We start from the raw sequence: 72,089 nt of genomic DNA, 5'->3' as shown, positions 1-72,089 counted from the left end.
AATATGAATTTCATTTCTAATCTATTTTGTTTAGAAATTTTGTCGGAAAAGATTATTGAAAACGGAATTGAAATGAATTTTCTTAAATTTAGTCATTTAAACGATTTTAATCAAAGGTTTTGCGATCACCGAATCGGTTTTCACTAATAAAAGTCTATTATGTAATATATAGATCTATATATTACATATTAGTGCTCTTCAATCCTCACCCTGTCCATCATCACCGCTGCGTTGGTAGTGGTGATCGACACCGGGCAATGACTGGTGGCTGCAAGGACCGCAAGGTAATATATATAGGCCATATAATCGATCTCTAGTTCTGGAAGTTGATGGTAGATTTAGATTACTTTATTTATTTATTTATTTATTTATTTATTTTTGTCTATCAAATGCACAAACCTTTAGTTAAAACCTTTTGATAAATTTTAATTTCGGTCTCTTTTAATTTAAGTTCTTTTATTCCAATAACATTTTCTTTAACCAATTCAATGTGTTTCATGTGTACTGGTGACATGCATGTTGCTAATGACATATATTTAATTGTTCTGGAGGTTTCTGTATGGTGCAAATAACTTTTTGCTTAATTGTATTTATAAATTTTAAAGCGCAAGTTTAGTGGTTGATTCCATCATTCTTAAAAGCAATCATTTCATCTGAGTGGTGGATCCCAGATTAAATACCAAATTTGATTCTGAAGTTACGTATATTAATGCACCAGAATTATCATACCGGATTGTTGGAAATTTACTCTAACCCGACAAATGAACAATTATAAAAACATATATATAGGCATATAACGCCTTATTACACAAACCAAACCAAAACGCCCTAAAAACTTCATACTTCGTTCGATGCGACTTGGTATGTGAGCAAGTCGTTTCTTTAGATTTTGGATATCAAAAGCCTTACGGAAAAATTCAACATTTGAAGATAACATAGCAGAAATGTGAACACTTGACTATGGATTTTATAACTAAGTTATCCCATGCCAGGTATGGGATTGGGATTGTATATGTACATCTACTCGAAAGTACCCGTACCTAAAATCAGTAAATCTTGGTACCCATACTCATACCCGAATTATATGGTACGGGTACGAGTACATGCACTTTGGGTACGGTACGATTTGGTACCCACTTGTTGTTTTTTTTATGAAAAAAATCTCCACTAAACTAGGTATCGGTAACGGTACGGTACGACAATCAATTATTAATAATACCAAAACCGTAATACCACAACCAAAACCGTAATACCGCAACCATAACATAACACCAAAACTAAAAATGAAACAAATCAATCAAAATATAAAATCCATTCAAAATTAAGTAATGAATACCAAAACATGCAAAGTATAAAAAAATATATATATCAAAATGTTTAAAACAAAATTACCTTATACAAAGAAAGTCAATATTCGTTTAATCTTCGCTAGTCATCTTTTCATTTTCCCTTTTCATTTTCTTTGTTTATTGCTTTATCAATTTTTATAGAAAAACAAGAGAGAAATTTAATACATTTTATTTAATGATATACACAATTACACATATATGAAATAAAAATATACAAATATACAATATATGAATATACACATATAGATTGAGAATGAACTTATTCAACTAATATATATATTATGTTTTGAAAATTCCGTTTGAAAGTTAAGTAATAAGTGTTGGAAACTTAATAAAAGCCCCTACATATTCTAAATGGTAACTAGTACCCGTACCTATCATCAGTAAATTTGGGTACCCATGACCGTACCCAATAAACATGTATGGGTATTCGGTAAAGAAAATCTCATCCCTACCCTGTACAACTAAAGGTTATGATACTATTTAGGTTATTTTTGATCGTTTAATGAAAATGGCCACTTTCTATTTAGAAGAAAATAAAAGGTAGTCTAAACTTGATTGTTTTTTAATTTTGTGATAAATAATGTTCACAAATAACCCTTATTTGTAAACCTACCATCCCCTAGATCAATAACAACTAGATCAATAACAACTAGGAAAAAAACCTAACTCAAAAAATCCTTAGTTAGTAAGTACGACAAATAACTCTCTCGTACTTATGCAAGATTAGTCCAACACTATTTACGTTGAAATTCCAAAGATTTCAAATCACATGTTATTTAACATCGGGCAAGAGTCAAACCCGCAACTCTAATTCTAGCCCCGGCATGGTTAAATAAACAAATCAGCTAGTCACTTAACAGTAATTTTATGAATTTAGAGATGTGGGTGTTGAGGAAGGCAATGTCTTGAACTCTTGATATAACAATAATGAAAAACATTGGCTCTATAGTGCATGTAGGGGCAAGTGTTGAGGGTGATGTTACTAAAGAATATTCTTGACTAGACAAATAAAAGGTAGGGGAGAAAACAACAAATCCTACTAGCCCATAATTCGGAGTCATGATGGTGGTTCGAGCCAGGTCAGGATTTGATAGTGAACAATGGCCCGGTTGTATGCAATGCTAGCCAAGAACAAGCAAAATGGTTGCAAAGTCAAAACTTACCGACAGAGTGTGATGGTGTGGGGACGTTTTTGATTAGTTTAGAGATGGAAATATGACCATTAGTTTAAAGAGGATGATGACTGATGACATGCATCGGAGTGGAAAGAAAGTGCTAAAAGAAATACTTAATCATAAGGGGGGTCAATCATTATGAAAGGGGTTTGTTTATGTGTGTATTTGTGTTAACAATTATTTTATATCTCGTATTTTGTATGGCTTTGAAAAACACGAATAGGTTATTATACTGAATGTTATGATCGCCCAAGCGGGGCCACACTCACGGCCATGCAAGCTCCCCCCCCCCCCCCCCCCAACACACCAGGAGGTTAAGCATTGATACGAGGGGGCGCCAAGGGCAAAGGCGTGAGTGCGAGAGTGATGGGCCTTGTATCGGCGGAAAGGGCTAGTGAAAACCCTCCAAATAAAGGGTGGGCACCATTAAAACTAGCCATAACACTCAGTCTTATTTATACGTATTTGAAATTGATGTGAAATAGGATTTGATATTTGGCCAAAATCAAAATGTTTATTTATAAATGGTATGTCTCGTGAACAATTGAATCCAACGGTTTAAAACTCATATATATATACTTTTGTTTTTTGTTTTTTGTTTTTTTCGTTTTCTCATAGGATGTTTCTTTCAGAAATGATGGATTATTCTCTTAGCTTTTTTAGTGACGGGTGTCTTTCAAAATTATGTGACATTTTTACTAAATGTGTGAATATGTTTTAACTTGAATAAAATACAATGTAAAATATGAATTGTAATTGAAGCTCTTGATTTCAAGTGAGTACCAAAGATTAAAATATAGAGCTTGTTTAGAACGAGGTGTCGGTAGATATATCCACCTTTGTATGCTCTTTCTAGTAACATCAATTACTTCATATTTTTGATTGATCAGTCGCATTGTATGCGTATTTTATACGTCTTTATAAATATCCTATATACCCGAATATATACTCGCATGCATATAAAAATAGTTATGTAAGAACATATAGCCCATTTAACTGATTCATACCCAGATCAATTGAAGTATGTAAGATAAAAAAAATAGGTCGATAATTCTGAACTTGATCAATTTCAATATTTTATTTATCAACTCTTATTTAATAAGCAATTCATGAGTTGTATTGAATTTGTGGTTTATAAGTTGTACTCAATTTCTTAATTGTGTGATTTACCAATTTCTTAGTTGTCAATCTAATCACATATATTTTTAATCAACTAGAAAAGCAACATATTTTAATCTTGAACTCTTAACAAAAATTTCATTTTCCATCAAAATCAAGGGTAGACACTTTCATGTGTTTTTATCTCAAATCATATATTTTTAAACGTCTGTTAAAACGTATCTAGTTTTACTCTTTCCGTCTTCGTATGCTACAACGTAATGGTCTATAACCTGGTCCCGCACCAAGATGAAAATGTATTTACTGTTAAAAATTTAAAAGTATATAAAATATGGCCAATAATAGCAAGGCACCACCTGTGATGTGAGCATGGTTGAAATTGATAGGCTGTGTGGATTATTAGGCTGAGGGTGTGGAGCGCGAGAGGGGGCGCCTGAGCCCATCCGCTCGCGCCCCGGGGCGTGAGCACCACACCACCGAGGCGCGAGAGGGGCGCGAGCACGAAAAACAAAGCAGGCGCAAGGGGTCTCGCGGCTGGAATGCGCGTGAGGAGTCCTTGGAATGCGTAAATAGAGCCGTTGGGCTCTTTGTTTATTAAAAAAAAACTTTTTTTCTCTATAAAACCAATATCACATACCATCAACCCATTTTAACAATATCAAACACAACTTCAATCTCCAAACTCATATATAATATCCCAAACTCCTTTATAAAACCCAAAATTTTTTTCCTATATATAACCCATTTCATATAAAAATCCAAAACCAACCCATCGTCCCAATTTTTTTTTTAAAAATAATGTCGTCGTACTCGTCTGATTCCGACTCCTCCGATGAGGATGTTTTGCTTCTTCATGTAGGGGGAGTTTTGACCGCAACCGTGGTCAATCTCTTGCAAAATCAAGCCCATCAACTCCGACTCCCGAGGATTAGAGCACCACCTCGTGATCGTGATCGATCGGGTGCTAACGATACTTTGATGAGGCATTATTTTAGCCCTCAACCGGTATACGCGGAGTCGGATTTTCGAACTCGTTTTCGAATGAGCAGGCAATTGTTCACGCGTATAGCAAGTGATTTAGAGGCACGGTATCCCTTTTTTCAACAAATGGAGGATGCTAGGGGTCTTCCCGGTTTTACCCCTCTTCAAAAATGCACGGCTGCTATCCGTCAATTAGCGTACGGCATCTCGTCGGACGCTTTGGATGAGTATTTACAGATGTCGAAAAGGGTTGCACGTGAATCCCTTCATTTTTTCTGCCAAGGTAAAAAACATTAATTTTACTTTTTATTAAATATTTATTACATTTTGTAATATATATTGTACGTAGGAGTCATATCGACTTACGCTCGGAGATATCTGCGTAAACCTACAACGTATGACATCCAACGCATATATGAGGTGCACGCAGAAAAACATGGTTTTCCTGGGATGCTAGGTAGCATCGATTGTACGCATGTTGGATGGGCTATGTGTCCAACGGCCTGGCGAGGTCAGTTCCACCGTGGTGATCATGAAGGGCCGACCCTCATACTTGAGGCGGCGGTGTCACAGGATCTTTGGTTTTGGCATGCTTTTTTTGGTGTTGCTGGGTCAAATAACGACCTTAATGTTATCGATCAGTCACATTTGATCAACGACCTTATCGACGGGGTTGAACCACCTCAATCTTTTCTTGCAAATGGAGAACTCTTCAAGTACGGGTACTATCTGGTCGATGGTATTTACAACGAATGGGCTGTGTTAGTTCAAGCTTTTACAGATCCAATCGCCGACAAACGGAAGTATTTTACGAAGAAGCAAGAGTCTACTAGAAAAGATATTGAAAGAGCTTTTGGAGCTATAAAAAAACAATATTATGTTCTGGCGAACCCGATACGTTATTGGACTCGGGAGAGGATAATGGACGTCGTCTACACGTGTCTTATCCTACACAACATGACGTTAGAAGACGAGGGCAAAGCTATATGCCAAAACTACCAAGGTGACATTCCGCCACAACCGTCCACAATCAGTGATCAACATAAACTTCATAACATAGCAAATATCAAGAGCCGTGAGATACACGGGGATCTTCGACATGAGTTGGTTGAACATTTGTGGGCGAGGCGACCAGATGATCTTGTATTAGATTAGTTTTATTATTAAATATTATTGTTTGTTTAATTTTTAGTATGTTTTTTTTTATTATGAATTTTCAAAAAAATGTGTGTTTTTTTAAATAATTTCTTGTTTTTTTAATAATACGTTTTTTAATACATTTATAAAAAAATAAAAAAAAAACCGCTCGCGCCCCCTCTCGCGCCCCTCCACACCAGGGCCCGGGGCGCGAGCACCACAACCAACACCCATCTTATCAAGTTTCTCTCTCTGCCACACGTCACAATATTATTGGCTGGAGCCCCCACTCGCGCCCCCTCTCGCGCCCCCCACACCCCTCAGCCTTAGCCAAGAGTTGACCTTTTTATTCTCCTCACTTGCCCCTGTGCATACACAGTATAATCCCATGACCCACAGTCCACCCCCACTCATTTCATTTCATTTCATTTCATCAACATTGGCACCAGCTTTATGCTTTTTTTTTGCTTATATAAACTCTATATCCAAACCACTTCTCAGTATATAAACACACATTGTCTTCAGTCTCAATCACATTCTTTCTCTTCCTTGATCATACAAACAAATATTCATTTCTTTTCAGTTTTCCTCATTTTTCCCAAGATTAATATTTAGTACTACATTTATGATTATAGTTTTGAAACTGTTTCTTGCATTCATCTAGTTCACTTGTTCAGTCTGGCTATCTTTAAATATTTTCTTCCTTAATTCAACATTTATAAAAATCTCCCCAGTATGTAACTTCAGACAATCCATACACTCATTCAGTTAAAAACCAAAAAAACAAAAAAAAATAGATATCTAGCCACTCTCATTTTTATACAAAAAACACAATCTCTATATTTAGTTTCTAGCATATATAAATTTTGTTGAAAATGGACAGTAAAGATTGGCCCACACCGCCAGTATCAGCTCCGGCAACTCCTGGAACGCCTGGAGGTCCATTGTTCACATCTCTACGAATTGATTCGTTGGACTATGACCGCAAGTCAATGCCCCATAATTGCAAGTGTTTTCCTGTTGCCGCGCCATCTTTTGGTGCACCGCACACTTGCTTCACTGATTTCCTAGCTCCTGATGTGTCCCTAACCCGAAAGGTACTTATTTTTTTATCAGTTAATATTATATTCTGGGTTGTGCTAAACGTGCTCCACATCCTTTTTATTTTATTTGTTGCATAAGTGTCAACTTATCTGATGGGGTACGTTTAGCCAAACCCCTTAAGTTTTTGGGAAGATCAAGAAAATGGCCAAATAGTATTTAATTTCAATTAATCATTGTTTAATAAGTGTCTCTTAGGCGCAGTAGATTTCAGTTTTGCACAACAAATATTTATCTTACGCGACATCATTCTTCTGCGCCATATACAGTGGCGGACCAGGAATTATTCTCTTGGGGGGCGACATCGGAACTTAACACTAATTTTAATGGGGCGATCGGATTTTCACATACAAATAACACTAAAAAAATTTAAGGTGAACGCCCCCCCCCCTACCATACACATTGGTCCGCCTCTGGCCCATATAGACATATGTTGTGCCATGTCAAGGTCTATTGCGTCGTAGTAGCACCGTTAATGGTTGAAACAATTTTTAACTGAAAACAAGAAAAGTCAAATGATTTTTTTGTAAAAAGATAAAAGGCGTTAAGGCTATTTTGTCAAACTCATCGGCCAAATGACCATTTTGGTGATTTTCCCTATATTTTATATAAAAGCCAGTAATAGAATAGAATTGAACTTTGAAGGTGGTTTGAATATGCAGTTGGGAGCAGAATTTGTGGGAACATTTATACTGATGTTTGCCGCAACCGCGGGACCAATAGTGAACCAAAAATACTCAAACTCCGAGACACTAATCGGTAACGCAGCATGCGCAGGCCTAGCCGTGATGATAATAATATTATCAACAGGCCATATATCAGGAGCCCATTTGAACCCATCTCTTACCATTGCGTTCGCAGCCCTCCGTCATTTTCCATGGGCCCAAGTCCCTGCCTACATCTTAGCCCAAGTATCCGCATCCATATGTGCTTCCTTTGCACTCAAAGGCATCTTTCACCCCTTCATGTCTGGTGGTGTCACTGTTCCTACTGTTAGCACTGGTCAAGCTTTTGCAATTGAGTTCCTCATTACATTTAATCTCCTATTTGTCGTCACTGCGGTTGCTACTGATACTCGTGCGGTACGTATAATATACTTTTCTTTTCCTTTATTTTTTTATGCAAACCAATTGTATATATAGGGTGGGGTTAAAATAAAAAAGTGAAGTATGTCTAAGAAGTGTAAGAAGTAATATGGTGCGTTAGATATGTTGATTTGACGGTGGAGATGGAAAGTGTGTTTATTGTGCGGTGTGTTTTGTTTCAGATGAGGTGTGTTTATTGTGCGGTGTGTTTTATTAGATCTAATGGTGAAAACCCACTTCCTACACTTCTTAGGAAAAATCTACTTCTTATTTTAACCTTGATCGTATATAGAAATATAGAATAATATAAATATGTACAATATTTAGGTGGGAGAATTGGCAGGTATTGCAGTTGGAGCTACTGTTATGCTCAACATTCTTGTTGCGGGGTAAGTAGTTCTGTTTATGACTGAGATATTATTGGGTACGTTTGTTTGTTTTTTTGTTGATTGGTTAATATGCATGGCATGCAGGCCATCAAGTGGTGGTTCAATGAATCCAGTTCGTACACTAGGTCCAGCGGTTGCAACTGGGAACTACACGGTGTTATGGGTATACCTATTGGCACCTACACTTGGAGCCTTGGCTGGAGCTGGTGTCTACACACTTGTGAAACTTCAAGGGGGTGAAGGAGGACGACCACGAAGCTTCCGTCGATAATTAATCGATGACTGGGATGCAAAGTATATATAATATAATGGTTGTCTTTTTTTACTCTACTTGTGTGTGTGGAATACTAATAAAAGGGGATGTTATGACTACATGACCCTTGGAATTGGTGTGTAAAGGGTACCTAGCTTGGTGTAGGCTAATGCAAGTGTGTGATGTGAGAATCGAATGTATGTTATATGGTTTGCTAGCTTAAATCTTGATCACTTCGTTGTTCAAGATTGTGATATTTCATATCTTTGTTTTGAAACTCCATTGTCCCATTATTTTATCAGTAGATCCGACTTTGGTTAATTGAACTTCACAATCTGCCACAACCAAACGACTGTTCCAGTTTTGTCTTTTATAGTTTATTTATTATTGAAGCCACTAGCAAAAAAGTAACAATAAGAAAAAAAATAATTTGGCCACACATAGAGTTGAACTCTTAAGTGTGTCTAATTGAAGGTGTAAATGTAACTTGTATTGATGATTGTAATCTAGGTTCACAAAGGAAAGAGGGGTTATATATTTAGGAATGGGATCCAATACAAATAAAATTAGTATACTAAACAAACAAATAATTAGAGTAATTCCAGACTATAGTAATTATGTTACGAAAAATAAAATAGTGTAATAATAATTATTCCGGTTCAAAAGTTACATTGTAATAATAATTACTCTAATGTTAACATACTTACTCTATCTATTTGTACACTTCTCATAATAATAGTCATTTATATTTGATTCAAACCATATATACTTAACCCTATATTTACATAATGCTATCTCTAACATTGACGTAATTACATTGTGTCTAATTTTTCTCTGCAAGTTAAGGCTACCGCCCTCTTCATTGTCCTCTTTGGGCTTTTTCTCTCTGTCTCTCAATCTCTCACCCAATCTCTCTCTCTCTCTCTCTCTTAAACCCTAAACCCATCAGTCACCTAATCTATTTCCGACGATGCAACCACCAACGACTTATTCATCACCACCATCATGAACCCTAATTGATCTGTGCAATAACTACCCACATCATTTCACACGAAAACCCCAAAATTTGATATCATTGGAAACCTAATCGATAAAATTTTAGATGATGGCGATGTTGGCCAAAATTAGTCTTTGTATTAGTTACATAAATAGTCCCTTAAGGCTAAAATGACCAAACGGACCTCCTGTGAAAAATACATTACTAGGTTTAACAGAGAATTTTACGTCTGTTAGTAGAATGGACAAAAAGTGTGACAAAATAAAGGACGTTTCATGAAAGGTAACGGACAACCACTGAAAAGTGAACACACGTAAATGACGAAAAAGATACTTTACTCTTTTTAATTAAAAATCTTAATGATGGATTTCCTGTATAGGGGTGAGTTAACGTACAATAAGCGCTTAACGTACATTATGTATGTAAATCATGCTCAAGGTTAAAAAACAATTATACTCAAATCAAATCCAAACCTTAAAACATTCAAGGGGTAAACCTAATACTTTTAAGGTTAAACCCCACCACTCAAAGTCAAAATTAATCGATTTAAGCTTTAAATTGATGATTAATTGGATTAATTTTAAAGTTTAACTGATCAACTGGCTTCAATTCCAATTTCGTTTCATTTCTTATCAAATAGCTAAACAAACCTATGAAAAAAAAGCGACGATGATTATCTCACGACGGTGGATGGCGGTTTCGACGGTGGAGGGAATCACTAGTGCAGAGATGGACGACGACCAGCTCTCGTACTTGTGATTTTAGGGTTATCATGTTTTCTAAAATCAACGCTCTAGATTGTCACGTACGGAATGTAGGAGAAGAGATTATTGTATTGGAACATTTACCTACTTATATATGCAGGTTCTTTTGCTCTCATATCGGACTTCCGTCATATGAGAGCAACGCTAAAAGAATGTTAAATATGTTTTTGGTGTTCAATTGGTTAATTAGGCCACTGATCAACAATCCAATGGTAAATTCCATCGGTATTCTACGGCAAATGAGATTACCCACTAGCTAGCTAAATTATGTTTATTATTTATATCATCACTGACAGGTCTGAATGGCAATTACCAATGTATAGCGAAGAATATTGGGGTTGTTAGGTTCGTAGGCATTGTTTATCCTGATTTATTATATGAAGTCAAAAGAGGAGACGGGTGTGGGCAGCGGGCCCGAGCCGAGACCAGTTTAGATTTCTTGTATAATAATATGCACACCCTAGTTGTTTCTCTGTATGCATTTTTAGGGCATGAATTTTACGCTGAGGATCCATTATTCTTGACTATCTTATGGATAGATTATCCTTGAGATATGTTTCAGTTTATGAAGGATCAGGGATCCTCGGTAATATATTTTTACTAATAATTGTGTTTGAATGCTGATGTGTTAGCTAGGTATAACGACTCTATGACTAAGTCTACCTCATAATTCGCTACTGAAAGCTCCAATCACTTGGTAAAAGAACGTTGAAGGAGTTGGTGGAAGAGTGGCGGATTATTAGGGAATATTGTTAGTTGTTATTTTTCTTTTATAATAGAGATAACTGATCAGTTAGGGGACATTTGTATTCACACGCACTTTAGCAGAGCTTACAATTATCTCTAGCAATAGACATTAGCATTCGTTTGTACTACTGATCGTAATCTCTAAAACACTTGTAACCCGATTTTGATATTAATAAAGTGGTGATAGACGATTTGTCATCACCCGGGGTTTTTTTTCCTTTGAACTCACTACAAAAAGAGTGACCATCAGAGACTAACTTATCGAGGACTGATATATCAGTCTCGAATACATAGTATTTAGGACTGATTTATCAGTTACTAATAATATTAAGGACTGATTTTTATGTGACTAATGATAGCGACTGATAATTAGTCGCTAATACTTTGACACCTTATTTGAGACCAAATTTCAGTCCCAAATGTGATTTAGGAAATGTAAGGTTTTGAAGGAAACTTATTGACGACTGAATTTCAGTCCCAAATATGTAAAGAAAAAATAGTCAAATGTATGGTGACTGATCATGAGTCTCTAACATCGAAGGAACACATTAGCTACTGGGAGCAAAGTATTAAGGACTGATGTTTCAGTCTCAAATACTTAGTATTTGGGACTAAAATTTCAGTTTCTTGTAAAACCGGGGCTAATTTTTACACGGCGTATTTTAGTGATTAATAATCAGTCGCTAAATATTTAGACACCTTATATGAGACTAAATTTTAGTCTCAGATATATTCCTCTATAATGAAAAAATGGGGCAAATATCTTCGAGACTAATCTTTAGTCTCTATTTTTTTAGGGAATGTATTATGGACTGAATGTCAGTCTTTAATACATTTAAAACATAATGAATTATGGATTGGTATATAGTCTTGAATGCCTTTTACTATAAGAAACGATTAGTGGCTAGTTTTCAGTCGACAATTATATTTCACAAATTCTACCATTTAACGGGAAGTATTAGGGGTAGGGGTAGGGGTGCAACTAATCTGACACTACTTGAAAAAATGCTTTTAATGACACACATCTTATGATATGCGGTGATTTGTGACGCGTAAATGTGTGTGTTATTCATATTTTTAAAATTTTAGAATATTTATGACACTTATTCGTGTCATAAAACCGGTGTCATAAATCGAAGAAAAAACCACATAAAAATATTGTGTGTGATGTATGCTTGTCATCATGAAATAAAATTGAAAAATAGTTCTACCAGCAAAATATATCATGAAATAAAAAAAACACTCGCCATATATATTGTTCTACTAGCAAAATAGTGCCAATTAAACTTAAACCTGAAGCCATGAACATCGATTTTCCAATACATACCAGAAGCATTAATTCTAGGGTTCTTTCCAACTCCATTGTTCATGTTCGGGTTCACGTGTAAACACGATTTCGGGTTCTGGTTCGTGCCAATTTTTTTGGTTCATGTCAGGTTGAACCCACCTGGACGGCTGGACCTGTTTAACACTCATGTAGCTAATATGTTTGTAACCCATTTAACTAAACCTGATTAATAAAAAAAACCCATATACAAACATGAATAACATAAAAGTTTGTTTATACAAACAATACTAATTACTATTTCTAGCTAATGGAATTTTATTTTTATGCAACTATATAGTGACTAAAATAATTAAGGAAATGTTACATAAACTGCATATACATGTTGTTTGATCTGCATATGATGTTTGACCAGGTTGTTTGACATGTTGAACCATTACTGTTTTGGTCTGCTACTGCTATTGACAAGCTTTAAATTTTGATGTATTTTGAAATTCAATTACTATATTGGCTGCTAGTAACTGCCAACTAGCATCTCTCAAGTTTAATAGTTTGTTAAAAAGGTATATGCATTATAAGTTCAACATATACATAAAATCCCAAATCAAGTCCCTAACAAAATAGCACAAACTACGTTTAATATATATATATATATATATATATATATATATATATATATATATATATATATATGTATATATATATATATAAACGCTTCTAAACATTCAAATCAACTTGCAACAACAACACATCAACAACCTTTGTATGCCAAGTAACGCAAGCCTCTAAAATTAGTTACTTCAAAATTCAGCATTAGTACAGACCTGAAAGTGCATTATAGCATCGCTAGTTAAATCGTTGAAACATAAATGTTTAAAAAATAACAATGATGTGTAAATTTCAAGTTTTGAAGTATAAATATTCAACATAAAGTAGGGGTACAAACGAGCCGAGCCCGAGTTGGCTCGAGCTCGGCTCGTGTATCTTACACGGAGCTCGAGCTCAAGCTTGACTCGTTTCAATATTTATTTCTAAAGCTCGGCTTGTGAGCAGTTTCTCAAGCCTTAACTCGGCTCATGCAAAAGATCAATCAAGCCGATCTTAAACGAGCCCGAGCCCAAGCATAGAAGTAAGCTCATTTAATAAACGAGCCCGAGCTTCACTTATCAACCTCAAGCCGGCTCGCAAGCCTAACTGAGCTTGTCACTAATAAAATTTTTGTAATATATATTTAGTAATTATCAAGTAACCAATATAATGTTATAAAAAAATTACTAAATATTAGATAACTAGTTTATAAGACCCGCGCGTTGCGCTGGGTCTTTGTATCTGCAGATTAACGTTCAAGTTAGTCAGATGTGTTATGATGCCTTAAAACATAGTGGGGTGGGGTGGGGGTGGGGGGGGGGAGGGGGGTATATTCTTTATTACCTAAATGACATGTATAAATTTAAAAAAAAATTCAAGACTTGCCCATGTATTCAAACTTTTTAATGGTATTTTGGGTCATATTTAACCACAAATACATGCAAACTATGAAAAAGAAAAAAATGTAATCTGAGAGAATTTTCAAAAACAATCTATTGATTTCATGAAGTAAATAAACAACTTAATAAGTATATAAAAAGCCCAAACACATAATAAAAACCCTCAAATTAACCAAAAACATGCCACGTCATCGGTAAAACGCAAAACCAAATAAAAGCGAAAACAAAAAACTTTTTTTTTGATTCGGTAGACACTTTGAGAAACCGAAGGCATGTTATAAAACTAAATACAACATAGAAAGCAAACTGGAAAAAAAATATACATACCATAGTATTATTAATTGCTAAATAAACAAAAACAGAAAGGCGTTTACCTTAAATATGAAAAACTTTTTATCAATGAGAAATCAAACAACCTGTCCAGAAAACAAAATATTCTAATATTATAAAACAATAAAGGTTACAATGGTCAAAATTAAGCAACTAAACAAAATACAAAATAGAAACATGAAGTTGTCAACCAAAGTACTTACCTTACACTTCGCAATGTTTATCACAATCCCTTTAGTCAGCCATTATGCACTTAATAAGAGAATACACACGCTGTCAAACAAAGAACATCATTAGAGCTAATCAATATGACACAAAACATATAAAACAAATTCACTCTGATTACCATCATGAAGTGTTGTTTAGTTTCTAAAGTGTCTCTTGTTTAACATTATTGTTCAAACCAACCCACATCAATCTCTCTAAAAACCTAAAATCATGTTAAAGAGTATTTCATTACAACACAATCAACTTGAAAATAAACAAACAAATCATGATTTTTGCAAGTGAAAAGTTTTGGCATTTATCATGGAGTAATGCAATAAATGCATTAATATCAACATAACACGAAATAAAAAAATTAACATACCGTCACAAATCATCATCGTCTGACTCAACACTATTAATCTCATCAGTGGAATTTTCGGTGTCTGAATCACCTAGATGTGACTCTGAATTAAAATCTTCCATACTATTATCAAAGTCAGTTATCTCATCATCAAAAAATCATCTGTAATGCCATTAGAACCCTAATCATCAACATTTTCAATAATTTCTTCTATAACATCTTCATGGAGAAGGTTGACTTCTTCTAAGAAATCTTCTGCATTCTTGTGTTCTGGAATATCCCACAAGTGTCTGTGGGAAATTCTTTCAATGATTTTCCATTGTGAATTTGGTTTAAGTGCATCATTTATATAAAATACTTGTTTCGCCTGGTTTGCCAAAATAAAAGGATCTTCCTTATAAGCATTATGGGACGTGTCAATGCTTATGAAATGAGGTTCAAATATCACGTGTTTTCTTCGACGTTCAGTATCAAACCATGTGCATTTGAATAAAACAACACGATAGCATCTTATAAATGAAATTTCAATGACTTCATCAAGATATCCATAATAATCGTCTTCGACGTTGAAGAGGTATGTACCCGCCTCAACACCGAGCGAGGCGGGTCAACCCACAAGATATAGACAAGAGGCTTGAAATGTCACAAAGCCAAAACCTATGCGCATGGCGCATATCACATATGCTCAGGCATCATATGCCCAGGCACCACACATGCTCAGGCATCATATGCCCAGGCACACATATGCTCGCGCATCACATATGCGCGCGGCGCATCAGCGCGCGGCGCATATCACATGCTCGTGCATATCACATCTGCGCATGAAACATCTGCGCATGAAACATCTGCGCGTGAGAATAAAGAGAAGACCTCGCGCATCCTCAGGATTGGCGCATATCACATATGCACATAATCAACGTCGTCCTTATCCAAATCAGGATTAGGGCAACCTTGATTGTGCACGTCAGACAACCTTCCAGAAGGTATCTTTTTAAGGAATAAGAATATGCTGATGTTGACAGCTGCCAGATGAAAGGTGGACAACTCAGCATAACACATGTGCTACCACGTGATTACAACCAATGAGAAAGCACCAGGTGTCCCAGAGGACACGTGGCGCAGAGCAATTGGAGGAGGCCAACAAGGCTGAGCCCAATCAGTGGAAACCCTAGCACTATAAATACAGCATCAACTCCACAAGGAAAAGATCATCCAACAACACACAGTTACAGCCAGTAACACACATTCATTCACATTCAAGCATATTCAATTACATTCACTCACAGACAGTTACATTCAGTAACACTCTCAATCACACAGAGTATTCAGCTATTAAGCAATACTCTCCAGATTTCCTTACGGATATTATTATCTTCTCCACAAATACTTATTCTCACACCGGAGGGTTACCCCAAAGAGGACCCCTCTGTCCCTTTCTGAGGGGTAAGTTAACGGTGCTGTTCATTTTGTAGGTGGAAGAACCCAGATCCAAGAAAACCATCGGTGAAATTGCATAATCACACCCGAAGAAAGTAGATCGTCTACCAGTGAGTCGATCCACGCTTCTTCATTGGCGCCATCCACTGTTACAACGGCAATCAGATCTCATCAGATCTATACATAAAAAATCACCATGGTTTCTGGCGTTCATAACGTTGATCAAGTTCTGGAGGATATTGAACGTGAGGATGTTAATGAGGGACAACAGTTTCTGAGGGCGCAGCGTGATTCTACGCGCGCCACCAGTAACCGTCCTTTCATCACAACTCCTCATGGTCAGACTGAAACTCCTCCAGACGATCTTACGTTACAAAATCTTGCCGGCGCGAAACAAAAAGGACCAATGGGTCCAGAAGATGAAACAAATGATCCTAAAGAATGGCTCATAAACGAGCAACGGCGTTTAATGGACAAGTACAATGAGATGGTCAAGCAGAAAAAGCTAGCCGACTTAACACAACGGCAAGCGCTTGATAAGCAAACTGTTCATGGAACAAAAAGGCCGCGCGCGCCGGAAGAAGGACATTCTGTTCACACTGCACACACTGAGTTCAGTGATGAAGAAGTGCATAGCATGAGGAAGACGCGAGATACTCATGCAGGAGGCTCACAGCTCCGCGAGCCTGTGAACATGGCGCCTGGAGCCAGAGCCGATCTGGATCTGCACATGCCGTACAGCCCACCAGTTAGAGGGCAAGTGGACGTAACCACACCGTATAGACCAGCCATCTTGGTGAAACATTCAAAGTTCACGGAGCGCATCGCGAAGGCTCCCATCCAGCACAAAACCAAGATGCCAAGCGGTCTGGGCAAATATGACGGCACAACAGATCCAGACGATTTCTTGCAAGGTTTTTACAACACGGGAAACCTAGAGAGCTGGACGATGCCAACATGGTGTCACATGTTTGCTTGCTGCCTCACGGGCGCGGCGCGTGTCTGGTTTGAGAGCTTGCCGACTGGGCAAATTGATGGGTTCGAGGAACTATTGGAAAAGTTCCAAGCCCACTTCGTACAGCAGCGCAGACACACGCGCGACCCTGATGACATCATGCACTGCGTGCGCAGGAATGATGAAACGATTGAAGACTACATCACTCGTTTCAATCAGGAGTCTCTGGCGATCGGAGGGATCACTGAGCAACTACTGCGCGTGGCCTTTATACAAGGCGCGCGCAGTGATCAACTCCGCCGAGCTCTCGTAAGCAGAGATGGCATGCCCACCACGTGGGCCAAGTTAATGGAAGCATCGCGAGTTTTCGCGAGGAATGAAAAACAAATTGCCCAAGATAGGGCAAGAGAAAGAGCGCATCAAGCTGAGTCACCGCGCAGCAAAGAAAAGAGGGGCAAGCAGAACTCTGTATGGTCCAGGTTGCAACCAACCAGTTTTTCTTCCGCAGAAAAGCAGGTGCAACCAAGCTCACCCCAGCCCCAAAAAGATGTTCGTAATCGCGGGGAGGGTGACAAGAGGGAGGGCGGCAGAGATCCTAGCAGACCTCTGCCAAGAATATGGACTCCCCTCACTAAAACACCTTCACAGGTGTTAAACACTGAGAATGTCCAATTCAAAAGCCCCAAGCCACTACACTACAAGGGACCATCAGATAGTGGCAAGTACTGTGAGTTTCACAAATCCACAGGACACAACACTGATGCATGCCACCACTTGAAGGATGCAATTGAGAAGGATGTGAAATCAGGCAAGCTGGCTCACCTGGTAAAAAACTCAAGACAAGAAAATGAACAACCAGAAGGAGCCTCTGCCAGCAAAAAGTATAAAAGAATCTGTGTAGCCGAGGGAGGAAGGCAAGGGCAGACATCAAGAAAGAGAAGCGCGCAAATCCAAGGAGATTGGCGCGAGCAGCAAGTCATCTTCCCAAGAATCAGGGGAGGCCCTTCCATCAGCAGTCCTCTTGTTATCACTACACACATTGCTCATTACGAAGTGTCAAAAGTCCTGGTGGACACTGGCAGCGAATCAGACATCATGTATGAGCAATGTTTCAGAAAACTGGATCCGGCAGACCAAGCGAGGCTTGAAATTGTGAATGACCAATCTCTGGTGTTTCAAATGAAATCATTCATCCCCTAGGTCAAATACAATTTGAGCTAACTATGGGGGATGAGAAACACAAGCGAGCCGAAGTTGTTAACTTCTTGGTCTTGCCCACCACTTCTTGCCACAATATGATCTTGGGTAGGGGAACGATTGCCCAATTCAACGCCATACCGTCGCCAGCGCACGGCGCGTTGGGGTTCCCAACACCAACAGGTGTAACTTTTGTATACAGAGATCATTTGTGTGCAGTGACAAGCACTCCGCGGGAGGGGAGAATGAAACTTCCAATGGCAGACAGCGCGCCAGAGGAATGGATTCTCAACCCAAAATTCCCGGAGCAGAAGATCACAATTGGCGAAACGATATCAGACGACACGAGGGTGAGAATGAAAAGATTGCTCACAGCATATATGTCGGTCTTCGCGTGGCAACACTCTGATATGACTGGGGTTCCGCGAGACCTGGCACAACATTCTCTCAACACCTTCAAGTCTGTTGAGCCAATTGCGCAAAAGAAGAGAGTCATGGGGGATGAAAAGGCGAGGGCCATGAATGAGCAGGTTGAGGATCTACTGCGCGCAAACATCATCCGCCCGATACGATACCAGACGTGGGTAGCCAATCATGTGATGGTAAAGAAAAGTAACGGGTCGTGGAGGATGTGCATTGACTTCAAAGACCTCAACAAAGCGTGCCCAAAGGATTGTTACCCCCTCCCAAACATCGACGCAAAGGTGGACTCCGTGGCGCCATTCAAGCTAAAATGTTTCCTGGATGCCTACAAAGGCTATCACCAGATTCAAATGGCAGCACAAGACGAGGACAAGACCGCATTTAGAACCGACAAAGGTGTTTTTTGCTACACAAAAATGCCCTTTGGTTTGAAGAATGCGGGCGCCACCTACCAAAGGCTTATGGATGCCGTTTTCAGCGAGCAAATCGGAAGAAACCTAGAAGTCTATGTGGATGATTTGGTGATCAAGAGCAGGGAGGAAAAGCAAATGCTCAAAGACATCGAAGAAACCCTTGGGCGCCTAAAGGAAGTTAACATGAAGCTCAATCCGAGCAAATGTACTTTCGGCGTACTAGAGGGAAAATTTCTAGGTGTAATGGTCACCAAGGATGGTTTCAAGGTGAACCCTGAGAAGGTGGAGGCCATCCTTGACATGCCCTCGCCATCCACCATGAAAGAAGTTCAGAAGCTGAATGGTAGATTGGTTTCAATCAACAGATTCCTAGCGTACCATGCAACCAAATCTACCCCGTTTGTCAACACATTGAGGAATTGCTTAAAGAAAAGCCAATTCAAATGGACTCCTGAGGCCGAGCAAGCTTTCAAGGAGATAAAAGAATGTTTGATAAATCTGCCCGCGCTCACAGCTCCTCTTCCTGGTGAAACTTTGACATTATACCTATCAGCAGGAGAGCGCGCCATCGGCGCAGTATTATTGGTGGATCGCAAGGGAATCCAAACGCCAATATACTATGTGAGTCGGGTGCTGACAGATCCTGAGACGCGCTACTCCATCATGGAAAAGTTAGTTTTATCACTAACACACGCGTCGCGCAAGCTTCATAGATATTTCAATGGTCATCCCATTGAAGTTCTGACTGGTTACAACATCCAGCAAGTCTTGCGGCGCCCCGCGCTCTCATGAAGGCTGACAAAGTGGGCGCTGGAATTAGGTGAGCACACGATCTCCTATAAGCCCCGTCCAGCAATAAAGGGACAAGTCCTGGCTGATTTCATCGCAGAAGTCCCCGAAGGAAGAGTTGAAGAGGCTCAGTGCGAGGTAGACCCTCCGCGAGCCAATGATGAAGAAAATATTTGGAGATTGTTCACTGACGGAGCTTCAAACAATGAAGGGTCCGGCACGTGGCTCAAACTGGTGGATCCAGAGAATCATGAATATACTTACGCCATCAGGTTGGACTTCAAGAGCACCAACAATGAGGCTGAATATGAAGCCCTGCTGGCTGGCCTGCGCATCGCGCATAAATTTGGAGTCAAAAAGCTAGAGGCCCATGTTGATTCATACTTGGTAGCAGCACAGGTCAATGGCCTTTATGATGCCAAGGAGAACACCATGCCTCTATATCTAGAGCAGGCGAAAAAGCTCATCGAGCAATTTGACTGCTTCAGAATCATTCATATTCCGCGCAGTGAAAACAAATCTGCAGACGCGCTGAGTAAGATGGCATCAACCAGTTTTGATCACTTTGGCAAAGATGTCAGGGTAGAAGTAATGAGCAACCCGTCGGTGGTAGCGAAGTCTGTCCTGGTAACTCACACAACCCCTTCATCATGGATAACTCCAATAATGGAATTCTTGAAGGAGGGAAAGGTACCAGATGATCGCGCGCAAGCGAGGAAGATAAGACACAAGGCGCAGAACTATGAACTGCTTGACGGTACATTATATCGACGCTCTTATCTTGGGCCGCTCATGAAATGCCTAGATGCTGAGGAAGCAAGCTATGTGATCAGAGAGATACACGAAGGAATCTGTGGAATTCATGCTGGTCCGCGCATGGTGGTTGCCAAGGCAATGAGCGCAGGCTACTATTGGCCGGGCATGTACTTGGACGCTTTAAAAGAGATCCAAAAATGCAAAGCATGTCAGAGCTATGCGCCAAACACCATGCGGCCAAAGAACAATTTGATTCCAGTGACCTCTGCATGGCCTTTCCACAAATGGGCAATCGACATTGTGGGTCCCCTACCGCAAGCGCCTGGGCGAGTAAAATTTTTGGTAGTGGCAGTAGACTATTTCACAAAATGGGTTGAAGCCAAGCCACTAGCAAAAATCACAGCCGAAGTGATGAAACAGTTTATCTGGAGCCACATCATATGCCGTTTTGGCTTGCCCATGGAAATTATAAGCGATAATGGGAAGCAATTCATTGACAAGAAGATATCCAGCTGGCTCAAGGAATTGCGCATCAACCAAATTTTCACTTCAGTTTATCACCCTCAGGGGAATGGACAAGTGGAACGCGCGAACCAAAGCTTGTTAAATGGGCTGAAGAAAAGGTTGGAGGGAGAATCCCATTCTTGGGTCGAAGAGCTACCTAATGTCCTGTGGGCACACAGGACATTAAGCAAAACCAGCAATGGCGAATCCCCGTTCAGCCTAACCTATGGAACAGAGGCGATGATTCCAGCAGAAGTTGGATGCCCATCCCATAGAGTGCTCATGATGAGCAAGATTGATAACGAGCGCGAAAGAAGGTTGGATCTCAACTTACTTGAAGGGCGCAGAGAGGCGGCTATCATCAGTGAAGCCAAGTACAAGAAAAAGCTGGAAAAATATTACAACCAGCGCGTGAAAGAATGCCACTTCAAGAAAAATGATTTTGTCCTTCGAAACAATGAAGCTAGCCGCGCGATACCCCCGGGAAAAATGTCCCCCAACTGGGAGGGACCTTATCAAATCTCAGAAGAATTGGGGAAAGGCGCATATGCTTTAAAAGATTTGAATGGAAAGAAGATTCCGCGCGCATGGAACGCGACACAGCTTAGAAAATGTTTCATGTAAAAAATATCAAGTTTGTAATCAAGGCCTTTTAAGCCAGTATGAATATTGATACGCGCTATCTTCTCTTAATGTGGATTCTATTACCTTTTGCATACATGTTTCACACTTCCCTTTATTAATTTTGAGCAATATGACAACATCGTATTGACATCAAAACAAAATAAAACGAAGTAAAACATACATGCGCGAGCAACAAGCTCAAACGCGTTAACGAGTCTTAACTCTAAAACGTCAGGGCCTTAGCCCAATTCTATTATCTTTTGCATACATGTTTCACACTTCCCTTTATTAATTTTGAGCAATACGACAACATTGTATTGACATCAAAACAAAATAAAACGAAGTAAAACATACATGCGCAAACGCGTTAAAGAGTCATAACTCTAAAACGTCAGGGCCTTAGCCCAATAATGTGAGCCTTAGCTCAAACAATTCACAACATCCATCATGCATGCTACGCAGCCTGACCATAAAACACTTAAACACAACTAAGGCAAAGCAAATGCCAAAACATGGTTGTTAAGGTCTCAGGTTGGGGTCGCGCACGAAATTGTAGTGGATAGCTGAGTAACATGTTGACGCGTAAAGGGAAAACTCATAATTCCATCAGCGCGCGATAATGTCGCGCAAAAGAGGAATAATGAAAGCGCCATGACACGTGTCAACATAATCAAGATATGGAAAAATCTCTTACAATCTTGTTCTTATTTCAACGTCCAAGCATATCTTATATAAAGAGATGAATGGGAATGCGCAAGATGCGAAGAAGGGAAAAACATAATTTCATTCAAAAGCATTGAAATTTACAAGTTTACAAGATGATGAGATACAAAATACAAATAAAAAAAAAAATGAAGGGCTTCTCAAGTCTCCACGTTGACATCAGCCTCTTCTTCATCCTCATCATCGCCCTCAGCATCTGGCGCAGCCTGCTCCTCTTCATCTCCAAACTGACCATAGTCAAGTTCTTCATCTTGAATGGAGTCTTCTAGCAAAACAGTGTCAGGAGCGGTTCCTTTGGCCACGCCAGAGCCGCTAGCAACGCCAGCATTCTCCGCGCCATCACCGCCGCCAGCACCTTCGCACTCGTCAAGTAATTTCTTCAGCGCGACGAGATCGGGCTGGTCAGCAAGCGCGGATATCTGCAAATCATAAGCAAAAATATGAGTACAAAAAGACTTAGAAAATAAGTCAAATCTCATTAAGGTTAAAATACCTGTGCAAGGATGGGAATGGGAGTATTCATATACTTCTCCCCCATCGCGGCCATTTCAGCGCAGGCCGCGTCGCTCTGTTAAGGGTACTCGGATGGGTTCTTCTTCAACATGCCATATTCGTAACCATCCGTGAACCCTTCAGCTCGGCCCACCAAGCGCGCGGCAGCGTTGCAATCCATCACCAGGGCCTGAAACTCGCCTGAGTATTTCATCGCGTAAGCGCAACGAGTCATGCCCTGTGAGATCAGCCAGTGGCGATCCTGCGTGAGGCCAGCAACAGACGTCTCGAGGGCAGGAACCTGAGAGTTTAATAACTCAACAGTTTCCTTAGTCTTTTTTAGCTCCTCTTTGTCGGACGCTGCTGCCGCCAGGACTTCTTCCTTCTCCGCCTGCGCATCATCAAGTGCTTCCTGGCTAGACGCTGCCGTCGCCAGGGCTTCATCTTTATCGGCCTGCGCGGCCGCCAGCTCCTTCTTCAGGCGCGTAACCTCACTCTCCAGTGATGATTTTTCGGTGATAGACTGGACAAGAGCTTGGTCACGCGCCTCCGCCTCAAGCTCCAACTCGCGCGCTCGGCGCGAGTACTTGTCAGCGTCCGCCTCCGCCGCCAGCAGCTTCTCCCGCGCCGCCTGAAGCTCATGCCCGCGCTTCACGAAGGCGCTGTTGGCACTGGCTCGGTTCTCACTGAGCTCTGCTTGGAGCTTCTCAGCTCTTTCGCGAGCATCAGAAAGATGCCAAGCAGACACCTTAGCCTCATGCTTGGCTTCCGCAAGAGCATCACGTACTTTAACGTAATCAGAGCGAAGCTCTTGGGAGGCAGCAATGAAGGCCGACCCAGCAAACATATGGTCGTTGAGCAGGTCGTCGCGAGCGCGGTCCTCCTGGAACCTCCTTTCAGATGGAGGCACAGCATGAGCCCAGAATTCCGCACACACACCCATAGACTGAAAGGTGCTGTCTTCAGTTATATTCCATCTTGGGCGGTAAGTGTGATCGGCTTCCTACAAAAAACAAAGAAATTGTCTAAGTCATCAAAGCATTAAAATGGAAATCCGCGCAGCTGAGCAAAAAAGAACCAATACCTGCGGGGACGAAGCAGAAAAGTCAGCGCCAGCCCCACGAGAAGGCTCCGCCGCGAAACCTCGTGGCGCTGCAGGGCTGGCGCGGGCGCCATCGGAGTCTTCACCTTGAACCTCCTCATCCTCCTCTGAAATAGGCCTCTTCTCCTGCGACCTAGAATCAAAATCGGTCTCGCGGGGAGGGCTGTGCGCAGGAGGAGGTGAGGGAGGTCTCGACGACGCCAGGTCGGCGCGCAAAACAGCCTCCTGCTCCTTACTGATCCCGATGAGGGGAGAATCATCGCTTGCAGGAGCAGGAGCAGAGCCAGCGGCACTGGCGCCGGCGCCAGGAGTGCCGCCAGAAGCTTGTACGCCAGCTACGGCTTCTATGAAAAAATCAACAACAAAAAATGGTTAATGACTTGATCTAAAAGAAAGTCAGAAAATAAGAGCGCAATACGTACCTTGGCGCAACTCCGTTCGCGCAGCAAACATCGCCATGAAGTCCATTCTACCCTTCTTTGAGGGTAAAACGGGGGACTTCGAAGCGACCTCCGGCGCAGCCTCGGCATCTTGTTGCGCTGTCGCCGGCTCTACAAACATTTGAGTGAGCAAAGATTCATTAGTAATCCTATCAGAATCGCGCTCACAGAATCATAAAAGATAAGCAAAGGATAACCAAAATATACCTGTTGAAGGCGCAACACCACTTCCCTTTTCCGCCGCGAGAAGGGAGGAGGTAGCGCCACCATATCTCAAGTGGACAGGAGGTCTGCCCACTTTGTGAGGCAGGGAAGCCAAGGAAACCTTAGTGGTAAACCCCTGGGTTTTTCCAAACCCCCCCGCCTGGGTAGGAGGATCCTGAACAACAGGGGCATCATCCTTCTTCTGTTTCTTACTGGCCCCTGCGCCAGTTTTCCCCTTAGCTTTACGCTTTAGTTGGGGAGCCTCCTCCTCCTCCTCCTCTTCCGCGAGCTCCAGCTCGTAGTTTTCGAGCGCATCTACAGTACACACAACAGAAGTGTTAGCAAAATGTGGTATTATAAAGGAAAATGCATAAGTACAAAGGCTTACCAGGCGCATCGCTGTCGAAGACAAATCCCAGATCAACAGGGATGAACATGTCATCAAAGCGATCAGGGAAACCAACCTCCCCAGCGCCAAGCGCGACGGAGCCACCCTCCATGTGCTCATCATAGGCAGCATGGATATACTCCTTGGTGACTGCACAAAACAAGTCAAATGAGTTCAGCAAAAAGAATTATATTCGCGCAGAAGTAAAGCAACGAGATAAAACTTACATAACCCGTCGACTTGGATAACGGGCTCAAGCGCGCTGTCCGCCCACCTCTTGCTCATACCAACCCCCACCAGCGCCTCCTCACAAATGTTCTTGGCGGGGGATGGTTCAGCGGTCAGCTTATTAACCCAGGCGCCAGTTGGGTTCTTGAGGACACCCACATCCGCAGGCGCAGAAGAAATCGAGCGCATGGTCATACGGATGGGGATCACACCAGCCCTTATGTAAAAGAACCTCTCAGACCAGTCATGAAGGCTCTTCAATGAAACAGTGGAGCACTTCACCTTCTGACTGCGAGGAACGAAGGAGAACCAACTGTCTTGGATCTTGGGCTTGTAAAAAAATTGAAAGCGCCGAGGGGTGGGCTCCTCGCGCTGGGATTTGCACATGAACTCAAAGTGAGTCATGCGCACAAGTCCAAACGGATGGACTTGGGATATATGAATCCCATAAAATTGGAGCACTGCACCCACAAACCTTGTCATCGGGAGACGAAGGTTGCAGTGGGTGAAAAAATGGCTATATAGGGATATATAGCCGGCAGGCGGGTCCGCCGCCGTTTGCCCGGCTGCAGGCAACATGCAGCCAAACAGGGTGGGAAAACCCTGAGAGGCGATAAGGCTGTCAAGATCAGCCTGCCTCAATTTGCAGGGGATTTCATTCCACCTCTTCACCGCCTTGGTCCTCCCTACCTCCTCCGATGAGCCCTCAGCAGCCTTCTTCCCCTTGCCGGTCTTCTTCAATGTAGACATTACTAACGATTTTCTACGGCAATGGATGGGGGAGATTATATTGTCTGAACTATCAGACATACAACTGTAAAATCGAACAAGGGAAACTTCTGAAGAACAGATATTTGGGAAGCAGAACAAAGATAATCAGAGGACAAAGAAAGAAAAGCTCAGAAGAATAAACAAGAAGATGAAGGATAAAAAACTCTAAGGGCTGGCTTTTATAGGCCCAGGAGAGAGAAATTTGGGTGCTGAACGGACTTCACGCGCCCCCACTCGCAGGTCTAAGCCAATGCGAGCGCGACACGTGTCCCTGACACTGTGTGAGGGGACATGAAAGGAAACTATACGGCTGCTGCCAGAGTTCACGCGCCACCACTCGCAGGAACGGACCAAAGCGAGCGCGACACGTGTCCCTGACAGCATGTGAGGGGACACGAAAGGCAACTGTAGCACCTCGAGCACACGAAAGGCCTGACACGTCTCCATCACTGGCCCACGTCAGCAACAACCAACCACGTACAGGGCCGATTCGTTTGCAACCAAAAGGATAGAATTTCGCGCAACGGTGAATAATAAGAAGTAAAAGACAAACCCCTATTAAAGGAACAAACTGTTAAGTCTAATATCTATCTTGCCTCGCTCGCGCGAGACAAGACACACATTAGACTGGGGGGGCTTGAAGAGGTATGTACCCGCCTCAACACCGAGCGAGGCGGGTCAACCCACAAGATATAGACAAGAGGCTTGAAATGTCACAAAGCCAAAACCTATGCGCATGGCGCATATCACATATGCTCAGGCATCATATGCCCAGGCACCACACATGCTCAGGCATCATATGCCCAAGCACACATATGCTCGCGCATCACATATGCGCGCGGCGCATATCACATGCTCGTGCATATCACATCTGCGCATGAAACATCTGCGCGTGAGAATAAAGAGAAGACCTCGCGCATCCTCAGGATTGGCGCATATCACATATGCACATAATCAACCTCGTCCTTATCCAAATCAGGATTAGGGCAACCTTGATTGTGCACGTCAGACAACCTTCCAGAAGGTATCTTTTTAAGGAATAAGAATATGCTGATGTTGACAGCTGCCAGATGAAAGGTGGACAACTCAGCATAACACATGTGCTACCACGTGATTACAACCAATGAGAAAGCACCAGGTGTCCCAGAGGACACGTGGCGCAGAGCAATTGGAGGAGGCCAACAAGGCTGAGCCCAATCAGTGGAAACCCTAACACTATAAATACAGCATCAACTCCACAAGGAAAAGATCATCCAACAACACACAGTTACAGCCAGTAACACACATTCATTCACATTCAAGCATATTCAATTACATTCACTCACAGACAGTTACATTCAGTAACACTCTCAATCACACAGAGTATTCAGCTATTAAGCAATACTCTCCAGATTTCCTTACGGATATTATTATCTTCTCCACAAATACTTATTCTCACACCGGAGGGTTACCCCAAAGAGGACCCCTCTGTCCCTTTCTGAGGGGTAAGTTAACGGTGCTGTTCATTTTTTAGGTGGAAGAACCCAGATCCAAGAAAACCATCGGTGAAATTGCATAATCACACCCGAGGAAAGTAGATCGTCTACCAGTGAGTCGATCCACGCTTCTTCAGACGTCATTATGAATGCCAGGGACCATAACTCCACAATTTTGTGTTTGCCTGCGATCATCTCTCGACTTAACTAAGAATTTAACTCCATTCACTATGTATCCCTTTTGTGATACAACTCGATTATCAGGAGGGCAAGACAATGCATATAATTCTTCATTCATTTGGGATGGATTTAGCGAATACACATCTTGAATCTGTTCCCAATTTTTTACATAATAATGATGCTGTTATGTAGACCGTTGCATCTCAGAAAAATTTGATGATTCAGGATGCTGCCTTTGTAAAAACTGTAAGTGTTCTCTGTCATTTGTAAATAAATATCAGTTTATTAGCAATGTCAAATACTAATTCACAACCAAAAATATATTAATAAAAACGAAAAAAAAACTTCTCTAAGTACGGTTGAACCTCATGGCAATTGTTAAAGATAAACCATATTGCTTTCTTCATAAGAATACTAGGAAGGTTATAAACTTCTTTCTATTTAATAAATTTAATAAAATTCAATTTGCCTACTTTTAATTAATCATAATCTATTTACAAATGGAACTGAATTAACTAATTTAGAGGTTGACCATTTTGACTTGTAAAGCTAGCTCGCATGGACAGTCTTTTTTGCCACATGTAGTAATCCATTTTTAGGCATCTGAATACACAACTAAAGCCGCATTGTTGTTTGATCCTTAACCCGGAATTTCATCTGTTTGCCACACATAAGCTTTTGTATTCGCTTTGTTGTAAACAGTTTAGTCAACCTTTTGGAATTAGAACTCACAATTACCAACATTGTGTATGTCAAATAAGCTCATCAGACATTACTTCAAAGATTAAAGGGTTCTAAAGATCATAGTTTTATAAGTATTTAAATGGTGAAATCTATATGGATATAAAAACCAAAATATACATGTGTGATTGTAAATAATTACGATGACAATTCACTCTTTCTTTAAAATGTGTTTATGCTTCATTATTATAATTTTTTATGATGATAGACAAATCCTGAGACTCACATGCCGCCTAATCCGTTACAACGTTATCACAAGATGCATTACAATGCCGCAAAACAAGGATGGCTAAATGATGATTCGCGCCTTGCATATGTATCTCTTTGTTAAATGCTTTTAGCAATGTTTTCTGGCCCGACCCGGAAGTTGACCTGGACACCTTACCGGGTTAAAGTTCGGACCGACCCGGGAGGGCGGACCGGTGTTTGACCCGGATGACGTCATAAATAATATATTTATATATATTACTTTTTGTTATAAATACATATATATTTATTTGTATGCATACATGTAGTAATAAATATTATTTCATAGAACAGTTAATATTATTTTTATTATAAATGTATATGAGTTATTTAGTTCAGTAAATAACACAAATATCCTTTAATACAATTGATATCCAATCATAGCCCTCACGTAACTTACATCTTCTTTCGGTTCAAACGGTTCCCGGAATCTGGTTCACTTTGGTCCGATTATAACCCGGTCGTTTCTTTAGAAAACGGGTTATATGGTGCGAACCGGGCCGCTTGGCACACCGGGTCCTGGTTCAACCGGTCCGATCGGCTGGTCCGGTCCAGGTTTTAAAACATTGGCATTTAGTTTTGAATTTTTTTTTGGTTAAATATCTTTGGGTTGATGTTAGTTCTAAATTTTGTTCATGTACCATTTATTATGTTAGAAAAATATTATTCAACATAAACAAGTGGCCATGGAGAAATTAATATCTGAAGGAACCACTGTTACTACTTCTATGGAACATGGGATTGAGAAAGAAGCCATAAAAAGTGTATGCGGTAGGAAGAAAACAATACAATCAAGATGGGAAGTTGGTGTCGGGCCTGTGTTGAGGAAGAAAGATAGATGGATGAAATCAATAGCCGAATCAACTCAACGAGATTCAAGCGAGAACGAAGTTTTGAGAAATAAGGTTATTACACTCGAGGCGGAACAGAAACGGGACAAGGATAAATATGAAAAAATGTTCAAGTTCATAAGCACAAAGTTTCCAAACTTCGAGAACACAATAGCCACACAAGCGGTTGATGAAGGTGATAGCGACAACACTATCTAGGGCGTTAGTTAAGACATTTAGTACTTTTTTGTTTTCTTTAATCTAATACTTCTTTAAGTTTTCGAATTGATTGTATGACATTATTTTGATTGGTTATGTTATGACATTAATGCTTAAACATATATTGAGATTTTTGGGAAACCAAGAATCAAATTTATGAGGATTATATTACTCTTGTTATGACATTAAATTGTATCAGCAGCTATTTTTCAGTCCTTATATGAACATTTTAAAAATATACACATAGTATTAGAGACTAAAATATAGTAGCTAAAAAAATACATTAGAGACTAGTTTAGGAGACTGATTATCAGTTTCTAAAAGTACATACTAGGGACTAAAATAACATACTATTTGGGATTAATTTGTAGTCCCTAAAAGAGGCGTATTAAAGACTAAAATCGAGTAGTAACAGGTACTAAATCTCAGTCCTAAAAGCATTGCATTGGAGACTGATTTAATATGGAATCATGAACCTTACGAAACGTATTAGGGACTATATTTTTTTGTTTAGAGGACTGATTTTCAGTCCTTAAAGTCATACATTAGGGACTAAAATAATATAGTATCCGAGACTGATTTACAGTCTCTGAAGAAATGTTTTAGGGACTGAAATGACGTGGTATGAGGGAATATATTGAGGACTACTAGAATGAAAGAGGGTGGGTCAGTTACAACACATATCAATAATCTTAATTCGATCATGTCCCGCTTAGTTTCGATCGACATTAAGTTTGATGATGAAGTTCAAGGCCTATTGTTATTATCCTCTTTGTTCGACATTTGCTTTGAAACAGTGACTGCAGTTTGTAGTTTGTCTACAAAAATTACTTTTTTCATAGGATTCGAGACCTGATTATTGGAGAAAATACAAGACGCAGAAGTTCAGGTGAATCATCAGCCAATATGTTAGCCAAAGAAGGCAAATGTAGGGGAAAAGAACAAGGCAGTGAGAGCAAGAAGACGATTCAGTCTAAGAATCGAAAAGATATTGTATTCTTGTAAAGAGATGGGACACTTCAGGTATCAGTGTCTGAATGGTTAGAAATAGGTGAATGTTACAGAAGACGACACATATGTCGTGGTCACTTGTGATGAGGCTTTAGTTTGCATTGTTGAGAGTAACGTTGATGCTTGTGTGATGGATTTTGGTGCATCGTTTCATGCCACTCACTGTAGTGAAACGATGAAGAATCTAAATTATGAGGATTTTGGAAAGGTTTGACTTGCGAAAAATGGTATTCTTGAGGTTACGGGTATAGGACATGTTGAGCTGATAACTTCAGCCGGTACTTCTTGGGCTTTGAAAGACGTGAGGGTTATTTCAAGATTGAAGAAACGTTTAATTTTAGTCGGACAATTGGATGACCAAGGGTACGATGTTAAGTTCGGAATGGGCAGTGAAAAGTAGTTAAAGGAAATATCGTGTTTGCTCATGACAAGAAAATAGGTTCGTTGTATATAGCCAACATATCACCAGAAGGAGTTGATCCAGTTATAATGAAAGACAAAGTCTGGTTCACAAAATCTCGCGTGTAGAAGAGGTTCGTTTGCAAGTAATAAACCTAGAGCCAAAGCGAAGATTCGGGATGAACGAGCTAGAAAGGCTAAATCAATCGAAGGACATCGTGATAGTGGGAGCACAAGTTGTGTTTCAGTTACAATTCCAGGCCGACAGTGGATTAAGAAAACCAGTATTGCACTTGAAGAATCTTTCTAGTGGATTACTTGTTGAATATATATGGAGAGTGTTTGTTCTCATAATATCTTAGGATTCGGTAGTTTGTTACAGTGAGAGCTGGTTGGGACAGAGAAAGAGTCATAGGCAGGTTTAGCAGTGATTGACGTGTTGGAGCTTCGGGGAGCTTCAACGGGCCTTTAGGTTAGTTGATGAAAAGGTGGTGACAACTAAAGGAAAGTTAATGTTAAGATTATAAAAGCACGATCAGGAGCACAAATGAAAGTGTTCAAGGCCTTTGAGTGGGAGATTTTTGGTTTCTTAGGCCTTGTTTGGCCCAGTTTAATATGAAGTCAAAAGAGGATACGGGTGCGGGCAGCGGGCCCGAGCCCAACCCAATTTAGATTTCTTGCTTACTAAGATGCAAACCCTAGTTGTTTCTCTACATATATGATCTTATGTATTTGTAATCGTCGTCCCTCAATAAAGAATACCTAGTTGTCACCCGTGGATATAGATCAGTTTAGACTTAATCACGTTAAATCCCCGTTTTCGTTTATTAATTTTGCTTGTGTGTTCAGAATTCGTGAATGTATGCGTTAATCCTAATAGGGGTTGGTGTTATACCCTTTGTTTCGTTTAGTGTTTATTATACCGTATTATGCTAACGAATCTTGAAAGAAGGTGATATGCGATTATAAGGTAGCAATTAATTGATACTTTATGATACAAGCTAGCTATCACCACACGTTTATGATACTTTTTGTTGTGCTGATGGTTCGTTTACTTTTTTGCTCTTTTTCCTTAAAGATAAGCAAAAGATCAATTCCATCAACTAAATAAACACCACATATGATGATCAATTTTAACTTATATTATTATAATGGGATTACTCCATAGAATACACTACTTAATTAATTCATATATTGGAGTTCGGCATAAGGATGATTGGCTTTAAGATGTGGGTGGCGACTGAGGGAGGCTAGCTATCAATATTCTAATGAAAAGTAACCTGGGCCGAGCAGGTTAATTTAGTTGTGGCTAGTGTTTACAAGAATCTTGACAAGACTAATGAAAGGAGGAAGAAAACAGCAAACCCTCGTAGGTTCATTATTAATTAAAGATCATGACGTCCACTCGGGTCGGGTTGTGCCACATGACTGTGTTATCGTATGAATATATCATTATCAACAATAACCAAAGGAGTACGCAAAGCGATAGAGGTTAAGCGAACGAAGAGTAGGAGTTCACCATGGTGATGCCTTCCATTATTTTAAGGATGAAACTAATACGACAATATTGATTATAGAGACGTGCTTGGAATTTCTTAATAAAAAGAGAATGATGATTGATGGAGAACTGAAGGGAGGTGAGAACAAAATGCAAAAGAAATAGTTTATTAATAGTGTTTGATGCATGATTAAAGGGGCTTAATTAGTGCATTATAACCTAGGACTAATTCTTTAGATGATTACTCTATAAAACTTATCATACGTAATGTGCTGTATTTACGTATTTTTTTAAACAAAAGTTAGGGAGTAGATTGATAACTGGCCACACAATTGATCGTGAAGAAATTTGAATGATTCAAGAGACCATATACTTATATTATAATGAACTCAAAGTAGGTAAAACTACAAGACTCAATCCTTGCTAATAAGATGAAGAGGAACATATGACAACTCTAATGTACAACATTGAAGAAGACGCTATGTTACTTGACTGACGTGTAACAAGGCGTAAAGGATCTGATGTGTAACAAGGCGTAAAGGATCAGTCCTTTAGAATCGCTCCGAGCCTCCGACGGCCATTTTTTTTTTCTTTTAGATAAGGAAACATCGAGACATAATATTGCGTGTATTAATCCCATAGTATGACATCTAAAATACGAGACTTTTGATAGGCATACAAAATCTCATCCTGTATTCTTTGATGTCATCTTAACTCATGGATATGTAATCTTCATTATTCGTCCAAAGAAATTTCGAGTAAATTATGAACTCATAGGTGTATTTGATGGGATACACGGCGACGGTTTGTTACAACCGATCACGAGGTTCTTTACTGCTTCACGCCAGCTAGACATGGTTTTGGGCTTTGGCTATATAATCAACCCATAAACATAAGTTTGCCCCAATACTTAAATAACAAAATAAAACGATTGATATGGTTTCAATCTTTTATACTACACTTCTACTTCTACCTATGTGAGATGACTTTTATAACCAGGACCATTTCTGAGAATTTATGTATATCGACCAAGCCGAAATAAAAAAAACCTGTAAGCCATAGCGAGTAACGGAATATATAAGCTAATTTTTTTTAAACGACATTAACGAGTAACGAATATTTATATGACTTGCTCAACTCGTGTATGTTTATTATTTTTATTTTAAAGTTAGTTTGGACTCAATACCTTAATTGTGTCATGCATAACGAAAAATATCGAGCCCAATATATAATAAGAAGATAATTAAGATTTGTATCTATGGGTTAGTTTCCTTTGAGAACCCTAATTTTCATAAGAACTTTAAGAACTAATCTAGACCACTCATTAATTATTTATTTTAAAAATAAAAAATTAAATAAAAAGGGTATAGTTGGAATTCTTTAAATTTCTCTCTCTAAATAATTAACAAACTACTCATTGTCTTTCATCTTTGTATTTTTTTTCTTTCTACGTATTTACACACATGTTAAGAACAAATTGATATATGGTTACATCTATTTTTTCAAACTAACGTTTAAACTAATTCAAGATGATATGCAAATATGCATGCATGTAAATTTACGTGAGCATACTATTTACATGTATGTAAACTTACATATTGTTCATCATTTTTACATATCCATTTATTTGTACATATGTAAATCTTCATACTAACCATTCAAATTTCAAGTTGATCATCTAATTCCATGTATGTAAATGTTCATCTTAAATATCATTTTCCAATTTGGTTTCTATAGAAACTGGTTATCTGTTTACATACTGTATATGGATTGATATTAAATCATATAAAAGTCATTATATAAAAGATAAAACAAAAACTTTGGTTTTATGATTTCCCAGTACGTATATGACTTTTAGCAATATCAATTGCTTTTCAAAAAATTAATTAACTGCACTAACCTAGTTTCGTTGAAGATAAAATATAAAAAGGAGAATCGCTACTAACCCTTGACGAACGTAGTGCTAATTTTCAATAAAACTAATAAATATCAATTGACCAAAACACAAAAAAAACATGAACCAAAATTCTATTGTTTAATTGTTTAATTTAAACTGGGAAGAGAAATCAGAAACCGTAAATGAATTAAACGTGATTAAGGAGAGAGATTGAAGAGATTACAGGAACACTTAAGAAAGAGAATAGTTTTGATCTCTAAAATGCCCTTTTACTTATTTAGTTATTACCCATAGCCATTACTATTTTTAACCATTGACCAAAATGTAAATGGTTAAGATGAGTTCTCAAAGTTCTTATAAAAATGATAGTTCTTAAATGATACTCATCCTATAAAAAGTTATATGTACGTATAATTTTGTGTCATCGAAAAGTAAGTGCCCTGACTGGTTGCATAGGTTGCCTCATGCCCAAGCCGGCCATGTTTAGAACCTCCGCCAATCCTATATTCATTCAAACAAGTTGTAACATAATTCTGGACCTAGTTGTTCATTATATTGGTTTTCCGGTTCGATTATTGGATCATTGATAATGTAGTTAGCAAGCATTTGACTTTTGGGTTATAATATTCTTTTTGACTCGATTATTAAACTCCCAGTCCTACTATTGGTTGGGCGGTCCAACAGTTGAATCACATAATTTATATCTTCCTAAACGATCTTATAGTAATAAAACTATGACCACGTACGTTGTTCGAAATTTAAAAGACCATCGTACTTGACATATAGGTTAACGAAAATGTTAAACAACTAATCAAAATGTCAATAAATAATAATATTGCTCAAGAGAAAATAAGAGAACTTATAAACAAAATGGTGTAGTTTGTTTATAAAACTTACATAGGACGAAATGTAGCGGTTTTATTAATATTATCGTGAATGATCAAAGTACATGGCGACAAACATGTACACATTATCTTTAATAAATTATTTTATCAAACCATGCATATATATCTATATCTATATAATAATAACGACGACATAAAAATCTTACGTGTCGTGATGTGGTCACTCCCCATTTTTTTGGAGTCACCAGATTTGCTTGATTTTTAAATTGAGGCTTCTCATGCATTTGACCCGAATTCATGGGTATGGGTCTTACCAAACCCAGATATTCCTTAAACGGGTTATAATATCTCATTAAATTAAAAATTATTCTCACCAAATTATTGATGTAAAAATCCTATAAAATATGATATAATAAAAATTAATATCTTATTTATTTTTAAAAATATATATATATATATATTATTTAAATTAAAAAACAATCTGATAGTAAAAAAAATAAACAGGTATTGGGTCTCATTAAACCATAAGTATGTTATTAACTTTTATAAATATTATTTATAATTAAAAACCCATTTTATAGTAAAAAAAATAAACAGTTTTTGGGTCTCATCAAAACCATATAGCTTTTAAATCGGGTTATAACATCTTATTTTTTTTGTGAAACAATTTATCATCAAACCATAAGTATATTATTAACTTTTATATAATAAAAAAATATAAATTCAAAAGATAAATAAATATTTAAACAAACAATATAAAACAACCCCCGTAATACGGGGGATAAAAACTAGTTATAATATAAAATTATATGAGAAAGTATTTAAGCATGTTTTGTTGCGACTTGTGAATAATTATTGGAGTTGTTAATAGTTCAAGTTGTCAAACAAACGTTTTTATAATTTTTTTCATTTCTTTTAATTATAAGTTTCTTTTCTAAAAAGTAACATTTTTTAGAAAAGAAAAAGAAAAATATATGTAGCTCACAAAATTTCATATACTATTCCTTGGTTGCATCCTTGTTGCAAATTACTTGAGTTCGATCATCAACAAAAACCACTCTTCTCAAATTAGCTATTGATTATTATTTAAGAATAGTTCATTCTCATCTTAGTCATTCATTTTTGGGTTATTTTAGTATATGTAACCATGATTTATATTTTAGAACTAACAATAAATTAAGAATTACGAAAAAAAACGCTTTAACTCGTATATTGTTTATTAGATAAATTTATCAGTTGGTATGTAAATTTAGTTATGTTTAAGATTATTTTAAAAATATGGTCTAACTGAATTGTTCACATACACTATTTATATGACTATGTAATTTATACTTGTTTTATTATTATTTTTCCTTTTAAGTCAATAAAATATTTAGAGAATTAAGTTGTTTATAATTTCACAAGCATCATCTACACGAGCTTAGATGGTTCTAAATATAATATAGTTCTCAAAACGAGGAGTTTGGTAAGTTACCCTTTCCAAGTTTCTTTCTATACTTTTGTTTACCAATCGGAGCAAATATGGGTCTTTTGAGAAATTGGCAATCGATTCTAGATAAGTTTGATGCAAAACTGACAACACGAAAAGCAAAAACATTCTTTTTTGGGGGCACTTAACTTTAAGTCATTGGAACTTGAAAGCTTGGGATGTATTATTTTTAGATTTTTAGAATCGCATCATGAAAATGCTAAGACAGTTGAAATCCAAACGAATTGGTTCTTATGGGGTGGAGACTAGAAAAAAAAATACAACTAGTTGGGAGGTGTGGCAGAGAACATAACCGGACTAGGAGCGGGATGATTTGGGGTTGGGAGTTTAAATGCAACAAACATAGCCCTACTTGTAAAATGGTGGTCACGTTTTATAAAAATTGTAAATCTTTGTCTGGGTTCGGATTATAGCTACTATACACACGAGTGTTTAGTCATTGGGCACTATCCCCGTCAAGAGATCTATTGGAGGCATTTAGAAATGTATTAATAAATTAGAAATCGATAGGAGTATTAGTCGCCTAAAATTGCTTGACACGTTACAGATTAAATTGAGTATGGGTGATAAAACTCAGTTTTGGCTTGACATTAATTTGGGTGAGTGATAAGCCTCTAAAATTTTTATTCCTCTTATTGTTTGCATTGGAAAAGCAAAAAGACAATCATATACGGAGTGCTATAATTTGATTGATAATGAAGTTAGATGGTTACGGAGAGGGTTGAGACCATTAAGGTTGGGGCAGTTAAAAAGTGATTTTCAAAGTTGTATGAACCTTATCTCTTCGCCTATGGTTACAAGCAACCCAAATTCTTGGTTATGGATGGGTTGGGATGGTTTGGAAGAGGGTAATATGGTCAAAAAATTTGAGATGGGAACTTGACAATATGGAACATCAGATTGTTGCTAGTAACTGCTGGTTGAAATGCATTCCCATCAAAGTTAATTGTTTTGTGAGGATCGGTTACTTCTAGACCGAATCTCTATCAAACTTGCACTTTTGACTAGAGGTATAGACATTGGGAATGATATTTTTGTGTTGTGTAATATGCCGGAGAATTTTTAGTACGTTTAATGTTTCATTGCTGGTTAGCTAAATGATTGTGGTTGCTTATTCATAATTGGGTGAAGTTATTGTCGTCTAGTGATTTCGCTTCATTGAAAGACATTTTGATTGTGGTTGCTTATTCATAATTGGGTGAAGTTATTGTCGTCTAGTGATTTCGCTTCATTGAAAGACATTTTGGAATGTCCAACTAAACACAAGAAAAACAACGAGAAGTGCATAGCGATTCAAGCAATCTCGTTAGTTACACGTTGGATAATTTAGAGAACGCGAAATGTCAAGATTTTTGATAACAAACTTTTCTCTGTAGGCAATTAGTATATTAAATCTACTTTCTGTGTATCAAACAGAGGAATACGAAATTATGCAAGTTTAGTTTTGTCATTTCTTGCAAGGTATCCTTTTTTTTTCTTGGTTTACAATATTTGACCTTATAAAAAAGAATTTCATATAACGAGAACTTAATTATATAATGATACATAATATTATATACATAGCGAGGGAGTGCTGTGAAACAGTGGAATATGACTTTTTGTGATCTATGCACCCCATACATTTAATAGGCAACTTCCAAAGAGTTGACTTCATAACTATATACATTCACTCAGCCTTCACAGTTATCATTCATCCCAATTTCAGCCTTTTGCTTATTAAGTTATTTCAACTCTCTTTTTCATTATCTATATATTCACCCTTCAATCTTCAACCTGGATCACTTGCTTCTTTTTCTTCCTTGATCATACTTTTATAAAAACCCTATTAGCATGTAACATATTCCTTCTTCCCAATTTTCAACAAACAAAAAACATTCAAACTTTCCTTATATGATCATAGTTTTCACAATCTTTCTTAATTTCGACTAGTTCTCGGTTTACTCTGGCTACCTTCAAAATCTCTCTTCCTTAATCCAACATTCATAAAAATCCACCAAGTATGTAACTTCACACAATCCATACTATTTTTCTCTAGAAAACCAAAAAAAAAAAGAATCTTGATTCGATTCGATCTGGATCAAATTCATACGAGTGTGTAACACTAATTTTATAAAAATCTACGTATTATGTAACGTTTTTGTCACATATCTTAATATCTTACATAAGAAAAAAAAATTAAAAAAAAATTGTATTAAGTTCTAGCTAGTATATATATTTACAAGGGAAGTAACAATCCAAATTGTTGAAATGGAAGTTGGTGATGCACCAACGCCGCCGGTATCAGCTCCGGCGACACCGGGAACACCGGGAGGTCCGTTGTTCACATCTTTAAGAGTAGACTCTTTGTCATATGACCGGAAGCCAATGCCTCATCGGAAGTGTTTGCCACTTGATGCATCATCGTGGGGTGGACCAAACACATGCTTCACTGATTTCCCTACGCCGGATATCTCTCTCACCCGAAAGGTATTTTTTTTTTAATTTAATAAAGTAGTTTATGTATATTCATTATTTGGCAATCATAGCACTTTTAGATCGTTGACTTCTTGTTCATTTATAGTTAAGAAACGTGGCTAGGGTAGCTTTGTACTAGACTAGTTATTTATGGATTTGACATATTTTTTTCAACGACAACTTTCATTAAACCCATAAATCCGCTAGCAAGTCATTAGCAAAACCAAACACAAACAACCATAAGAAAACAATAAATTATGCATTAAAATACCACTTTCTCCACTCAAGCCCTACCCTCCTTGAACGGGTTTTTAACCAAAGAAAACTTAGAGACTTGATTTGACCCACAATCTTTTGGACATCCGCCCTTTTCATGTTCAATAACACTCTTATTCATCGCTTGCCAAATACACCAACAAGCGACCATCATAATGAATCGTTGACTTTTTGTTCATTTTTTAATTGAGAAACGTGGGTGGTAGACTACTAGACTTATTTATGGATTTGACATATTTTTTTTGAACTTGTCAACCTTGTCATGAATCTTATTATCTTAAATTTTGACATGAATTTAGAACGCACGTAGGTTTTATAGAGTCCGTTTAATCCTCCAACTCAAAGTTTTGTTCCCAAATGTCATTACTCTTTAATGTTGGACCCGCCTTTAAATAATGTCAGATGCCAGTTTTTAAACCGTTCATTTCTTGCCATGTGTAAAAGATACATTGATCCAACGGTATTGTAAAAGATATCGTCGATCCAACGATATAAAACTGTTATACCGTTAAATCAACCGTATTATACTAATGGATCGGTGATATCTTTTAAAATATCATTGGATCATAGATATCTTGTACACGTGGGTGTCAACTATCAGTTCTAAAAACAGGCATCCGACACTTTTTTAAAGGGGCGTCCGACGGTAAAGAGAAGGTAGTTTAGAAGTTTTTGGTCAAGGGTACAAAAATTTGACTTGGAGAGTCAAAATAAACATTTGGGGAATTTTCTCTTCCTTTAATCCAAAATTTTATTTTATTTTTAAGTATTACAACTACAAAATCTAAATCTTATAACTATAAATACAAATGTATATAGAAAATAGTTACGTTTAAACTATAAAAGATGATCCCGAATTATGCTTTATAATTTTTGGCATGAAGTACCTAATCTGAATTATATATCACACAATACACATCCTTTTAAAAATTACAAAATTAACATATTACATGCATGGTTAACCCGTGATTCCGTGAGTCCGTTGAATAGTTGGATTGACTTGAACAAAACTTGTTTAGCTAAACGTGTTTGCAAGTCAACCAAAAAATTGACCTAGACATTTTTATGATGAAATCCAAAAACGCAAATTTTGGGTTAGATTTGTGGTATCTTAGAATTTACACTCCTAAGTGCAATGTTCCTTCCATTTAACCAAACTATTCATGTTGAAAATCAAATATATATTGAGTTGATCATCCTTCTTTCCCCGCCTAATCGGTCTGACGTATAAGAAACTAGACTAAAAGACATACTAACAACTATACAAAAATCCTAAGCCTCACAAACTAGCTAGACAGGTTTGGATGACATATATAAACGGGTCTAGGTTGAAATGAGTCATTTAGGAGAAAAAAATTGTAGCAAATAGGTTCACCCGTTATATTTTTAATGATGGCTAGTGACAAGGTGGAGATAGCCATGGTGGTGCCCACAAAGGTGATGGCGACGGAGATGAAGGGGACAAATCGACAATGATGGTGGTGTTGGTGGAAGTGCTGGTGGTAGAGTGGTGGCACCGACGATGCTTACTACGAGTATGTGTGTTCACAAACAATATTGATAATGGGTGGTGCTGACCTAATTTATAATAAGTTTTATAATTCGTTCGTTTTGTCACGTCGTCTATGTTGAGTAGACCCAAATAAATCCATTGTATGATTCGATATTAACCGAAATAAACTCATATACAATATTTTGTTCAAATCAATTGGTTCAATATGGAAAATAGGTGTTATATTGTCTTGATCTTTTAAATAATTCATATATACAGGTAGGAGCAGAATTTGTGGGAACTTTTATCTTAATATTCGCAGCAACAGCCGGACCAATAGTGAACGAAAAGTACTCAAACTCCGAGACACTAATCGGTAACGCAGCATGTGCAGGCCTAGCCGTGATGATAATAATATTATCAACTGGTCATATCTCAGGAGCCCATTTGAACCCATCTCTCACCATTGCATTCGCAGCCCTCCGTCACTTTCCATGGGCCCAGGTCCCAGCCTACATCTTAGCCCAAGTATCAGCCTCCATATGTGCTTCCTTTGCACTCAAAGGTGTCTTTGACCCCTTCATGTCCGGTGGTGTCACTGTTCCTACAGTTAGCACTGGTCAAGCTTTTGCACTTGAGTTCATCATTACATTTAATCTGCTCTTTGTTGTCACCGCGGTTGCAACTGATACTGGTGCTGTACGTATAACATACTTTTGTTTTCCTTTTATTTTTTCTAGAAACCGGCCAATGGAGTATAGAATAATATAACTATGTTCATTTAGGTGGGAGAACTGGCAGGTATTGCAGTTGGAGCTACTGTTATGCTCAACATTCTTGTTGCAGGGTAAGTGGTCATATTTATATATGACTAAGATATTACTGGGTGCGTTTGTTTGTTTGTTTATTGGTTAATATGCATGGCATGCAGGCCATCAAGTGGTGGTTCAATGAATCCGGTGCGTACACTAGGTCCAGCGGTGGCAGCAGGGAACTACAAGGTGATATGGGTCTATTTGTTGGCACCCACACTTGGAGCCCTGGCTGGAGCCGGTGTCTATACATTGGTCAAACTTCAAAAAGTTGAGGGCGAGGAGCCACGTTCAGCTCGAAGCTTTTGTCGTTAAATGATATTTTGTTACGCCATGTGTTTTGATGATAATAAAACAAGGTGTGATGTTGTGTTTGTTGGAACTGTTGTGCAACTACCTGAAAGGTTACCAATGTTTATTTTACGATTTGAGTTTTGTAATAAATTAAAGAAAAAACACGTGTTGTGTACCCTCCTCATACCCTACCAATAGCTATACTATGAGCGGGATTATTATGGGTACGTTGTTTGTTTATTTGTGTATCGTGTATGTTTGTTTGAAGTTATGAAATATGTAATCTTTTATGTTTGTTTAATTAATGGACCACTTGATTTGTTGCACTTATGGATTACTTCAACATCTGAATATGATCCCATATTCTGCATAAAATACAGTGACACAAAATGGCTCAAGTTCAATCAATATTATTAGATCAAATGATCAATGAATTGATAAGAACTTGACCTTCTATTATGTTTGTATATTAGTGTGTGACATTCATTGCGTAATTTAGTATTAGGGACACATGACGGTTTAATGGTTGTGTTAATTAGTTAAACATTCATGCTGGCGGTCTATTATTGTAACTGTTTCAGTTACACACACCAGCAGCACATCTGTATATATGTATTTCTTTGGTGATCGTTTTCGACACCAAGTTCCGTCACAGTCTATCTGATTACTTAGAACCATATCCAGTTGTTTTTCACATTCAATTTTGTATACTACTTTCATGTGATATCCCAACGTAAACTAGCCAAGCTGCTAGCAAGTTACTTGAGATTAGATCGATAAAAAGCTCAAACAAGCTGTCTATTTCACAACCCAAGTTAATCAGCCCATAAGTCCATTACTAACTTTTGTTTTTCACTCAATAAACGTATTTTCTATTTTATCATTTATTTTGATAACTTCATAAAATATTTGTAAAAAGGATTCAATTACAATAAAGAGACAGGTAAGCGGACAACAAGCTGCGTCGCCACCCTCTTTTCATTGGCGAAACTGATCCTAAACTTCTAAACTACAGACTTACTACAGTAAATCCCTTGTCCTACGACGATTCATATTCAACGACCTTGCGATTTACTATCTTCCTTCATCACTGTACATCACTCAAGCAAATATATGGCCCACAACTAAATTAGGTGTAGCCTTGATCATTGATAGTAAATATATGTTTGAACCTCACGAAATTGTTTCTGAAACGGTCATGTATTCAGGTTGTCTTATCCAAAAAAATAAAAAATAAAAAACATACTTGACTACAAATTGTTGAAAATTGATAGTTTTGGGCTAGGGAATAAACTAAAAGAGCAAGACACAAACAAAAACAATCACATTTCATAGCAGGGCAGTCAGCAGCTATTTAAATTTACTTGTCAAGTGTTTGCATTAGGTGTTCCAGTAAAAGTTTCACACTTGGGATTTTGTGAATATTGGCTATATATGCAAATTTGAGAATGACGAATTTTTTTTAATTAGCATAGGACATGCAGTTTGTGTCTAAAATATTAACTTGGTCCCCTGTTGTCAATAGCGAATAAGCGAGCTTATAGCACACTATGTTGCGAAGCGGGAGTTCCCCGCAATCTGATGTATAGGCGTATAGCGACTTGATCCATAGTGTGAAAATAGACAGTTTTTGTTTTTAATAACAAAAAATTCAAAAACTGAATTTTTAGGCAATTTTATCTACCAATCTTCACCAAATCCACTGTAAAAACTTAATTTCGTGAATGATCGGCAACTCTATTTATTTTTTCAAAAATTGCTACTAAACACTAGTTTATCGCTAAGCATGAAATAGGGAGCACTATCACATAGCATATATGTAGCTTATTGCTATTAACCGCTATTCGATATTGACAACTATGACTTGGTCTCATTACTTCTTATGGTTATTTTGGTTGTTTTATAAAATTCATATGGTTTAAGTATACCTTTCTATATTTTTTTGGTGGATATTTATGTTAATGACTTAATTTCTTCTTCGTCTGAAAACCGAATAACTTTTTCTTGGTGGAGTTTGTTATGTTAATTTATATTTTAATTAAAGTTTCACACTGCAGAGTCAAGCTCGAGCCAAGTTTTGGCTTGCTTAAGGTTTCCACAAACGAGCTCGATCCAAGCTTTTGCTCGTTTAAGGGATTTTTCAAATTAGCTCAAGCCATCGAGCCAAGCTTGATCCTTAAATTATGGGCTCGGCTAGAACTGAGCTCGATCTCAAGCTTTAGAAAAGTCTAACGAGCCTAGCTCGAGTTTTATAATGCTCGAGGTACGTAAGCTGGGCTCGTTTGCACCCCAAGATACAAATCATGGTTAGTTATAACATTCTATATATCTTTTAACTTTTAGCATGCAGCATTGATAAACTTTCCAAGGACCTCGATAGTATTAAATTCAGGCAATATGTCACAACTTTACACTTAAGATATACAATATGCTTTTTTTTTCTTTTTGAAACTGACTAAAGTAGAAAGGTGTGGTTACCTATCTTTCAAGCATTTTATCCGTTGATGGATGTATGATCACTTCCTAGACTTGTAACAGATTCATGATGCATTCTTGAATTAAGTATAAGGACAAGTTTAACAGTTTCGTGGACCGGTTTCAAATGGACTTTTTGAAAATCACATATGAGAAACCAGTCCCACCTAAACTAGATATATAATAGTGAAGAAGTAGAGTTATTTGATTTGTACAGTTTAGTTGAATTGAATGGAGGATACAGGAGGGTGTCAAATAGGAGTGTATGGCCGATCATAGCACGAGACGTCCTTGGATTGGCTTGGGACAAGGCATTGATTCAGTTTGATGGTGATTTATGTACAGTACTTAGAAGTCCTAGAGTGGTACTACAAGGTGCTCAAGGAAAGGAAAAATACGTTTGTCGGCGCTGAAGATCAATATCTGCTGGGAGAATCAAGTGGTAGCAGGTCGAAGAAGGTCAAGATGAGTACATTATTAGGAAATTAAGTCTACAATAAAAACATAACCAAAATTTAATTAGGTTGAGTTCCTAAAGATAGTCAAATATGTTTTTAACAGTATTCCTTGATTATCTCCATCAATTTCTCCTCAAATTGTATATATGTATCAAGCTGTAATCTCTATGAATCATTGAAGAACAATACTTACATTCAAACTCTTGCCCTTTTGATTAAGCTTTACACACAGAGCCATGAAGGAAGTATTGAATTGTTGCACTAAACTTGCTATCATAGTTACATGTTACATTCATATTATGTATAAACATTAAGTCGTAGGTTGTATACTTGTATGGGTCGAATATATTATGTGGATGGTGTTGAACTGCGTTGACCATTAGTGACAATTACACTAAGCATAGGGGTGTAATTGTTGATCACAGTATCACACTGTATCAAAATGTATATACGTATACATTTATAGCATGTGAAGAAAAATAAGATCACATACTATTTGATATATATCAAGTAGTTTCTCTGTGTCTCTGTTTTGTATACTCATAATTTGCATTATCGTATACCTGTGTTCGTACCAGTTTCTTTAATACCCAACAACTGAAACCTGTCCTACCAGTGCTTCAGAAAATTGTCTTTTAACTTCAATGGCCATCATTTGAATTGGTTAGCGAGATGTGTTGGTGCAACCTGACTCATATTTCTAAATACCGTTGTACTGTAACAAATTTAATATGATTAAAGTAGACGATCTATGTATGATGGAACCACGATCCTGCTAGATATTTGATTTCTAGTTACAAAAACTATCATGAAAAATATCTACCAGGATCATGATTAAGATCTTAAAAGCACCCACATACATATGTTTTTAAAAGGTTTTTCAACGTCGCTACTCGAAGTTTCATTAAGCTATTGCTAAATTTCAATACAAGAAAAATGTAATCATATCGCGAACTTGTGCGTTTGTAATGTTGATTCAATGCATGATTTGGTGAACTTATGCTTTATCCTTTAGTTGTCATCATGAACTTTTAGAAACTTAGTGTTTGATTCTGCCCTCTATGAAATAGTCACTAAGTAATACTCCTATCAACTTGATCATATTACTTAAGCAAATTAGGACTTGATTCCTTACTTTTTTCTAAAAGTGTTCAATTTCCAAAAGAAAAACATCAATTGACATCATAATGATGGCATGTTTAATAAGCAATATGATCATGCATCATAGTTTACAAGCATTAACTAGTAGCATAATCTGCAGTATCGTGCACAATCCCTCTTGGTTCACTTGTCTAATTCTTAGTTGTCTAAGTGTCAATCCTGCACCAGTGTGTGAATTAATGCAGAATTGATTCAAGATGTTTATAAGTAATAGATATTGTATAGTTGGCATGTATATCGGTTAAATATAGATAATATTGTTAGTTGATTTCATCCCTAATTAAATGGGATTTCCTGTGTATATATGTAACCGGTTTGGTGATAATGAGGATCAAGGAAATTATACCAATTATCTCTTTCTACATGGTATCCTTAGCCTAATCACCGCCGCCGCCCACCCCCTCCTCCTTCATCATCTCTCTTTCACTCGCTAGCGGTACCCCCTCGATCCTACTCACCAACAATGGAATCGAAACTTCACCCAGCACACCGTTTCCAACATCAGGCATGCTGTCCCGATTCTTCTCGATAATGAGACCGGCCAATACACATCGTGGTCGGAATTGTTCAAGATCCATTGCCGTGCATATCAAGTTTACAATCACCTATTGCCAAAACCCGCCCCTGATGCCTCCTCCGTGTCCAAGGAAAAACAAACCGCCAAAGACATTGCGGCTGCCCTTGCTGCCGCCGACCTTTGGGATCGGTTAGATGCCATAGTATGGATCTATGGCACCATCTCTCTTGACCTTATCAACACCATCCTCAAACCCAACACGACTGCACATGAAGCTTGGACCACCCTTGAAACATTATTCCAAGATAATAAATCATCCAGAGCCATCTACCTTACCAAGAAACTTAATAATACCCGCCTCAATAACTTTGAAAACATGGCAGCCTACTGTCAAGAGGTCAAGGTCATATGCGACCAACTTGCTAATATCGAGGCGCCATTAACGGATGCGAAGATGGTTCAACAACTTGTTACCGGGTTAAACGAGCAATACGAAGGGATTGCTATGTTGATTTCCAACCTTCAACCACTTCCCTCGTTTCACGAGACACGTTCCAAGCTTATGCGGGAATATGATCGAAAAACAAACATGACCTTACATGCATCACAGAACGCGGGAGCCGCTCTGCATGCTACAACCTCTCAAAAACCCGACACTCAAGCCCCTCGGTCGGACCAGCGGTCCACTCCTGATGCATCGGCTGACCGCGGTAGGGTAGGGGTAGGTCCCGTGGCAGGGGCCGTGGTCGTTTTGGTGGTCGAGGACCACCCAACTGCACCTATTCACAGCCTCCAAATCCATTTAACTCGGTTCAAGGTCAATGGGTTTTCCAGCCCTCATGGGGTCACGGTTCACATGCAAATCAATGGTCCAATCAACCACCGTGCCCATATCCAACCACCCCTCGATCCACTGGTAGTCATTCTCCGAGGATATCCTAGGCCCACGACCGAATCAGGCGTTTACAGCAGGTTACACCCCGACCGACATTGACCAGGCCTTATACACAATATCACTTAATCCACCGGATACTCCATGGGCTATGGACAGCGGAGCAACCACCCACATGACAAACCAGCCAGGTAACTTCACGTCTTACTTTAATAATGGCATTCATCGTAATATTATCGTTGGAAACGGGACAACTGTTCCGGTTCTTGGACAAGGCAATCAAACCTTACCCCCACCGTTTCCGCCACTTAAATTAACCAACGTCCTTTATGCACCTAATTTAATCCATAATCTTTTATCTGTTAGACGTTTAATCACAGATAATTGGGTTTCTGTTAAATTTGACCCTTTCGGTTTTACTGTGAAAGACCTCAAGACGCGGACCCGTATCTTCCAATGCAACAGTACCGGTGATTTGTATCTCCTGACGCCACAAATGCTCTCAAAAATCAAGTCTACATCAGCAAATGTGGCGATCTCACAGACACTGTGGCATCAACGTATTGGCCACCCTGGCTCATGTCCTTTGCAATCTCTCAAGAAGTCTTCTTTTATTTCTTTTTCTAAGTCTAATAAACGTGTCTGCGAACCGTGTGTTTTTGGGAAAAGTGTCAAACTCCCTTTTATTAGTTCATGTAATCGTACTTATTAGCCTTTTGAAGTTGTTCACAGTGACCTTTGGACCTCACCGATCTTGAGTTCCGGGGGTCACCGCTACTACATCTTATTTATTGATGAATTTTCTGATTTTATATGGACATTCCCGATCAGTAGGAAATCACAGGTTTTCTCCATTTTTCAAAAATTTTATAACCTGATTGGAACACAATTTGATAAACGCATTAAACAATTACAATGTGATAACGGCAAAGAATACATCAATAATCAATTTACTCAATTCTTTAATCAACACGGTATGACGTTCCGTCTATCGTGCCTCATACCTCCTCCCAAAATGGTAGGGCCGAACGCAAAATCCGCACTATCAATAACATGGTTCGCACTCTTCTTGCTCAATCCAACCTACCAAACACCTATTGGCACTATGCTCTTGAAACAGCAACCTACCTTTTAAACATCCTACCCAACAAACCAAATAACCTCATCAACCCAACCACAGTCCTATATAACCGTCAACCATCCTACCCTCATCTTCGAGTGTTTGGCTGCCTATGCTACCCACTCAAACCATCTACCATGATACATAAACTTGAACACCGGTCAAATGCATGCGTTTTCCTCGGATATCCACCAAACCACCGCGGCTACCGGTGCTTCGATCTAAATACCCGTCAAATGATTACTTCCCGACATGTAATCTTTTACGAAACCGTTTTTCCATATTCCAAAACCACCAAATCGACATCGGACCCGTATATATTCCTGTCCGAACCACCACATCCATCCATTTGGTCGAACCTCCATAACCCTCCTTACAAACCCTCCTCTCAAAACCCACATATCGCCAACCCGGGGGACTCTACTACCCCACCCATCAATCCAATAAACGAACTGGTTTCTCCCAACGAACCGACTTCTCCCCAAACTCCCCAAACAACCGGTCAAACTCCCAACGAACCGGCTTCTCCCCAAACTGAACCGTCTTCGGTTAATATACCTTCACCTATTCTCACCTACTCTCGCCGTCCGAAAGCCGCAACCACTACCCAGCCTACGGCCCCAATGCCATCACACTCCACATCACACCCTACGGCCCCCCTTCCCACTCGTACCATGCGGACACGTGCCATAGACGGGATCTTGAAACCGAAACCACACTTCAACCTTAACACTACACATGTCGAACCAATACCCAACTCGCCGTAAACTGCCTTGTCCACTACTATATGGTGAAACGCTATGCAAAACGAGTACGATGCCCTTATTAAAAATGAGACGTGGGAGTTAGTCCCGTGAAAACCGACTATGAATATTATCAGGTGCATGTGGTTATTCAGGCATAAATTCAGATCCGACGGGTCATTGGAGCGATATAAAGCGCGCTTGGTGTGCGACGGTCGTAGTCAGCAGGTTGGTATTGATTGCGGTGAAACTTTTAGCCCAGTTATCAAACCGGCAACCATCCGAACGGTCCTATCTATCGCACTATCTCAATCGTGGGCCATTCATCAACTTGACGTCACGAATGCTTTTCTTCACAGGAACCTAAATGAGACGATATACATGCATCAACCTATGGGTTTTCGAGATAGAAGGTTCCCGGATCACGTTTGCTTGCTTAAGAAGTCCTTATACGGCCTGAAACAGGCACCTCGAGCTTGGTACCAACGTTTCACCGAATTTGTTCTCAAATTGGGATTTAAGCAAAGCCGGAGTGACAACTCACTGTTCACCTATCATCACGGTTCCGACACCGCGTATTTTCTTTTATATGTGGACGACATACTTCTAACGACATCGTCCGAGCAACTTCGTATTAATCTGATGGACCGTTTAAGCTCGGAATTCGCAATGAAAGATTTGGGACTGCTGAGCTATTTCTTGGGGATATCAGTAAAACGAACGGGTAACGAAATGTTCCTCTCACAAAAGAATTGCGCGCAAGACATAATAAATCGAGCCGGCATGACCTCTTTCAAACACGTTGCAACTCCGGTTGACACTAAAGGAAAGCTTCCTTCTGATGGCCCAGAATTCGAGGACCCGTCCCTTTACAGAAGCTTGGCCGGAGCCTTCCAGTATCTCACCTTTACGAGACCCGACATCTTGTACGCGGTCCAACAGGTTTGCATGCACATGCATTCCCCGCGCCTTCCGCACTGGGATAGTTTAAAATGTATCATATGACACATTCGGGGCACCTCTCATCTTGGACTTACTCTTGGACCGATGACCTCGACCTCGTTACGTGCCTACACTGATGCCGGTTGGGCGGGGTATCCCGACACTCGTCGATCCACGTCGGGCTACTGCGTATACTTTGGCAACAACTTGCTAGCTTGGTCCTCGAAACGCCAATCAACCATCTCGCGTTCAAGAGCGGAAGCCGAATACCGAGGTATTGCAAATGTTGTTGCAGAAATTTGCTGGATTCGGAACCTTCTTCTGGAACTCAATCGGCCACTCACTCATGCTTCATTGGTGTATTGTGATAATTTAAGCTCCATTTACCTATCCGGCAACCCAGTCCAGCACCAACGAACTAAACACATTGAGCTTGACATCCACTTTGTTCGTGAACAAGTTCAACGAGGTCTCGTGCGCGTTCTTCACGTTCCATCCCATTACCAGATTGCTGACATATTTACGAAAGGCCTTCCTAAAGCCCTATTTGAAGATTTTTGTACCAGTCTCAGCCTTCGTGAACCTCCAGCTTCGACTGCGGGGGTCTAATAGATATTGTATAGTTGGCATGTATATCGGTTAAATATAGATAATATTGTTAGTTGATTTCATCCCTAATTAAATGGGATTTCCTGTGTATATATGTAACCGGTTTGGTGATAATGAGGATCAAGGAAATTATACCAAGTATCTCTTTCTACAATAAGCATCACTCGTGATTTTACTAATCAACATATTCTACTTTATTATCATCTATCTGCAGACTGATTGTCGAGTTCATGAACTTTCCTCAAGTTGTTCAATTTAATCGACTAATTAATTAGGCATCATTTTTATTAACATTTTATGTTGAAAAAAAATAAGTGACAACCATCGCTTTTCCGTAAAAGCATGAGCAATTATGTTTATGCAACTTTTGTAATACTTTAGAAACATGACATCAGGTGGTTTTTTGGAGAAAGGGAGTCTGTATCAGATGTCTTTTTCATGTCCAATTTGTATGGAATATATATGTATTTATTCAGGGTGTAGCAAAAGAACTTATAAGTCATAAGCACCAACCAATAAACTAATGATTCATTGCTTACTAATTATACAATCAGCAATAAAATCTCTTAAGGCTTCGGTAGCCTGATACATTGATACTTAATATTATTAAGTGTAGGTCCCTAACAGCTGACTATACTTATTTTAGTTAAATAAGCATAACAAATAGTTCCTGCATTAATGATGTTCTAGTGGTACTTAAACTATTGGATCCTTTTGAAAAAGTGTAAATATATACATATATAAGTTCTTTTGCTGTTACCTAATGCAAGTTTGACTTCCCAAAGAATTAAATTAATTACTTTTAACAATAAACTAACCACAAAAATAACTAGCTATAGACCATTCGTCGATTCATATTTGTTTTTTTGTACGATAAAAATAAAATATATGGTGTCGCGATAATCATTTCACTTGTGCTCTCTACTTAGATTAGACATATTGTTCTCTAAATCATAAATGCTGCCTTTAGGTTCAACCAAAGCATCAGATGCCAGTATTCCCCACTTAGTAGATGCTAGTGGTTCACTAAGTGATAATGTTAATAACTCAAAAAGGATTTGAACACATGGCTTTATTTGGTTAGTGTTAATGTTATAATAATAGGTTAAAGCATGGTATTTTTTTTTCTTTCTTTTTTTAGTTGCGTATTTTCAATACTGATGCTTAATTATATGATTCCCAACTCCTGTAATTCACCAATGGTTTAAAGAAAGAACAGTCAAGCGCGATATCAAGAATAGAATATTAAAAAACTACTATTAAACTCGTGCGAAATATACCTTGTCTGCACAAAGCACTTGACGTGAACTGTCTAGAGAATTTTCGTTCTTTCATCACTAAAATTTTAAATTCATGCACTCCATATCTCCATGTCCTATCAGTCTATTTAGGCACCACCAGAATATGGTTGGTTATCACAATATTTGCCAATTCCATTCACATTCCTAAATAGCCTTAAGGATCCATGGATACTAAAGGATTTAGTAAATGGTACCCACTTTTGATCATGATTGGTGTCCAATTTGCCTTTGCAACCATTAATGTACTTCTCAAAAAGGTTATAGATGAGGGACTTGATCATCTGGTCTTCATCACCTATCGATTGAGTGTTGCTACCCTCTTTTTGGCCCCGGTTGCCTTCTTTCTTGAAAGGTACTCTTTGCATGTATATGTTGTAGAGTCTAGACCCTACCGATAACTCTGCTATTAGTGGGACTATACAGTGTACGTTTATTTGTTTGTACGTATGTTGTGATTACGTATTTGTTGAATATATGTCGCAGAAAGAGTGAAACAAAGCTCACATACAGCATAGCATGCCACCTTTTCTTGAACGCGATTCTTGGGTTAGTAATAATTAATTAACTTCATAACAACATATGTTCTAGCATGGCCTATGTTCAAATCTTTACATGGTTGCAGGGCATCACTCACACAATACTTATTCCTTTTGGGTATACAATACACGTCCGCTACTTTCTCTTGTGTGTTTCTCAACATGGTGCCCGTAATCACATTCATCATATCATTACCGTTCGGGTTAGCATCTTTAATCCTTCAGTCCGCATATAATTAAATTATCTCTTTACACATATGTTTTACTGTTACATATGTGTAGGTTGGAAAAAGTGAATATAAAATCAAATGGTGGGAGAGCCAAAGTGATAGGAACAATAGTTTGTGTGGGAGGTACTACTTTACTCACTATTTACAAAGGAATACCATTATTCAACCAACACTCACACTTGCCAGCAACAAGTGAATCCATCCATGCTCAATCTATTAGCACTCTAAGCTCAATTTTGGAAACCAAGAAAGCAAGATGGACTTTTGGTTCATTGGCATTGGTTGCGGGTACGGTTTTGTGGTCTTCGTGGTTTATCTTGCAATCAAATATTGGGAAAAGATACCCGTTGCAGTATTCTAGTACCGCGATCATGATGTTCTTCGGTGCTATACAATCTTTCGCATTAAGTTTGTCGACTGACAGAGATCTTTCTTCCTGGATACTTAAAGGGAAATTGGAAATATTTAGTGTCCTTTATGCTGTAAGTATATCTTTATCTTTTTCATCTTTCCAGATCAAAATTGAGCTGAATATTGGAATAATAATAATAATAATGGTTTGGATTTAAACAGGGGATTGTGGGATCAGGTTTTTGCTTTGTTGGGATGTCATATTGTGTGAAGAAAAGGGGTCCAGTTTTCAGTGCAGCATTCAGTCCGATTGTTCAGATTATAGCAGCTGTTTTCGACATTCCATTTTTACATGAACCGTTGCATATCGGAAGGTACGGGGTACTTTTTGCCGTTACCTGCTTTAGGGGTGTGAATGGTTCGGTTTGGGTCAGTTTTAGGCTAATACTGAAACTTCGGTTTTTAAAATTTTGGAAACTGTTCGGTTTCTGTTTTGGTTTGAGGGGGTGTTCGGGATTGCTTATTTTCACCAGCTTATAACTTATTAACTTTAATAAGTTATCTGGGATTTGCTTATGTTTTGAGAAGATAAGTTAATAAGTCATAATATTGTGACTTATTAAGTTAATGGGAAAAAGTCATAAGAAGGTAAGATAAGGAATCCCGAACACCCCCTGAGTTTAGTTTGGTTTGGTTCGATTTTCAGTTCAGTTTCGTCATTTGAGATTGAAAAGGTGGCACGAATTACTGAATGTTGACCAAAATCATTTCATTAATCAAGATTAATTGATTGTTATAAATATGCTTGAGTATTTATTAAATTGTTATAAATTACTTAAAATGAAAATAAATAAATTCAGTTCAGTTTGGTTTTATTATATAGAAACCAAAAATTGAACCGTAAGTTCAAATTTTACAAGACCATAAAACCAAACCGTTAATTTTTGTTTTGGTTCTCTTTGTTTTTTTTCAGGGTTTTTTTTCATGCATACCCAACAATTGTAATTCAATTGAATCAACTTAGTTTTTTTTTTTTTTTTTTTTTGGTGATGAACAGTTTGGTGGGATCGGCGATCGTGGTGGTGGGATTGTACATTCTACTATGGGGAAAGAACAAAGAATTGCAGAATTGTGGTGTTGAAAAGGGTGATCAAGAAAATGAGAAGGCGAAGGCGCAAGATCTTGAGTCTCATCCTACCGCCGTGATTTGAGATACTAAGGATTCGAAAACACTTGAAAGTTAGGATATGTATCTTGTTGTATTTGCGCTATAATTTGTTAAACAATGCTGATAAAGAAGATGACATATTAGCAATAAATACGGATAACTGAATCTTAAAGCTTGATTTAATTAGTGATTTGTGAACTGCACAAAATAATATTTTGAGATCAACAAGCAACAGTAACCAACAACCCTGATCACCATGCTTGCAAGGGTGAAAGAACACTATGACAAAATGATGAGTCAAATGAGTTTGCTTTTTAAGACTACTAGAAAACATCTCCGTTTCCTACAAACGTTTTTTTACAAAATTCCTACGACAAGTAATTCCAACATATTTCAAACGAATTTCCAACAAAAAAATAAGCTCTAAATTTGCTACAATATTACAACCGAATAGTAAAAATATGATTTCGTTGGAAAATTGTTGCTAACTTTCCAACAAAAAAAAATATTTATCAACTATTTCTTTTGTTTTTTATGCTTGGATAAACTAACCCCAAATGAAAAATAAACCAGAAAATAACTTTTGTAGGAAAGTTGTAGGAAGTTTGTAACGGTATATATTTGTAGCAATTTTGTAAGGAAAGTTGTTGGAAAAAGGTTGAAAGCAATTTTCAAGCATGTGTTTTTCTAACACTTCTCCGGTCGTAGAAAAATGTCTACTTTTCTAGTAGTGTTAATACGGGTGATAATTGTTGTTGAAGATGGGTATGGGTAAAAAAAATTGATTGTATAACATGCATTGGTGGGATGGTAAAGGCTTTGGCCTTTGGGTGAGAGGTCCAGGGTTCGATTCCTGGCATTGGCGGTATAATGTAAATAGTAGGAGGAAAGCTTGAATGTTCAAAAAAAAAAAAAAAAATAATAACATGCCAATTAAAGTGTTTCTAATTTCTATGCTCTCATGTCTTAATATTTATTTAGAGAGAGAGTAATATTTAAGGTCTGGCCCATTGTAAAACCGGTGAGTTCCGGTTCGTTCACCTATTTGGGCCTTCTAATTGGGTCAATATGAAGAAACTAAACTTAGGAAACCTGTTTCGACTTTCGATCGCTTTGACACACTTGTGAATCAGATCTTGGAAGTCTTCCGATATATTTTATCCTTGTACAAGGCTCCCTGTAGTGTAATAAACACCCTCGGTGAACTTTTGAGCCATAATCATAACTAAAGTTTTCGGTTCAATTAATCGACATATCAACTAAGAAAAAAAAAATAACATGCCAAATGGCGGATGACCCATTGGCAAGCTAAACAAAATAATATATATATATATATATATATATATATATATATATATAAATAAATAAATAAGTTCATTCATAACGTAATATAATGTTACTAATAAAAGTAATAATATACTTTGGTTTGCAAAAACAAACAAACTATACATTCTTGATTCTTGAGTAATATATGGATAATGAAGAGGTAGGTCCCAGCAGAGCCCAGTTGGACCCGCAGGACTCACCTTGAAGAGAGACGTCTGCGCAGAAACCAACTGGATCCGCAGGACCCACCATGCTCAGAGACGTGACGTCCTTACGCGCAGTACGCAAGCTGTTCCCGCAGGAAATGCCTCCCAATGGTGAAGTATTCCATCTGTTCCCGCAGCTGCTGATACAAGCCATCAGGGAAGGCCACCCGCGCAGCAAGGCTACACGCACAAGGCACTTAGCTCTCAATAATTCAGTTCACCTGAAGGAATGAGCAAAGCCGGGAACAATCCCGCACAAAGGCGGGAGGGGGAATACTCCCGCCCAAATAAGCCAGTCCGTACGATACGGGAAGATCTTTTGTACTGTACCTGACGAGGTATGGGCAAAAGATCTGACCAGAGATACGACGGCTCATCGACAACAGTATGGCGAGCAGCATGCTCTTGTACTGTATGTCACTATTAGCCGCTGCCTACTCACTAACTCCTGTCATACCACGTGCATAGCCGGCAGTTGGTGGAAAAGGAATAATACACAGCAGGCCTGGTCACTGTCAGCCGCTGCCTACCCACCAACTACCAGCATGGCACGTGCGTAGGCCACAGTTGGTAGAACAGGAATACTATTCAGCCGGCTATACCTTCTTGGAAACCTACCTTCGGCTATAAATACCCCAAATTGTGTGATCATCTCATCTTATCATATACTATCTTATATCTTACATCATATACCTGATATCTGCTCTAGCAATCTCTTAATATACATTTATATTCAAGAATAATCTAGTCTGATTCTCACGCCGGAGGGTGGTCACAAGGAGGAACCCCCCCCCCCCCCCCCTCTCAGTGACGAGCTCACGGTGTCTGTTTTGCAGGTTATCAGATGAACCATCTTTGCCGGATCCAACCCCTCGTGGGAAACATCTATTTAACCCCCAGATTATCCGTAATCTGCCCGGAGCTGATTAGTGTTTCTTCAGATAATGGAGGTCCAACTGTTCTTGATTTTTCATTAATATTCTAGCCCAAATAGCCCAATAGGAGCATTTATATTCTACAATCATACATGTTTAAAATCAAACGGCTGATTTTGTAATTCATTTTTCATGATGTGTTTTTGTGTGTTGTGTTGTCTATAATGTTTTAGGTGTTTGGGTTTTAGAAATTTTTTTCTAAAAGTATAACAATGACATACTTATATTAAAGATAAAAACTATTGATTTTATGGTGTTACTATTTTTTAAATGATATATAAAAAGATTACGTACTTTTAAAACTAATGGGAAATTGACATTTGACTTGCATTTGAAGAAGAGAAAAGCTTTTTTTTTTCATTCATGCTCTTCTTCTTTTGGTTCCTGCTTGACACAACTTCCTATTCAAATAAAACTTTCTATTATATCCTAACCCATGTCACAAATTATACGACTAATTACAACAAAAACTTATATTTACGAGTAGTTTTTTGGGTAGTAAGTGACCATTTGTTCGGTAGATTAGATAAAGTTCAACCTTTTTCTCATAGTTAATAAACCTTTTTCATAATTAGTAAATTTTGTGAAATTGAGATTTGAATTAGTTAATGCACACAAAATACTACGAAATAAATTGCTTAAGTCGACTTTTATTTGAGTCCGGGTCAAACCCAAGGAAAACAAACTATCTAAAAAACCCTTATAAATTTTTATAAGAGTACTAGCTTTAGAACCGTGTGATACATGGAAATCTCAATACAATTAAACGATAGAAATTAAATGATTAAATTTAAAAAAACTGTATTTTATCAAATTAAATATTTATAAGTTCAAATTATGTTTTCTAAAGGAATATTTATACGAATATGTGGTGAATTATTACACAATTTCTTCATAATCACAAAAAGATGCACTCAATGAAAATATAAGTTGTAATTATATTTTTAATGGATAAACGAATTCTAACAAAAGATGATAAGATTTTTCATTATAAATAAGATAAAAATATAACATCATATATAAAATTAGCATGACTAAAACACACTTTTATGTTACAGATTTGAAAGAAATTGATGAGAACTCCATGGATTCATGGATGTTGAATGAATACGTGAGAATAAAATTATTATTTGTTCATAATTTTTTTTTTGTTTTTATCTTCTTAGAGTTATATATATCGTTTATTAATTTTACCATATTCAATTCCTACACTGAAAAGTGTTTATAAATTGATCTAATATAAAGAAAAGGTATATATGATTTTATTAAAGATATAAATATTTTTATTATGTTGACATAAATACCCGCATACTTTTGATATTTAAAATTTAGTTAATTAGTTAGTTGATTAAATGATAGATTGATATGTTTTGGTTACATTAACATAATAACTTTTTTTTATTAAAAATATAAAAATAGTTTGAACGGGAAATTGTGGTTAAGAATAAATCTCCAAGTGACATGAGTTCTCACATATTTTACTTTATTAGATATGTAGATGTCTGGGCAGGACATATATCTCTATTTCTATAACTACACTAAAAATCACTATATTTTCTCTCTCAATTTCAATGAAATAATACTTTTCATAGCTTTATTATTGCATTTTCTCACCCCTCTACTCACAACCATTTTCAACAAATATTTAAAAAATTATAGAGTGTGTGTGAATAATGTTTTTTTCAAATTTACTCATAAACAGTCACATTTTCTTTCTCATTCACTAACAACTACTTAAAGCATTCATATTTTATCTCTCAAATTTTGTTAGGAATGTTTTTTATAATGTATGGAGTTTTTAGGATGTTGTTATTGGAGATGAGAGAAAATACAATGATTTTTCTATATATTTGAAAAATTAATGCTGACACCCTATAACTTTTTAATATAGTTTGAAAGTGGTTCCGAGTCAAGGAGAATGAAAATGTATAAAATTATATTATTTAATTGAAAAGTAGAGAGAAAAGGTACTATTTTTTATGTAATTTTGGATTTAAAGATAGGGATGTGGATGCTCTTACAACCACACTCTACAAAAATAGAGAACCCGCTCACATAAATATAGATTACCTGTTGTGAAGGCTCTAACCTATGCATGTGTGCGTTTCCATACAATGCCAATAAATTCAAGAAATGAGATGCGAAACAGACACATGTATGGTTAGGCATGCAGACAAGCCTAGCCTAACCTAGCCCGAGCATACAGAGCTTGAGCTCGGTTCATTTTGATCTTTATTATTAAAGCTCAAGCTCGGCTCATAAGTAGTTTTTCATGCTCAAGCTAGGATCAGGCTCGACTCAGGAACTATTTATAATAATTAACTTTTATATATTTGTATATTTTTTAATTGTAGTTTTATACGTAACGTAACATATATTATTTAGTTACATTTTCATAACATTATATATATAAAATAAAAATTATAAAATGACAGGCTCGTTAGGCTCGTGAGACGGCTCGAGTTTGATAAATGAAGCTCGGGATCAGGCTCGTTGATTAAACGAGCTTACTTTTAAGCTCGTTTAAGCTCGGCTAGATCGAGATAATTAACGAGCCGATCTCGAGTAGCTTGCTATAAGCTTTTAATGAGCCGCTCAAGCTTATTGTAAGCCTATTTTAGGCCCATTTAGGTAGTCCCAACCTGAGCGGCCCAATTAGAGTTATGTCATGCAGACTCTAATAAAAGGAGGCGCGTATATAACTAAACTGGCTTTTAGTCCCGTGTATTATAGTGATTTTTTTTTATATTTGTCGTTTCTAATACTGTGAATATGTTTTCTTGGTTTTAATTTAATTTATTATAAGTAATTTTGCAATATAATTTGACCTATTTTGATCCATTGATGTTTGGTTGTGTTCGTTTATGTTTATTTTTGAATGAAACATCTACTTAATGTTTTATATTTGTTTGCTTGTGCTCATTTAATTGTGTGTTTGTTTATAATTGTTTATGTTTATGTTCGTTTACATTTGTTCATATATGTTATTTACTTTTGTTTAATTATGTTCATTTACATTTGTTTATGTTCATGAATTGTTCCTTTAATTTTCAAATGAATGAGCATTTAACTCGAGTTTGTATAAGAAAGCATTAAGATAAAAAAATTAAATCAAACATGCTTTTATAAATTTAAGATAACAGTAAGAGCCATTGTAGGCATGGAATTAAGGTTGGCGTGGTGGTGGTATGAGTGATAAAGATGAAAACGGTTTGACCCAGATAGGGTTACATAAATAAAAGAGGAGGTAATGGGAGACCAAATATGAACCAGTAGCCGAATAACCGATGTTCATTTGGCGATTCATTAGAAAATCCAACAAATAAGGGACAGTTGATGTAGATGACAATGGTGATTAATGCATGAGAGGGAAGATAAGGATGATGGGTGGTAATTAATCGAAAGTTAACTGGTGACGGGGAAGATATATCGACAACAGAGATGAAAAGATTTCACAAATCAATAAGACGTTATAACCAGTTTAAGGGCTATTCGGGGTTGATGAGACGTGTGACCCTTGAAAATTATTGTTTTATGATGAAAGTTATAAAAAACAAGATGCTATGACCCGTTTAAGGATTATCAGGTTTGGTGAGACCATCGACACACTTTTTTTTAAACATAAACGAGTCAAAAGCATAGAATTTCACAATTTAGAGTTGGCACAATCTGATGGTGCCATTAAAGGGAGAGTGGGGTGGGGGTGGGGGGTGTTTAGAAAGCGACACCTAGATTTTCTTTAGTAGTTAATTATTTAGATCCATTTGTTTTGAATAGGTTAGTAATCTATTAACCGATATTAACGTTAAGATGCAAATTAGTTATTTTTGCCGTTATAAAAATTCAATATAGTCGCTTATGGCCGTTAAAATTCGCTTTTCATCGTTTGACCCACCTAAGTTACTACTTACTATGGATATGTATGGGGTGTTTACTGTTTTTCTACAACAATTCTTTAGCTTTAAAAAAACGCTTAAAAGCCACAAAAACTGTTGGGTTTCAGTGGTGATCAGTCAACGGTTTAACTTTTAAACCCGGTTTAAAAGAATTAATTTCATAATTATTAATCATATTAATAACATAATACATAGTGGAATATAAAACGAGTAATCACCATTTAACGGAACCGTACAGGATCCGGTTACAAACGATACGAGTACGAGTAATAATATACGATATATTGTTAACTACCGATGAGATAAATAATACCTCGGTTAATGATTAACCGGTTGAGACACCAAGGGTTAACGAGCTTCGCTAGGTGACGAAACGAACGAACAATGACGACGGTGCACGAAAGCATCGGTGGCGTCAGGTTGCGTTCGGCAGCACCAACAAGCAGTGACCGGTGGTGGTGCAGCGGTAGCCTACAGTGGCTGTTTTGAGGCTGCTTTGTATTGTATCGAGAAATCACGAAGTTGATTTTGCTTTTGTCGCCACTGCAACTTTCTTGGAGTCAAAATAAATCAAAACCACTTGATTAGGTTATTATGACAATATATAAATATTGTGATGATAACCCCTGCTCTAAGATCTGCGTTGGCTAATATTATTGGGTTATGATTCAAAATATGATTATCATAATAATCTTATAGTTATCATAACTAAATATCAACCGGGCCCAAAAGTTCAACTCAATCCAACTTTCATTCAAAGTCTAAACCAGTTTATTTATCTAATAAATAAACTTTTAGATATTATTATTTATATTTAGTATAAATAATAATTCCGTAATTATTCATCAAAACCGGTTAACAAATTTGAGCGGACTTTATGCTCATTACCCAAGGTGTAACTCTTACGGGTCATAACCCGGTCGGCCGCGTTGACTTAAGCGGACCGGTCCATATTTCCAACAGTCTCCCACTTGGATGGATTCGGTTAAGTTTCTCAACGCAGATAACCAGCGGTGCTCTAGCTACACATAACTGCCCCCAACAGGTTATGACATTTTTAATTCATTAACCAAAAGATCTTGGAATACACTATTGCAAGATAATGAAAATATAGTAATTGTTGTCATCTATCCTTTCTGTATAAGACACCAGTTGAACAATGAGACATGAATCAGATCAATCTCATATGGCGTTCAACCATTATCGTTTTCGTTCTCGAGTGAAATTGGTCCAATCAAACACACAGTAAGTTTGGGTGAGGCCTCACACTTCACCAGTTTGAATCAATGATAACCGTCGTTTGAGTCAATCAAAAACCTAATTATTCTAAATAGTTAGAGCAAGTAGGGTATCGTATCAAAAGGAGTATGTGGTCAATGCAATTCGTGTAACAGATTTAATATTATGAAGTGACTGGTTTTTAGTGCTGGTCACACAAGCAATTTTTAGTAAATATAAAGAACTAAGCAATGAACAAGTAAACGGATTTCAAACAATTAACAAAGCAAATCACACCCGGGAATTCAAGTAAGCAACCAAACTGTGACAATCGTCAATTTCAGGTTAACTCCGTTAACTCAACTCCGTCAATTCAAACTTAAGATCATTGAATCTGTAACGCACACCTCATTACATTTAAACTAGGGTTTAAATGACGCTTAACACTTACTACATGTGTAGTCTTTCGGGAATTGCACCGAAACGCAAACGAGTTGACGCAAACAATTGGTGAATAAACGAAAAACGTCAAAACAATAATTATGTGATAATTATGTGTTAGACTTATGTGTTATGTGATAACATTGTTATAAACGTTAACTCAATGTGCTAGAATTAGTTAATTAAGCTAGTAAAGCAACATTTGGAAGTTGAGGGACTAAAGTGTAACATGTTATTATTATTAATAATAATAAACCTAAAACCCTAATCTCTTTCTCTCCCTCACTAGACCGATCGGCCAGCCCCCCCCCCCCTTCTCTCGCGATCGGCAGCCTCACACACACACATATACACAAGATCTTTCAAGTTTGATTGAAGATTAAGGTGCTAGGAAGGTATAAACAACTATCCTATGCATTCTTCTTGCTTAATTTCGATTTTTAATGGGTTAATTGTGAACCCTAGATTCCGAAAATTTCATATATATTGTGTTCATATGATTTTTGTTTGAGTTGATGATGTATTGATGATGATTTGATAACTAGAATTGATATTATTACATGTTAATTGTTGTGTCTTTGATTTTGAGATCAAATAAAACCCTAACCATGTATGTATGGTGTAATTGATATGCATGGATGGTGATTATGGTGTCTAGAGTGTTATATGAACGGATTATGGTCTATAGATGATTAATATGTTGAATTTTGTTGCAAACAGTTTCTGGACAGATTGTGTTGTTGATGTTCAATTGACTGTATCTGGTTGTAAATGTGAAAATTGGTTGAGATTATTGATACTATAGTAAACTAGGTTGAGTCAGGTTTCTAAAGAATATAAATTTGCAATTTTTGGACGTGTAAAAGTTAACCTTTATGATTTTACAAAAACGTTGTGCAAAGCTGAGTTGTTAGACCTGCTGTTAGGTTGTTTTGTAAATGTTATATCTCATGAAATACGAGACCAATTGGGTTGGTTCCACTTCTGGAAGTTGACTTATTGAGTTAGGAACCTAACCCAAGTGGTCTTGTATTTTTTGGATTTTTCGTTTAACGGGAATTTCAAATAACATTCTGTTGCGCATGAATTTGACTGTTATGAGTTTGCTGTAATGTTTTGATCATTGTGAGAAACCTATGTGGAATAAAAATAAAATAAAATATGTTCTGGAAACCTAAGACATACATGCTTTTGTGATGATTTTTGGTAAATTAATTGAGATGCTATGATCGGTGGAATAGACTAGTTTTTCAAGTAGAATTCTGTCAATAAGAAAATTAGTTGCTAAATTTTGTAAAAGTTGCATGAAACATGGTAATTGCTAATTGATTGTCGTGTTTTGACCAAATTGCCCTTGCGGGGAATAATTGATAGTTAATTTTTATAATTTGACCAAATTGCCCCTGCGGGGAATAGTTGCTAGTGATGTACATTATTATTACATGACACGTAAATAATTGTTCACACATGTATCGTATCACAAATGTACTTGTTAAGTCACACACGATTCACAAACAAACACGAAACGTATCTTGTGCTTAGGAATTATGTGCCGGGTCTAGAGACTCGTTAATAGTTTCGACACTTAGAAAATCTCTTTGTTGTTTTAGAACGCTAGAGAGAGTTTTCTGTGACGCGCATCACTTGGTGATTTATTTTTGGGAATTCTTCGCAAACAGTGAGTTCACTTACCCCTCTTAAATATTTTCAAACGCTTTTCACTTGGGGAGATAACATACACCGAAAACGCATTTAAGATTTTGTTAATATAAATTATATATCACTTGTAAAGACTAAGTGGCAAACGCAATAACTAAAGTCCTTCATTCACATCGAACCGTTTAGTATTGGATAATAGCGAGTCATTGTTGAGTAGTACTACTGGGTTTGACAAACCTCACCCAACGCTAAACTCGACTGGAGGTCGAGCGGGTGTAATCTTGGCTAAACACATACCATGGTCGGGATAGACCTGGTGGCAAGGCAAATGATAAATAGTCAGCTTCGGTGTCGAACACTTAGTAATACTTGTTTTATAGGCTAGCTACCTATAGATATATAATTGACATAACACTATCTGGTAACGCAAAACGCTGAACGCAAAATGCTAAACACTTTATTTTATATAAACTTGTGAACTCACCAACCTCGTGTTGACACTTTTAGTATGTTATTCTCAGGTAGCCGAGGCGAGCGCGCGGTATAGGATCATGCATTGTTTGAAACGCTTTTGTTTATGCAACCTGATTTTATACTGTTATTATGGGGTTTTGAGTCGTCCTGCGTGACGCAACTTTTATCTTTTGGTTTTTACGCTTCCGCACTTATTTTCATTTAAACGTTTTTATGGTTTGATTATAACTAATGATTCCGATCCTGTTAGTTCACACCCTCTGACGGTAAAACTCCGTTAGTGGATTTTGAGGGTGTGACAGATTGGTATCAGAGCCATTGGTTATAGCGAACTAGAAATTGCATGAATACTAGACTATAACCGCGACGACCCATTAGTTATAATGATACGCACTGCATATGTTTGTGTAGTCTTTGTTATCTTATCTCTTTATCTCTTTCACTTATACGCGCGCGCATACACGCCTTACCTGTAGGAATGTCGACGCCGCCATCATCATCATCATCCGATCAGATGACTCATGCTCATGGGAAGGAACCGCAGTTACCTAACTCATCGCCACCTCGTGTAGTCCCGGAACTCGAAGCTCCCGCACCGAAGAGGTACCGCTTATCCGGAGGCATGTACGAAAACGAAGTTAGCTGGGATTGGTACCCTAATATGATCAGACGTATGGTCTATCGCGAACAAGTTCCCCCACTACCCCACCCGAACCATCCTGCTTACCCCAACACCCTACCACCCATAACCGAACCTGTAGAGCGTGTGCTCGCAGCTGTTGTTTCTTGTTTGGAGCGTGACGTGGGTTACATGCGCTATACGAGAGCTAACGTTTCCGGACTGTTAAAAGATGGAACCGAGACTAAGGAGGAAATTGCCCGTATGACAGCGGCCATGAAGGAAATGCAAGAGGCTAGTGATCAACAGATGAAGATTATGAGAAAGATGCAAGCCGAGATGATAGACTTGCAAGAGCAACTCCAAGTAGCAAGGACTCGAACCGAGATAGCTTTAGAGCGTTGCGATGTCTTACAAATACAAATTGCTCAGAACGCAGCCGAACCTGAGGCAGAGCCTGAAGAGGATCCCAAAGAAGATCCTGAAGAGGAACCTGAGGAGGATCCCGAAGAAGATCCCGAGGAGGAACCCGAAGAGGAACCGGAGGAAGAACCGGCTGAGCCGGAGGCACACTCAGAGGTGTCCTCAGACGATGACATCTGAGAATGATAACACCTAGATGTCTGGAAGAAACGCTAGACACGGTCGCGGTAACATCAACTTAACCGCAGCAGAACTCCAAACCCTGTTGAATGACCATGCGGCGGCAGCTCTAGCCGCACATGTTCAGAATCAAGCTGGAGGTCCAACTGGAACGTGTACTTTCAAGAACTACCTAGACTGCAAGCCCAATTCGTTTAAGGGCACGGAGGGAGCCACAGGTTTCCTGCGTTGGGCTGAGAAGGCCGAATCAGCTTTTAAGATGTGTAATTGCCCCTCTGCCAGTAGAATCAAATTTGCTGCTGGAACACTTGAAGATTCTGCTCTCACTTGGTGGAATTCGAACGTACAGATTCTTGGATTGGAACTGGCTAACGCGATGAACTGGGAGGAGTTCAAGAACATGATGCGAGAAGAGTACTGTCCGAGAGAGGAGATTGCAAAGTTGGAGTCAGAGTTTTGGTCATTGAAGATGGTGGGTTCAGAAATCGAAGCCTACACTACCCGTTCTCACGAGTTAGCTGTGATATGCCCACGGATGGTAGACTCGCCGAGTAAGAGGATTGAAATGTATATTGATGGGTTAGCACCGCAGATTCAGGGCATGGTGACGTCTTCCAGACCAGCCACGATTCAACAAGCGATCCGGTTAGCTCACAAACTGACGGATCAAGCAGTGACCCGAGGTGCGCTACCACCTAGGGGTTCAACCACTAAAGCCCGTGACAACCCGAACACTGACAACAACAGCAACAACAACCCGAGCAGCGGAAAGAGAAAGTTTGACAATACCAGATCCTCATCCTCGAACCCCCCACAGCAGCAACACTACCGAAAGCCCGAATTCACCCGAAGCTTCAACAATCAGGGTCACAACAACAATAGCAACGGTGGCGGGCAGGGTTCGAGCGGATATGCTGGGAAATATCCGAAGTGCAACAGGTGCAACTATCATCATGCTGGCCCGTGTGACCGTGTCAAGTGTCTGAGATGCGGAAAGATGGGTCACCAGGCAAAGGAATGTAGAGGAGACCTTGCGGCAAAGGGTGCTCCTAAACCACCTATGACGACTAAGGGATGTTTCGAATGTGGTCAGGAGGGCCATTTTAAGAAGGACTGCCCTAAGCTGAGACTGAACGACAACAATGGAGGTAATGGAAGTGGCAGTGGTGGTGGAAACAATGGTAAAGGAAGAGCTTTTGTTATTGGGTCGGGTCAAGCCCGCAATGATCCGTACGTGGTGACTGGTAAGTTCCCTGTGAACGATTGTTTTGCTTCTGTATTGTTTGACAATGGAGCTTATAGGAGTTTTGTGTCGAAAGCCTTTAGTCAACTCTTAGACTTAACTCCAACCCCGTTAGATGCTAAGTTTCCTGTAGAATTAGCCGACGGAAAGTCTGTAGAAACGACTCATGTACTTGCGGGATGTAAGTTAAAACTGTCAGGTCATGTTTTTGATATCGACCTTATTCCTTTTACGCTTGGTAGTTTCGATGTCGTGGTCGGCATGGACTGGTTATCCGAGAACCGAGCGGAGATTGTATGTCATGACAAGATAGTCCATATTTCTACCCCTTCCGGCGAGATCATTTCGATCCGGGGCGAGAGAAGCGGCATGACCACCAGCGTCATTACCCTCATGAAGGCGCAGAAATATCTACGAAAGGGTCATCCGGCAATTTTGGCGCAGATTGTTGAGAAACCCGCGGAGGAGAATGGAATTGAAGATATGCCGATTGTGCAAGATTTTTCAGAAGTTTTCCCGGAGGATTTGCCTGGACTCCCTCCTATTCGTCAAGTCGAATTCCAAATCGAGTTGACACCCGGTGCAGCACCCATAGCACGAGCCCCGTATCGGCTCGCACCGGCAGAGCTTCAGGAACTGTCCACTCAGTTGCAAGATTTGTTGGATAAGGGTTTTATCCGACCTAGCTCATCGCCATGGGGAGCCCCTGTCTTATTTGTCAGAAAGAAGGACGGGACTTTCCACATGTGTATCGACTACCGGGAGTTGAACAAGGTGGCGGTCAAGAACCGTTATCCTTTACCCCGAATTGATGATTTGTTTGACCAGCTTCAAGGATCGAGTTATTACTCGAAGATCTATCTGCGGTCTGGTTACCATCAACTAAGAGTGCGCGAAGAAGATATTTCAAAGACGGCTTTCAGAACACGGTATGGTCACTACGAGTTTTCGGTTATGCCTTTTGGACTAACCAATGCACCAACCGTATTTATGGATCTCATGAATCGAGTATGCAAGGCGTACCTCGACAAGTTTGTGAGTGTTTTCATTGATGATATTCTCGTCTACTCCAAGGACGAAGCTGACCATGAAGAACACTTGAGGATAATTCTGGAATTATTGAAGAAGGAACAACTGTATGCTAAACTCTCGAAATGCGAATTTTGGCTTCGCGAGGTTCACTTTTTAGGACATGTGATCAACGAGAACGGTATCCATGTCGATCCCGGTAAGGTAGAGGCCATCAAAAACTGGGAAGCACCTAAGACTCCGACTGAGGTGCGGCAATTCCTAGGACTGGCCGGCTACTACCGGCGTTTCATCGAGGGATTTTCAAAGATTGCTCAACCCCTCACCGCTTTGGCTCACAAGGGTACTAAGTACAATTGGGGAGACGCGCAAGAATCCGCTTTCCAACTGTTGAAAACCAAACTCTGTAGCGCCCCTATTCTAGCCCTCCCCGAGGGAACAGAGAATTTTTAGGTGCATTGTGACGCATCGATACAAAGTCTCGGTTGTGTGCTGATGCAACTCGAGAAGGTTATAGCCTATGCCTCTCGACAACTACGGGTTCACGAGAAGAACTACACGACCCATGATTTAGAACTCGGAGCTGTGGTGTTTGCCCTTAAGATATGGAGGCATTACTTATACGGTACCAGGTTTACCATTTACACCGACCATAAGAGTCTCCAACATATCTACGATCAGAAGGAGCTGAACATGCGACAGCGTCGTTGGGTCGAGCTGCTTAAAGATTATGATTGTGCCATCAAGTACCACCCTGGCAAGGCCAATGTAGTGGCCGACGCCCTCAGTAGAAAAGAAACCGATAAACACAGGTGAGTGCGAGCACTGCAACTCACAATTCATGCCAACTTACCCGATCAGATTCGCGATGCGCAACTCGAAGCCTTGAAGGATGATAACCTTCCATCAGAACTCATGCGGGGCATGAACAAGCAACTTGAAACCAAATCGGACGGGGTCCGATATTTTGAGAACCGGATTTGGGTTCCACGATACGGAGAGTTGAGAACTCTAGTGATGGACAAAGCTCACAAGTCCCGATATTCTATCCACCCTGGCTCAGATAAAATGTACCATGACTTAAAGGCACTTTACTGGTGGCCGAACATGAAAGCCGACATTGCCACCTACGTGAGAAAATGCTTGACTTGTGCCAGAGTCAAGATAGAATACCAGAAACCATCTGGCCTACTACAGCAACCGGAACTTCCAATGTGGAAATGGGAACACATTTCAATGGACTTCATCACGGGATTACCTAAGACTTCGACGGGATGCGATACCATCTGGGTGATCGTTGACCGATTGACTAAGTCTGCACACTTTTTAGCGATTAAGGAATCGGACAAAATGGAAAGATTGACTCGCGTTTACATGAAAGAAGTGGTGTCTAGACACGGAGTGCCTGTCTCAATCATTTCTGATCGAGATTCTCGTTTCACTTCGCACTTTTGGAAGTCACTACAGAGTGCCCTAGGCACACGCCTTGATATGAGCACAGCATACCATCCTCAGACGGATGGGCAAAGTGAACGAACTATTCAGACCTTAGAGGACATGTTGCGTGCATGTGTGTTGGATTTCGAAAAAGTTTGGAACCTCACTTACCTTTGGTAGAGTTTTCGTATAATAACAGCTACCACGCAAGTATTAAAGCAGCGCCGTTTGAAGCACTGTACGGACGGAAGTGTCGATCACCTCTCTGCTGGGCAGAGGTGGGTGACAGCCAAATCACTGGTCCAGAACTGGTACTCGAAACCTCGGAAAAGATTGTTCAAATCCGAAACCGCATGGCTGCAGCACGAGATCGTCAAAAGAGTTATGCCGACAAGCGCCGAAAACCTCTCTAATTTCAAGTGAACGACCAAGTATTACTCAAAGTCTCACCTTGGAAAGGTGTGGTTCGCTTTGGGAAGTGAAACAAACTCAACCCACAATACGTTGGTCCTTATCGAATAACTGAGCGCATTGGTCCGGTGGCGTACCGACTGGACCTACCAACGGAACTCAGTGGCGTACACAATGTATTCCACGTATCCAACTTGAAGAAATGCCTATCTGATGAAACCCAAGTAGTCCCTTTGGATGAACTGCAAGTTGATGAACAATTACGCTTCATTGAAGAACCAGTCGAAGTTTTGGATTGGGAAACCAAAACGCTCAAGCACAGCAAAATTCCAATCGTTAAGGTTTGTTGTAACTCGAGACGTGGACCGGAGTTCACGTGGGAACGCGAGGATCAAATGATGAAAAAGTATCTTCACCTTTTTGAAGGGCTGACCAAACACAGAAAACCGCGAAACCCGACAAACCGTCAGAAATCACCGGAGGTATGAATTAAATTTCGGGACGAAATTTCTTTCTACTAGGGGATGATATGACAAACTGAAAATTTTTCTTACTTTTTCAGACACTCATCACGACTTGACTCAAATTTTCGGGACGAAAATTCTTTAACATGGGAATTATGTGACAATCGTCAATTTCAGTTTAACTCCGTTAACTCAACTCCGTCAATTCAAACTTAAGATCATTGAATCTGTAACGCACACCTCATTACATTTAAACTAGGGTTTAAATGACGCTTAACACTTACTACATGTGTAGTCTTTCGGGAATTGCACCGAAACGCAAACGAGTTGACGCAAACAATTGGTGAATAAACGAAAAACGTCAAAACAATAATTATGTGATAATTATGTGTTAGACTTATGTGTTATGTGATAACATTGTTATAAACGTTAACTCAATGTGCTAGAATTAGTTAATTAAGCTAGTAAAGCAATATTTGGAAGTTGAGGGACTAAAGTGTAACATGTTATTATTATTAATAATAATAAACCTAAAACCCTAATCTCTTTCTCTCCCTCACTAGACCGATCGGCCAGCCCCCCCCCCCCCCCCTCTCCCTCTCTCGCGATCGGTAGCCTCACACACACACATATACACAAGATCTTTCAAGTTTGATTGAAGATTAAGGTGCTAGGAAGGTATAAACAACTATCCTATGCATTCTTCTTGCTTAATTTCGATTTTTAATGGGTTAATTGTGAACCCTAGATTCCGAAAATTTCATATATATTGTGTTCATATGATTTTTGTTTGAGTTGATGATGTATTGATGATGATTTGATAACTAGAATTGATATTATTACATGTTAATTGTTGTGTCTTTGATTTTGAGATCAAATAAAACCCTAACCATGTATGTATGGTGTAATTGATATGCATGGATAGTGATTATGGTGTCTAGAGTGTTATATGAACGGATTATGGTCTATAGATGATTAATATGTTGAATTTTGTTGCAAACAGTTTCTGGACAGATTGTGTTGTTGATGTTCAATTGACTGTATCTGGTTGTAAATGTGAAAATTGGTTGAGATTATTGATACTATAGTAAACTAGGTTGAGTCTAGTTTCTAAAGAATATAAATTTGCAATTTTTGGACGTGTAAAAGTTAACCTTTATGATTTTACAAAAACGTTGTGCAAAGCTGAGTTGTTAGACCTGCTGTTAGGTTGTTTTGTAAATGTTATATCTCATGAAATACGAGACCAAT

The 72,089-nt window shown here is 38.5% G+C and overlaps 2 protein-coding genes and 1 pseudogene across 3 annotated transcripts; all 3 read left to right on the top strand.

Moving 5' to 3' along the window:
* Window positions 1–6,591: 6,591 nt before the first annotated feature.
* On the top strand, window positions 6,592–8,804 carry LOC143613946 (putative aquaporin NIP5-1). The gene is made up of 4 exons (XM_077087520.1): window positions 6,592–6,861; window positions 7,528–7,947; window positions 8,278–8,339; window positions 8,424–8,804. Exons 1-4 carry the CDS (start codon window positions 6,640–6,642, stop codon window positions 8,608–8,610), a joined length of 891 nt encoding a protein of 296 aa, XP_076943635.1. The 5' UTR covers window positions 6,592–6,639; the 3' UTR covers window positions 8,611–8,804.
* Window positions 8,805–39,041: 30,237 nt separating this feature from the next.
* Window positions 39,042–42,424, top strand: LOC143613944 (putative aquaporin NIP5-1). Its single transcript, XM_077087519.1, has 4 exons — window positions 39,042–39,512; window positions 41,548–41,967; window positions 42,054–42,115; window positions 42,200–42,424. Exons 1-4 carry the CDS (start codon window positions 39,294–39,296, stop codon window positions 42,393–42,395), a joined length of 897 nt encoding a protein of 298 aa, XP_076943634.1. The 5' UTR covers window positions 39,042–39,293; the 3' UTR covers window positions 42,396–42,424.
* A 9,929-nt stretch (window positions 42,425–52,353) lies between these two features.
* LOC143613943 (WAT1-related protein At3g30340-like) lies at window positions 52,354–54,953 on the top strand (annotated as a pseudogene). Its single transcript, XR_013150212.1, has 6 exons — window positions 52,354–52,944; window positions 53,076–53,138; window positions 53,215–53,331; window positions 53,411–53,840; window positions 53,932–54,083; window positions 54,767–54,953. The product of XR_013150212.1 is annotated as a WAT1-related protein At3g30340-like (transcript).
* The last annotated feature ends 17,136 nt before the right edge of the window (window positions 54,954–72,089 follow it).

The sequence above is a fragment of the Bidens hawaiensis genome, unplaced genomic scaffold (assembly GCF_021521415.1).
Source record: "Bidens hawaiensis isolate Kalapana, Puna unplaced genomic scaffold, B.hawaiensis_p1.1 tig00038569_1, whole genome shotgun sequence".
NCBI classification, from domain to species: Eukaryota; Viridiplantae; Streptophyta; class Magnoliopsida; order Asterales; family Asteraceae; genus Bidens; species Bidens hawaiensis.
Note: the sequence above shows the minus strand (reverse complement) of the source record. Positions and strands in the feature narration are given on the sequence as shown.

What these genes read in the sequence shown, in the direction of transcription:
- LOC143613946 (XM_077087520.1), top strand. Translation starts at nt 6,640, where the DNA reads ATGGACAGTAAAGATTGGCCCACACCGCCAGTATCAGCTCCGGCAACT. An exon ending in ATGTGTCCCTAACCCGAAAG is followed by an intron (nt 6,862 to 7,527) that starts GTACTTATTTTT and finishes TTGAATATGCAG; the next exon opens with TTGGGAGCAGAATTTGTGGG. An exon ending in TTGCTACTGATACTCGTGCG is followed by an intron (nt 7,948 to 8,277) that starts GTACGTATAATA and finishes TACAATATTTAG; the next exon opens with GTGGGAGAATTGGCAGGTAT.
- LOC143613944 (XM_077087519.1), top strand. Translation starts at nt 39,294, where the DNA reads ATGGAAGTTGGTGATGCACCAACGCCGCCGGTATCAGCTCCGGCGACA. An exon ending in ATATCTCTCTCACCCGAAAG is followed by an intron (nt 39,513 to 41,547) that starts GTATTTTTTTTT and finishes TCATATATACAG; the next exon opens with GTAGGAGCAGAATTTGTGGG. An exon ending in TTGCAACTGATACTGGTGCT is followed by an intron (nt 41,968 to 42,053) that starts GTACGTATAACA and finishes ATGTTCATTTAG; the next exon opens with GTGGGAGAACTGGCAGGTAT.